This window comes from Mauremys mutica, chromosome 17, assembly GCF_020497125.1.
Source record: "Mauremys mutica isolate MM-2020 ecotype Southern chromosome 17, ASM2049712v1, whole genome shotgun sequence".
Classification (NCBI taxonomy): domain Eukaryota; kingdom Metazoa; phylum Chordata; order Testudines; family Geoemydidae; genus Mauremys; species Mauremys mutica.
Genome location: NC_059088.1, coordinates 15184766 through 15254607, shown reverse-complemented (window position 1 = coordinate 15254607; position 69842 = coordinate 15184766). Strand labels below are relative to the sequence as shown.

At 56.2% G+C, this 69842-nt stretch overlaps 2 protein-coding genes across 2 annotated transcripts; both read left to right on the top strand.

Moving 5' to 3' along the window:
• The first annotated feature begins 26111 nt into the window (after positions 1-26111).
• FBL (fibrillarin) lies at positions 26112-30140 on the top strand. Its single transcript, XM_044991341.1, has 9 exons — positions 26112-26187; positions 26663-26737; positions 27230-27406; positions 27768-27862; positions 28107-28277; positions 28483-28615; positions 28960-29072; positions 29577-29722; positions 29918-30140. The coding sequence occupies exons 1-9, from the start codon at positions 26178-26180 to the stop codon at positions 29940-29942; spliced, it is 945 nt and encodes a 314-aa protein (XP_044847276.1). The 5' UTR covers positions 26112-26177; the 3' UTR covers positions 29943-30140.
• Positions 30141-32802: 2662 nt separating this feature from the next.
• Positions 32803-66463, top strand: LOC123352106 (dual specificity tyrosine-phosphorylation-regulated kinase 1B-like). The gene is given in 12 exon segments (XM_044991850.1): positions 32803-32935; positions 32938-33027; positions 53803-53951; positions 54311-54430; positions 54696-54884; positions 57720-57867; positions 58499-58785; positions 59484-59630; positions 60472-60612; positions 61364-61667; positions 63808-63914; positions 64973-66463. Coding segments are annotated over 12 exon segments (2220 nt in total). The 5' UTR covers positions 32803-32817; the 3' UTR covers positions 65393-66463.
• The last annotated feature ends 3379 nt before the right edge of the window (positions 66464-69842 follow it).

Sequence of the window (69842 nt, the reverse complement as noted above, 5' to 3'; positions counted from 1 at the left end):
ATTAAAATGACTGGGAATTTTCAGCTTAGAAAAGAGACGACTAAGGGGGGATATGCTAAAAGGTCTATAAAATCTTGACTGATGTGAAGAAAGTGAATAAAGTAAATGTTTTGTTAGGATAATCCAAATTTAACATAAGGAAAATGCAAGTTACACCAAAACACATAACAGATCTAGATTTCTAAAAAAAAAAAAAATTTAAAAAAAATGTATTTAATTTAAATTGACTTTTGAAAAGTTAGCCATCATGGGGTAAGAGGGAAGATCCTCTCATGGATCAGTAACTGGTTAAAAGATGGGAAACAAAGGGTAGGAATAAATTATCAGTTTTCAGAATGGAGAGAGATAAATAGTGGTATCCTTGAGGGGTCAGTACTGGGACCAGTCCTATTCAACATATTCATCTGGAAAAATGGGTAAACAGTGAGGTGGCAAAATTTGCAGATGATACAAAACTATTCAAGATAGTTAAGTCCCAGGCAGACTGCGAAGATCTACAAAGGGATCTCACAAAACTGGGTGACTGGGCAACAAAATGGCAAATTAAATTCAATGCTGATAAATGCAAAGTAATGTAAATTGGAAAGCAATCTCAACTATACATACAAAATGATGGCATCTGAATTAGCTGTTAACACTCAAGGAAGAGATCTTGGAGTCATTGTGGATAGATCTCTGAAAACATCCACTCCATGTGCAGCAACAGTCACAAAAGCAAACAATGTTGGGAATCATTAAGAAAGGGATAGATAATAAGACTGAAAATATCATATTGCCTCTATATAAATCCATGGTACGTGCACACCTTGAATAGTGTGTGTAGATCTGGTCACCCATCCTAAAAATATATATATTGGAATTGGAAAAGGTACAGAGATGGGCAACTAAAATGATGAGGGGTATGAAACAGGAGGAGAGATTAAAGTGACTGGGAATTGTCAGCTTAGAAAAGAGATGACTAATGGGGATACGATAGAGGTCTACAAAATCTTGACTGGTGCGAAGAAAGTGAATAAGGAAATTTTATTTAATCCTTCACATAACACAAGAACTAGCAGTCACCCAATGACAAACAAAAGGAAGTATTTCTTCACACAATATAAAGTCAACTCAGGGAACTCTGTGCCAGGGGATGCTGTGAAGACCAAAACTATAACAGGATTTTAAAAAGAACTAGATAAATTCCTGGAGAACAGGTCCATCTGTGGCTATTAGCCAGGATGAGAGGGATGCAACGCCATGCTCTGAGTGTCCCTAGCCTGTTTGCCAGAAGCTGGGAATGGGCAACAGGGGATGGATCACTTGATGATCCCCTGTTCTATTCATTCCCTCTGAAGCACCTGGCCTTGACCACTGTTGTAAGACAGGGTACTGGGCTATATGGACCATGGGTCTGACCCAGTATGACCATTCTTATGTAAAAATTAATTATAATAAAAATGTTTAGTACAGAAACTCCCCAACATAATGACCTCTCAAGATAGCAACAATGTGAGATACCAACCTTGGCAAATACTGCATTTTAAAAATCTTGGCCTACTGGGAAACATATTTATATAAGTTTCCATTCCCAGTCACAAATCTAGCATTCTGGAGCAAAGCGACTAAAATATAGTCCAACAAACAAATGTTTATTTAACATGCCCCTCGCTTTTCCCTCCACCACACTCCACTCACTGGTGTTGCCCTTGGTCAATGGAGACTCAGAGTTCAGAGGTGCTTTCACGTGAGTACACCTTCCAGGTGGGGGACAAAAAGGCACAGTTTGCTCTGGCCACGGCTGTTCGTTGTCCCATGGTTCACTCCACCACTCTGTTGCCAATGGCTCTGCACAGTCACCTTCTGCTGTCACCTACCACTGTGACCTCTGCGAGTTGGTCTCTTGAGGTTCCACCAGCTCTCAGTGATTTCAGCTGAGCTCTCAGTGCAGGAACCTTGCTGCTAGTGCAGTCTGGGCTGTGTCTTACACAAAAACACTGTACCCAGGGGCGGCTCTAGAAATTACGCCGCCCTTCCCCGGTCCCATGGCTGGGGCAGAAGTGTCTGCGGCAGGTGCGCTGGTCCCACGGCTCCGGTGGAGCATCCACAGGCATGCCTGCGGGAGCTCCCTCCGAGCCGCGGGACCAGCGCACCCGCCGCAGTCATGCCTGCGGGAGCTCAAGCGGAGCCGCGGGAAGAGGGGACCCTCCGCAGTCATGCCTGCGGCAGGTCCACTCGTCCCGGGGCTCCGGTGGACCTCCCGCAGGCATGACTGCGGAAGGTCCGCCGGAGCCAAATGCCGCCCTGCCGGGAAAATGCCGCCCCACGCGCCTGCTTGGCGCGCTGGGGTCTGGAGCCGGCCCTGACTGTACCCACAGGAACACTGTCCCCACAACAGGACTAAGCACTTAGACCTGATTGTCAGTGATTTCAGCTGCAGTGGTCACTTAACAGAACAAAAGACTATCTATGGAGCCTAATCAGCTCTGTCTTTAAACAGTGGAGAGGGACAGGTCCCCACCCTCTCTCTTGATGCCTTCAAATCATCACAGACTAAGTACAGTTCTACTGCCCTTTACTCATACAATAAGAACAACATTTCATCCCCTCTTCCCCCACATTCAAGTGGTTTGTAACCCAACCCCAGCCAAAATCTATCACTTGGACAACACAGCTCTGTGTGCTGGATACCTAGGTAGATTAGGTGTGAATGTAAATATACGGTAATCTGGCCCTGAAGCCTTAGCCCCCAGCTCATCACTAGCTGTCAGGGAGAACTCATTTAGACTTTGCTTACAAATCATCATTTGAAATTATTAGGTTGGCCAACATCAACTAAATGAATGCACTGACATCATAAAAAACAGCTGTATAAGGAAGCAAGGAAGCTAGTCTATGTTCATACTTTTCAAATATATTATACTTTTTCAGATACACATATTTTATCAGCAAAGAATCCTGTGGCACCTTATAGACTAACAGACGTTTTGCAGCATGAGCTTTCGTGAGTGAATACCCACTTCTTCGGATGCAAGTAGTGGAAATTTCCAGGGGCAGGTATATATATGCAAGCAAGAAGCAAGCTAGAGATAACGAGGTTAGTTCAATCAGGGAGGATGAGGCCCTGTTCTAGCAGTAGAGGTGTGAAAACCAAGGGAGGAGAAACTGGTTCTGTAGTTGGCAAGCCATTCACAGCCTCATCCTCCCTGATTGGAACTCTCACTGAAGGACTGTCTGGATATGTAGACTCTCTACTCAGACCCTATGCTACCAGCACTCCCAGCTATCTCCGTGACACCACTGATTTCCTGAGGAAACTACAATGCATTGGTGACCTTCCAGAAAACACCATCCTAGCCACCATGGATGTAGAGGCTCTCTACACAAACATCCCACACACAGATGGAATACAAGCTGTCAGGAACAGTATCCCTGATGATGCCACAGCACAACTGGTTGCTGAGCTCTGTGCCTTTATCCTCACACACAACTATTTCAAATTTGATGACAATATATATCTCCAGATCAGTGGCACCACTATGGGCACCTGCATGGCCCCACAATATGCCAATATTTTTATGGCCGACCTGGGACAACGCTTCCTCAGCTCCCGTCCACTCACACCCCTTCTCTACCTACGCTACATTGATGACATCTTCATCATCTGGACCCATGGGAAGGAGACTCTGGAAAAATTCCACCAAGATTTCAACAGCTTCCACCCCACCATCAACCTCAGCCTGGACCAATCTACACGGGAGGTCCACTTTCTAGACACCACAGTGCAAATAAGTGACGGTCACATTAACACCACCCTATACCGAAAACCTACCGACCGCTATGCCTACCTTTATGCCTCCAGCTTCCATCCTGGGCACACCACAAGATCCATTGTCTACAGCCAAGCACTGAGGTACAACCACATCTGCTCTAACCCCTCAGACAGAGACCAACACCTACAAAATCTCCACCAAGCATTCTCAGAACTACAGTACCCGCACGAGGAAATAAGGAAACAGATCAACAGAGCCTGACGTGTACCCAGAAGCCTCCTACTGCACGACAAACCCAAGAAAGAAACCAACAGGACTCCACTGGCCATCACATATAGTCCCCAGCTAAAACCCCTCCAACACATCATCAGGGATCTACAACCCATCCTGGACAATGATCCCACACTTTCACGGGCCTTGGGTGGCAGGCCAGTCCTCGCCCACAGACAACCTGCCAACCTGAAACATATTCTCACCAGTAACTGCACACCGCACCATAGTAACTCTAGCTCAGGAACCAATCCATGCAACAAACCTCGATGCCAACTCTGCCCACATATCTACACCAGCGACACCATCACAGGACCTAAGCAGATCAGCCACACCATCACCGGTTCATTCACCTGCACATCCACCAATGTAATATACGCCATCATATGCCAGCAATGCCCCTCTGCTATGTACATCGGCCAAACTGGACAGTCTCTAAGGAAAAGGATAAATGGACACAAATCAGATATTAGGAATGGCAATATACAAAAACCTGTAGGAGAACACTTCAACCTCCCTGGCCACACAATAGCAGATCTTAAGGTGGCCATCCTACAGCAAAAAACTTCAGGACCAGACTTCAAAGAGAAACTGCTGAGTTTCAGTTCATCTGCAAATTTGACACCATCAGCTCAGGATTAAACAAAGACTGTGAATGGCTTGCCAACTACAGAACCAGTTTCTCCCAGGGCCGCCCAGAGGATTCCGGGGGCCCGGGGTCTTCGGCGGTGGGGGGGCCCTTCCGTTCCGGGACCCGCCGCCGAAGTGCACCGAAGACCCACGGCGGGAGCCCCCCTCCGCTGAATTACCGCCGAAGCGGGACCCGCCGCTGAAGTGCAGCCCGGTCTTCGGCAGTAATTCGGCGGGGGGGGGGGGGTCCCCACCGCGGGTCTTCGGGGCACTTCGGCGGCGGGTCCCGGAACGGAAGGGGCCCCCCGCCGCCGAAGACCAGGCTGCGCTTCGGCGGCGGGTCCCGCTTCCCCCGCCCTGGCCCCAGCCTCTTACCCCCGGCTCCCTCCTCACCCGGAGTCTCAGCACCTCGCCCAACAGCCGCAGCGTGCGGCCGGCGGGGCTGAGCTCCGTCCCGCTCAGAGCCGCGTGGTGAGGGGGCGGGGCTGGGAGCTCCACGCCGAGCGGAGGCAGCCGAGCTCAGCCCAGAGCTCCCAGCCCCGCCCCCTGACCACGCGGCTCTGAGCGGGGCGGGGCTCAGGGGCCCCGCCGGAGACTCGGCGCTTGATGCGCTGAGGCTCCAGGAGAGGGGCGGAGGCGGGAGCCTCCACTGTTCTCTTGGGGGCCCCTGCGGAGCCCGGGGCCCGGGGCAAATTGCCCCCTTTGCCCCCCCCTCTGGGCGGCCCTGGTTTCTCCTCCCTTGGTTTTCACACCTCTACTGCTAGAACAGGGCCTCCTCCTCCCTGATTGAACTAACCTCGTTATCTCTAGCTTGCTTCTTGCTTGCATATATATACCTGCCCCTGGAAATTTCCACTACTTGCATCCGAAGAAGTGGGTATTCACCCACGAAAGCTCATACTGCAAAACGTCTGTTAGTCTATAAGGTGCCACAGGATTCTTTGCTGCTTTTACAGATCCAGATTAACACGGCTACCCCTCTGATACTTGACATATTTGATCATACACTGTATAAGCTTTTAAAGTGTGTATTAATGTTTCAGTTTAAATTCAGATTTCCAAACAGTCACTAAATTGGTATGTAATTAGCTCACAAAACTTGGGGGGGTGTTGGGAAAATTCAGGGGGGGTGTAGGGAAATCACTGCCCGACACCCCGAGCCAGTGCACAGCAAAGAAAAACTTTTAACAGAAAGGGGAACTAAACCTGACACTGATTTGGGGAAAACACCACACTCATGACTGAAACACATCTGACCATGAGAAATCCCCCGCCCCGAGTTGTCTGGGCCTCCCACCTCCCCCACACCACACCACACTCAGCGCTGCTGCCCTGGGTCAGTGAAGACCCAGAGGTCAGAGGTGCGTTCACTGGACTTCAACTCCCACCGGAGGGGAACGTGGAGCAGCTCCTCCTTTGCTGTCACCACCGCACCGCCGTGTGCCCGCCGCCGATGGCCCTGTGCCGTCAGGTTCCGCTGCCACCTGCCTCTCTGCTGCAACTCTGCTGCTTGGTCTCTTGAGGCTCCCCCCGGCTCTCCGGGATTTCAGCAGATAGTGGGGGAACCTCACAGCTAGGGCAGCTGGGCAGATTCTTCCACAGGAATATTGTGCCACGGCAGGGCTAAGCAGGGTCGGCCTTAGGGAAAATGGTGCCCGGGGTGAACTTGTATTTTGGTGCCCCCATCACCCTTTTGTGGCCTTCACAGGCTCCCTCTACTCCCCACTCCCCCATCACCTCTGGGCCCCGCTGCCTACCCCCAGTGCTTAATTTGTATTGAAAGAGATGCCAGAGCTCAGCCCTGGCACAAATTAAGCCCTGGCAGGGCAGCCTAATACTGGTGGGTGCTGGCCAGGCGCCCAGCTCTGAAGGCAACACCACCGGCAACACCATTGCCACCCTTACGTCTGCGCTGCTGCTGTGGCTTGTGGTGCCTGGTGCTCGGCATGTGGCTCAAGGCTTCACCCTATCCCGTGGGGGCTGCATTTTGCCAGAGCCCACGGCCCTCCTGCAGCCCTCTGGTCTGGCTCACCCAGGCCCCATTTCAGATTTTCGGGGGTGGGAGGAAATTTAAACCGTGATTTTAACCTGATTTAAACTGTACTTAAACCTGAAACCTCTAGGGGCTTTTGCAGATAATAACTTAGGAATTAGGAGCTCTGTATCTAATTGTTATACAGAGAAAGAAAATATATATACAAACGCCAATTAAAGCCTTGTTTAAAGTTTCTATGTAAATTTAGAATAATCAGGAGATAATACAGCAAAAATTTTCCCAATCCCAAGCCTTGAGGTACCAGTTCTGGTGCTTTAACACTGATCTCAGAAACACGTTTGATACTTTGTACCAGGAGTACAAATCATGACAAATTTTTGGATGGCCTCAGAGTGCGGCCACCAAGTCTTGCTAGCGGCTGCTTTGACAGTTTTTCCTAAAATAATTAACTTTGGGTAAAACAAATAAATATGCCCATCAAAATCATTTTAATTTAATTATTCCTAGCTAATAAGTCTGCTGCTGTGAAAAGTGATATTAACAAACATACAGGTGTCACTTTTCATTTACTCAGCCTCGGCAAGCCCGGGGACAAATTAAGCCCTGGATGGGGAGGTGAATGTTTCCCCCCCCCCACTTTTATTAAAAACGGGGATTTCTTTTTCTAATTATTTTGACATTTATGTTTACCGATCACAATCATGTACATGACTCACTGACATTTGACTCCATCATTGCTATAAGTATCAGACCTGGAACTGCATTTATTTTCATACACATTTTAAGTTCTTTTACAGATAGAACTAAAAATACAATTTGAAAATAAGTCACCTTCATCTGCCCAGTATCTAAAGTTATGTTTTTAGCTAATGTTTTTTAAACTGGCACTGCTAAGGTGAGTACAAGCTAAAGTTACATTCTAGAAGGATACGATTATTTGATTGTACCATTTTAAATAAGGAACGACAAAGTACAATATGGTAATAAAAGTAATAATGATTATTGAGGGATAGCTCAGTGGTTTGAGCATTGGCCTGCTAAACCCAGGATTGTGAGTTCAATCCTTGAGGGGGCCACTTAGGGATCTGGGGCAAAAATTGGTCCTGCTAGTGAAGGCAGGGGGTTGGACTTGATGACCTTTCAAGGTCCCTTCCAGTTTTAGGAGATTGGTATATCTCCAATTATTATTTATTTACTCCAGCCAGGACAGATTAGGCATTTTAGAACTCACTACTCAAAGAATTACATTTCAGCATTAGAGGGAAATAAAATTATGAAATGTACAGACCAGTCCAAACACTAAAATAACAGCACTGCAATCCTTAAGGAAGTTTGAAAGAATAAAATTCCAGAGAATACATGTGTGTAAGCAGAGTCAGGATGAGCTCTACCCTGACATCTGGCGTTGAATTATGGGGAGTGTGGAAAGGAATTTCAGGTATTTGCATTTGCATACCCACTCTGCCTAGCATAGCCCATGACAGCCTGGGATGGTCACTTTGACAGCTGTGGGATCCCCAATTTCTCTGTTATTGGGGCAGGAGGAATAAAGTGTTGTCACCCTGATTATGTGAATGAGGAACTATGAAACTGCTTTATGACAGAGAGTTTCACCATCAATTAAGTAGCACTCGCTAGACAAGGGACATGGGTGCCAAAACCTAGTGAATTGAGAGAGAGGTTGGGGGCAGGTATGTGTACTTGATGGAATAGGCCTGACATACCAATTGCATTGCTGCTGTCTTTTTCTCCTTGCTCTTGCTCTCCACTGTTGAATAGAAGAGCTAATTTTGATTCTATTAGGAATCTAGCTAGAGGCTGCTGAGCTGAATTCATTTTGGACCAATAGTGCACCAGCACTGGGGCTCTTCTACTACAAGCTGAGATCACTGAGTGCTGTGTTAATTAGTGGGGGAGCTTGAAGATATATTGCTAAGTGGCTGGCAGAGCAGTTTGCAGGACAGTTGGAGCAGCCTAGTGCAGCAGAGTGGAGCTGAGCCGTGACTGGTGGAGTGGAGCAGTGTGTGGGACGGTTGGAATGGCCCATGGAACATTGAGTGGAGCGGAGCAGTTTGTGGGGACGGCTGGAGGAGCGGAGCAGAGCTGTTCGTGGTGAAGGCTGCAGCAGATCTCCTCGGAGAGGCGGGGCAGTCGGCCTCAGCCCACGTAAGGTGCCCCTTTACACGCTGTGTGCGCCCCCCCATTTCTACCCAGGCTGGGGGGGTGTAAAACTCTGCAGATGAACTTTTGACCTCTGGGGTGATTGGACTTAAGACCCTGAGGGGAAAAGGACATTGCCAAATGTACTTGGAGGTGGGGTGTTTTGCTCATGGTTTGTGTTATAATCCTGTCTGTGGTGTGTCCCCAATATGATGCTGCATTGTTTCCCTCCTTTATTACAAGGATTTTGCTACACATTGGACTCCGTGCTTGCTAGTGGGGAAGTATTGCCTCCTAGAGGCGCCCAGGGGTGGTGGTGTGTAATTGTCCCAGGTCACTGGGTGGGGGCTTGAGCCGGTTTTGCATTGTGTTATTGAAACGGAACCCCTGGATACTGAACCCAGCCCTTGTTGCTGCCAACTCAGAGGGGCAGAAGGGCTACATGTGCATCGTGCATTTTGACAGATGTACCAAGTAATAACAACAACAATAATATAAGTGTGTGTTGGGGGGAATGTGTGTGTGAGAAAGTGAGTGTGTGTGTGTGTGCTGGGGGAGTGTGAGAGGCAGTGCACTGTCACTTTTCAGAACAGCACTTACTACTCTGAAGAAGGCTTGCTCCGTCCAGCAGCAGCAGCAGCAGCCTGCAGCTTCCAGCTCCCACTCCTGACCAGAAGCTCCTGGGAGCAGCTTTGGCCAGAGGTGCTGCAGAGTGAGGAGGGGCACTCACCCAACCTACCCACCCCTGAGGCCAGCCCTGGCTGTAAGGCTTAACGCTGCTTAGCCCTGGTGATCTGTGATTTCAGCTCTAGCGATCACTCCCCACAAACCCCAAGGCTCTCAGCTGAGTCTAATCAGCTCTGTCTTTAAACAGTGCAGAAAGGGAGGATCAAACAGTGCTTCTGCCACTTAGGCAGAGCCCACAGCCTTAGGCAGTGCACTGTCACCGAGGGTGAAAACCCTCGATCAGGGCGTGTGGAGCACAGTCCTGCCGCCTCTTTGGTCACAGAATCGGGATAACAACACTTCATTACCGCGTCCCTCAGTACTAGTGTGATTTGGGCAAAGCAGCGCCCGCATGCTGCGCATCGAGGCAGAGTGGGCGTGTTCTGTGCAAACGAGGTCTGGTCCTCAAGGCTTTGGCCCCAGCTCATGGCTAGATGTCAGGGAGCTCATTCAGACCCTGCTTCGACACCTAAAAATCATTTGACAAGCAGGGAGTAAATCCAGGACAGCAGAGTCCTGAGCCCCGCAGGGTCCACCCGCCTTCCCCGGTCAGCACTGGGTTGGGGCCCCGGCTGGTTGGTGGCTCCAGTCCCCATTTGGACCAGCCTGGTAGGTGCCATCGCAGGAGCCGTTGTTGCTGCCAGTGGTGTTCGTTTTCTGGGGGAAAGGAGAATGGGAGGGAGCCCAGAATGAGATGGGGGAGTCAGCGGTGGAGGAGGGGGCTGGGTGACACCCCTCTCCCCATCGGGGCCAGGCACCCCTCTGTCCCTCCCACCCGTCCCCGGCCAGGTGTGCTGGTACAGGCTAGACTGGAACAATGGGAAACCACCTTCACGGTTGCCCGGGCACGGAGGGCAAAGTAAGGCGTGGGGCTGAGGGGAAGGGAGGTCAGCCCACTTGTGGGTGGGGGTGGCTCTGATCTATGTTAGGCTCGATGGGAGAGGGGATCTGTGGCTCATAGGCAAAGGACCTGGGGATGGACAGGAGAAGGGCCCATCCGGGGCAGGGAGCCGCGAGCTGAAGGGCAAATGTCCTTGCCGAAATGTGGGAGAATGACCTGGAGCGCTGGGGTTTTGGCGGGAGGGAGGAGGCATTTTTAAGTGAGGAAACACTGGACGTTGCCAGCTCTGAGAGCGTGATGCTGGAGAGAGGCGTCGCAACCGCCCTGGGTTGAACAACCCTCCCCCGCCCCCGTCTCTGGTAGGTTTCAGGTTCCTTTTCAAGCTCTGGTGAAACTGAAATGCACCAAAATGCCCCAGGTTTTTGCCCAGACCTGGCCCAATCCCCCTGCTGTGACACGCAGAGGCCGGCAGCGAGGGCTTTGTCCCCCGGAGGTGGGGGCGGGAGGCGTTTGGTGTGGCCCAGTGAACTCAGGGGAACTTTGTTGGCCTGCTCGTTTCTGAGCCTTTGTGGGCCTTGTCTTCCAGCTTTCCCGGGCAGCCGGGCGGGTGCCGAGCCGCTCCCCTGACTCCAGGAGCTCAGCAAATATCACGAGGCTTCAGCGTCACTTAAACTGTCCTGCGAGTGAGACGCCCCCGCGGAAATAGTTCGTCCCCTCCCTGCTCCGTGACTCACTGTGCCCCCCTTCCTGCCCATTATCCTCCCTCCCAACCCCCTTCTCCCCCTCCAGCCCCCTCCTCAGCTCCTGTCCCCATCTCCCTCCCCAGATCTCTCCTCCCAGAGGAATTCGGCACTCACACCCTGCCCCTCCTGGGGCTGCCAGGAGCCATGCGGCTGGGCCTGGGAGGGCCAGACATGGCAAAAGGGACTCCTAGGGGATGGCAGAGGGGGCGCAGGTGAGGCAGGTGGCAGGATGAGGGTGTCGCTGCTGCCCACCTCAGGGCAGGCCACAGACCGTCATTCAGAATTTTTTTAGGGATCAACAAATGTAAAAAGGTTTTAAACCCCTGGCCTAGATCTTCCCCCAAAGACAACGCCTGCAGCCAATTCTAGTGTAAACTAGCGAAAGGCTTATTAGCTACGAAAAAGAAAGGGGAGTTGCTGAGAGGTTAAAGCAGGTTCAATATAGGCAGAAGTGAGACAGTCTGCAATTCCCAATGGTAGCAAAGAGGTAGTTGCACAGAAGTCTCTCAGGACTGCCCAGAATAACCCTGGGGATTTCCATCTTCTCATTTGGTCATATCCCTGTTAGAACCCAAACAGTCCAGAGACGCAGGATCTTTCCCTGAATCCATACAAGGAAAACAAGCTGACAGGGTCACCACCCACGTGGGCTCTTCCTTTGAGGACAGGCCGGAACGAAGCTAGAGGCTTTGACCTCTGACCATCACACACAGCCCCCACTTGCTTTGAAATTAGCCCTTCTCCGTTAAAGTGCTTCATTGGCAGAAGGTGGCCAGGGGTCCGGTTTTATTACTGGGAAGTCCAGTCGAAAAGGGAACCTGGCAGTGGCCGCTCAGATGTACGGCCCCAACACTGAGCATCCGGCGACCGCAGGGCAGGGGGAGGTGCCAGGTCATTCGCCTGCGCCAGCCCCTGCTCAACCCAGGCTGCCTCCTACCTGCAGGCAGGTTCCTTTTCGGGCGGCAGCAGCGCCCAGCCCAGGAGCAGAGGGAGCCCAGCTGGTGGGGAGGGAGGTGGAGACAATCCAGAGATGAGGAAAGGGGTGGGGAGAGCAGCAAGCGATGGGGGAGGAGGGGAGCGAGTGGGGGCAGGGTCTTGGGGGAAGAGGTGGAGTGGAGGCAGGGCCCAGGGAGTGGAGGGGTGGGGCCTCGTGTCAGCAATTAGAAAGTTGGCAACCCACTCCACAGAGCACCTTTCTCCTTGGATGGGTTATTTAGTTCCAGGGATGTACGCCATGTAAACATTTGCTGTTACCTTATAACGGGGTACAGATAAGCAAAACCACTGCATGTAACACCCCATTAGTTTTCATGATGTTTAAACCCCCACTACTCTTATACATCTCACAATCACTTAGATCCACACTAATACCCAAGGGAATCGGCCTAGCTTCCAGCCACGCATAAGCATTCAGTGAGGCCAGGGGCTCACCTCATCTGCCAGTGTCACAGAGGGTGAGATGGGGGAGGGGGGGGCTGGAGCATGGGGAATCCCCTGCCCCGGCCACACAGGCTCAGACCAAAAGGTCCCTCTAGCCTGGTATCCTGTCTCCGGCACGGAGGACGGTACAAGGCACCTGCCACTGCTGGGGGAATTTTGCATCACTGCGCATGCAGCATTTGTGCAGAAATTAATGGTTTTTGCACAGAATTTCCTTTTCCTCCACAGAAATGGGCTGCAGAGCTGCTGGCTGCCACTAGGGGCTGCTGGAGCCGGCCGGGGGGGGGGGGAAGAGAGAGAGGGAAGGGGAGGGAGCAGCTGCAGCTCTCAGCACCCCCTGAAGGAAGGAGGCAGCATGCAGGAAACTCCAGACAAGCCCAGGACCCAGCATCAGGCTGCTTCTCTCTCTGGATCTAGGGTTGCCAACTTTCTAATGCCAGAAAATGGAACACCCTTGCCCCACCCCTTCCCTGAGGCCCCGCCCCTGCCTGAGCCCCCCCCCACTCCCTCCCTCTCTTTCTCTCCCCCACCCTCTCTCACGTGCTCATATTCACTGCAAGACTCAAATGTGAAAGTAGAATGAATTATATTGTAAAAACAAGACTGGATTAAAGAAATGCTGGATGGACCTTTACGCAGAAATAAGAAATGTTGAACTACAGGTGTCAGGAAAAGAAACATTAAGGCACAAACAATGAGTCCACTTAAGCTAATGGTGAAACATTAACAGAAGATGGGTGATAGTTAGCAAGGAAATAAGATATGCATGTCTGGCCCAGGTAAACGTATCAGATTCTGCTTCCTTTGTTATCTTGTTAAGTTCGGGCCCTTTTATCTGTATAAATAAGATCATCTAGGTCTTGCAGGGTGCTCACATTATCTGGGTGTCATTAGCAGAGCGCTGTGCTAATAAAACAGAGTGGTCTGACAAACTGTGAGTCCGGAGTCTGACTTTGACACAAACAGGCATATTTATTGTTTTGACAGAGATTAGGCGAAGTTCAGCGTTTATTTGTTACAGGACGCTCGACCTGGCAGCAAAATAGTCAAAAAGGACAATTTAAAAAAAAAAAGAAATTTCACAAAGTTTTTCAGGATTCTTTCCCTCCCCTCTTCCCAGTTTTCGTAACCAGCTCCATGTTTTGTTCACGTGAGTTATTGTAATTTTATGTGTGGAATTAGGACCACACATTATCACAGCTGCAATGGGTCCATCAAAGGCCACTCCTGAAGCCCAAATACAAATCCACAGAGCACAGCCACAAAAATGCACCTGTCCAGACACCTATAGAAATAAATCTGTAGAAACTGACTCCCACCCCTACATGCAGATACACACGTGTATTCATGGGTACACATCTCGCATATACTTCCACATTACAGTATTTAATATTGCAAGTGTTGTTTAGTGCCTAGAGACCCCAACTAAGATCAGGGCTCCAGGGTGGTAGGTGCTGGACACACACATAAAAAGAGAGTGTCTGCAACAAAGAGTTTATAATGTAGGTGGGTTTTGTACACTGTACATTGGCCCTTCTCCAGTTACTAGTCAACAACATTCACTTTTAAAGAAATAATATGTTGCTTTTAGAGTAACCTCTTTTAAAAACTTGTTATGAAATGAATACACATATTTTATGTCATCAATTTTTTGTGCGCAAGCCAGCAAAAGGAATAAAAGTCAAAGAGGCTGCAAATTGTATTCACACAGGCATATACACATGCAGCAATACACACACGTCCCTACACAAAGACACACAGTCTCTTACACACATACAATGGCTGCATGCACACACTTGCCTGCACAGAGACACTTTTTCATACACTTTTCCGTGGGCTGCCTAAATCACCCAGCCGGAAAGGGAGGAGGGCGGGTTGAAGGGGGGAAAAAGTGTGTGTGTGGGGGTGGACAGGGAGGGATGCAGTGAGGGAGATGGAGGTGCAGGGGGATGGAGTTGCAGGATGGGAGGGATGCAGTGATGGGGTGCAGGGGGGTGGGGGCACGTGGGGTTGGAGCGAGGAGGGATGCAGTGAGGGGGATGGGGTGTGGGCGGATGGGGGTGCAGGATGGGAGGGATGCAGTGATGGGGTGCAGGGGGGTGGGGGCACGTGGGGTTGGAGCGAGGAGGGATGCAGTGAGGGGGATGGGGTGTGGGCGGATGGGGGTGCAGGATGGGAGGGATGCAGTGATGGGGTGCGGGGGGGTAGGGGCACGTGGGGTTGGAGCGAGGAGGGATGCAGTGAGGGGATGGGGGTGTAGGATGGGAGGGATGCAGTGATGGGGGTGAGGGGGTGGGGGCATGTGGGGTTGGAGCGAGGAGGGATAGGGAGGTGCAGGGGGATGGGGGTGCAGGATGGGAGGGATGCAGTGATGAGGTGCGGGGAGGTGGGGGCACGTGGGGTTGGAGCGAGGAGGGATGCAGTGAGGGGGATGGATGGGAGGGATGCAGTGATGGCAGGGGGGTGGGGGCACGTGGGGTTGGAGCGAGGAGGGATGCAGTGAGGATGGGAGGGATGCAGTGATGGGGTGCGGGGGGGTAGGGGCATGTGGGGTTGGAGCGAGGAGGGATATGGAGGTGCAGGGGGATGGGGGTGCAGGATGGGAGGGATGCAGTGATGGGGGTGGGGGGGTGGAGGCACGTGGGGTTGGAGCGAGGAGGGATGCAGTGAGGGGGATGGGGGTGCAGCCCCACTCCCAGCACTCAGAGACGGGGATACACATACCTCGAACTCCTGGGTGCCGGCGATGGGGTGACAGGTTGCGCGTGGTTCGCCGCAGGAGCAGGGGCTGGAACTCAAGCCCAGCCACAGGAGCAGCACGAGGAGAGAGGGGCGCGCCGACTCCTCAACAGCCGTCTGCTGAGCGCTCAGGAGTTGCGCGAGATCTGCCCCTGCCCTGACCCAGCCAATGGGAGCTGCCCCTGCGGGCAGGGGACGGGGCAGCATGCAGTCACCCCTGGCCACCCCTAAGGCTAGGAGCCAGACATGCCGGCTGCTTCCTGACGCAGGAGCCACGCGGCTGCTAGCAGGGAGCCTGCCAGCTCTACTGCAGGGCAGCGCCACCAACCGGACAGTCAATGGCCCGGTCAGCAGTGAGCTTCCCTTGTGGGTTCTGGAGCCGGGGCTGCAGCCAGGATCTCTGGGGTCGCTGGGCAGCGGGATCTCTGTTCTGAGCTTCCCCTGGGGTTCTGGAGCCAGGGCTGCAGCCAGGATCTCTGGGGTCGCTGGGCAGCGGGATCTCTGTTCTGAGCTTCCCCGGGGGTTCTGGAGCCGGGGCTGCAGCCAGGATCTCTGGGGTCGCTGGGCAGCAGGATCTCTATTCTGAGCGGCTCACACCTAGGCTAACCAGACAGCAAGTGTGAAAAATCGGGACAGGGGGTGGGGGGTAATAGGAGCCTAAGAAAAAGCCCCAAATATCCAGACTGTCTCTATAAAGTCGGGACATCTGGTCACCCTACTCACACCTCTAAGCAGTGGGAGATCTTTCCCCCAGCCATGGGGAGGGGGCAAAGGGGGTGGGTCAGGACGCTTTCCTGGGCTGCTCCCAATGCAAGTCCTTAAGTTTGGGGCATGGCCCCAGTAGTCCGGTTTCCCGGCAGCCAGGGCTTAGCTGTAGGTTGCCCTTAGCGGGGGAAAACTTACTCATTTCCCACGACTGGCAAGGTGCCAGGCTGTGCCCTGCGGCAGACAAATGGAGAGTTCCTGCCTCTTTGCCAGTCAGCCCCTGACTCAGCCAGGCTCCCTTCTTTTCTCCCTCCTCCACGCCTGGCATTGGCTGCAGGTATAACGGGGCGGGGCTAGCTGAACCCACAGGTTCTCTTTAACCGCTGACGTGCCAGGCTCCTTCAACACCTCACACATTAATACAAAAGTGCCTGAAACAATATCAAACTCAGAAGACGAAAAGCCTTATCACAACTGCTGCAGGAATTGAGTCCAGTCACTTTAGCTGTCCGCCTGTTCCAGGCGTTGAATGTTCGGACAGGGCTAATTGCATACTCAAAACGTCTGCAAAACCAATGGCTATTCAGGTGAGGTCATGCCAGTGGCGGGTGGGGTCATGTTGGCATGTGGGAGTCATGCCAATAGGAGCAGGGGAGGGGTCATACTGGCAGGTTTGGGGTCATTCAGGTGCGGGCAGGGGTCATGCTGTTGTGGGCAGGGTCATTCAGGTGAGGGGGCAGGGTCACCCCAGCAGCAGGCGGGGTCATTCAGGTGAGGGTTGGGGTCATGCCGGGGGGGGGGGAGGGGGGCAGGTGGCCACACCGGCAGTGGCCAAGTTCACGCTGTTCCTGGAAGTACCAGAATAGCCCTTATTCCGGGAGTGGGTCAGTGGCCCCCTTCCTGGGGGGCTGTAAATTCAAGCACCCACTGCTACAGGTGGTAGCCCAGCTGGAAGAAGGCACTAAAAGCTCGGTGGTGGGGAAGGCGCCTGAATGGCCTGGCCCGTATTTAAGGCCCCAAAAGATTCACGGGCGGCTGTTGCTGTGCAAAGGCTGGGCAGGGATGCCTGGTGCTGGAGCTGCTGGAGAAGGGGTGACCACGGGCACAGCAGGTGGGCTGGGGAACGGGGAAGACACCCTGGGGTGCAGCGGGATGGGAGGGAGACACCGGTCTCCACCCAAGCAAGGTGGCGGCTGGGAGCTGGAAATCTTTAAGCAGGTGCCTTTGGGCAAGATCAGGGGCATGGCGACAACCTCATGGTGGGCCTGGTGATGGGGCCTGGGCGGGAGACCCTTGGACAACGGGCTAGAATGGTTCCAGAACCAGGCAAACGAGGGGCAAGGGGCAGTGGGGAATAGCCCTCAGCTGGTGGGGAGTCACGGGGCGATGGAGTTAAGCCATCCCAGTCTCTCTCTGTACTGGGACGGTGTCAAGGCTGATTCCTCACTCTGGCACTTTGAGTGCAGAAGGTGGGGCCCGCAAGGATTCTAAAAATTAATACTGCCCACTCCAGGCTGGTATTAAACTCCCAAGGTTACAGCTTCTCTCTGACCTTGGATGGGTAGATGCTGCCACCACCCAAGTGCAAAAAAACCCTTTGAGAACCCAGGAAGGCGCCCGTGGGAATTCCTCCCTGTGGGGTGCCCTCAAGCCCTTTCACCTCCCCTCCGGGGAAGAGCTAAGAAAGAAAACAAAGGAAAGCAGCTGTTGCCACCAGCTAATTAAACAACATGTGCACAAACCTCATGAGCTCGTCTAGAGGTTCTACCAGGGGGCCGCAGCTACCGTAAACCCTTGACCGAAGAATGGTAACCCCTCTATCTGGGAGGTCGTCCTCTTCGACTGAGCGTGCAGCTTTGGGAGGGATGCACATGGAGCGGTGAGGGAGGAAGCCAGATCAGCTGAATCAACCCTGGCGATCAATGGGGTGACAGATGTCACAGCCAGACACAAAAACCCCAATCCTGTTCTTAAAAAAGGTAAATTTTATTAAGAAAAGAAAAGAAAATACATCTGGAACTTAGGCTATTGCTCGATTTAAAAAGCGCAAATATAATAATTAAGCATCAAGAATGATTTTCTTGCGGTCCAGCTTAATGGTTACAAGCAAAACAAAAGCCTTTGGGGTTAGCCCAGAGGAATCCACAAGCCATAAAGAAATCAAAAGAGAGAAACCTAATTGTGTCTTCCTAGACATTTCCTGATCTACTTACATATCTGGGGTTTCAACGAGTAGTTTCTAGGTACGATCTGATGATTTTCATACCTGGCTCAAAGCTTTTTACAGCATCACTGCTCTGTCCCTCCTTTCCGGGAGAGCCAACACAGACAGCCCAAGGGAAACCTTTTCCCCAATTTTAAACAATTCTAGCCTTCCCATTGGCTCGTTTGGTCAGGTGCTCGCTCCCTTCCTTTTACCTGGACTTTTTAACCCTTTACAGCTAAAGCAAGTAGAGAACAGCTACTAACAGGGATCTTATAGCTAACTGGCTGGGTGGGTGGCCGTAAAAGGGAGCTACCGCCAGGAGCGCCGGCAGCCTTTTTGGTGCCCTAGGCGGCAGAAGGTCCTGCCCCCAAAATGGCGCTCCCAACAGAGGCGGCGGAAGGTCCTGCCCCCGAAATACTGCCGACGACCACGGCGGCCGGATGTTCGGCTGCCGCGGTCGCTGCCCCCCAAATGTCAGCGCCCTAGGTGACTGCCTAGGTCGCCTAATGGGTTGTGCCGGCCCTGGCTACTCCCCCCTCCCGCCCTGCCTTCATTGATCACAGTTCTTGAGTGGCAGCGGGAGGACGGACTACAATGGGTGGGGGGGCTGGTTACTGGTAACAGTGTCTGGAGCCTCTTCCCTAGACACCGGACCAGGGCAGCGCCGACCAAAGCCGTCCTCTCTTCCGCGGGATGAGCGTGCTCATTCTCAGCCCAGTTCCGAGCAGAACAGACACCTGGGCATGGCGATGCACATTGGCAGGGGGCTGCCTCCTGGGCCGGGGTACTTGTCTCACCATTGCTTCCTAGCTGAATTCTGCTGTAGTGCAGCCGATCGCTCACATGGCGCCTCGCCGCTCATTAGGCAGGTGCTTTTCGCCACAGCATGAAATCCGACGTCTGTTCCTCCTGGGCAGAGATGGGAGCGACGCCCTGGCCCCGGGATCGCAGAGGGCACGTCTGCACGGCACCATAAGCTGGGGCTCGTAGAACTCGAGTGAGCAGACCCTGGGTTTGTTAACCTGCAGCTTGAGCGTCTGCACTCGTTTGCAAACCCATGTTAGGAACTGTTGGCACCTGGGTCCCAACCTGGGGTGCCAGCATTACGCAGCCCGGAGTCCAACCTCCCCTATTCCAGGCCTCCTACCCCACCTCCAAAACATGGCTGCTCTAGCCATACACACCAACATTCCTCTTTCCCGGGGGGGCTTGACCCCCACTCCGCCCCAAGTCCCGCCCCCACTCCACCCTTTCCCCCAAGGTCCTGGTTAGCCCGTGGGTGGGCATGCAGAGGGGCTGGGGGAGGGGATGAAGAGGTCCGTGCATGCGAGCGGTGAGCTGGTTGGCCAGTGGGGGGCTGGGAGGTGTGTGTCTGGGTGAGGGGGCGAAGAGGCACGAGCAGTGGTGGGGGAGCGGGGCAGGGGGCGGAGCATTGGCAGGCCTTTCAGAGAAGGAGACTGAGCAGGGATGGGCCTTGCGGTGAGGCCATGGCCTGGGAGCACCCAGCCTCCCCAAATGGAGGAATCACATGCTGCCCATGCTCATAACACAAGAACAAGGGGTCACCAAATGAAATTAATAGGGAGCAGGTTTAAAACAAAGAAAAGGAAATATTTCCTCACACAACACACAGTCAACCTGTGGAACTCCTTGCCAGAGGATGTTGTGGAGGCCAAGACTATAACAGGGTTCAGAAAAGAACTAGATAAGTTCCTGGAGGACCATCAATGGCTATTAGCCAGGACGGGCAGGGATGGTGTCTCTAGCCTCTGTTTGTCAGAAGCTGGGAATGGGCGACCGGGGATGGATCACTTGATGATTCCCTGTTCTGTTCATTCCCTTTGGGGCACCTGGTCTTGGCCACAGTTGGAAGACAGGGTACTGGGCTGGATGGACCTTTGGTCTGGCCCAGTCTGGCTGTTCTGAGTTAAAGCCCCGGGCTCACATTGCAGTGTGGACATATCCTCTAGCTCCTTTTCTTCTTTGGGGCTCAGTCGGAGCCAGATCCCTTTCCTGTGTGTCTGGATCAGCCCCATTCCCCTGATGATGTTGTACAGCAGGTGGGTCCATCATTCTCTCCTGCCCCGATGACCATCAAAGTCCCTGGGATATGAGCCCCACCGGACAGACTGATGAGCATGCAAAGCTGGACTGTGCGGGACTAGAAACTACCCAGGAGGGCGGCAAACCCATCGTAGACCCACTGATCTCTGGGGCTCTGGGTTAGAGACCTCCTGCCTTCAGCTGGGAGCCTCTGTGGGCTCCTGGTTCTGACTCTTGTTATTTATTCTTTGCTTGCCTTAGGAATGGTGCTGAATAGATAAAGCACAGCTTCCCCATTGAAGGGACAAAGAGTCCTGTGGCACCTTATAGACTAACAGACGGATTGGAGCATACATTCACCCGCATGTCCACCAATGTAATATACGCCATCATGTGCCAGCAATGCCCCTCTGCTATGTACATCGGCCAAACTGGACAGTCCCTACGTAAAAGGATAAATGGACACAAATCAGATCTTCGGAATGGCAATATACAAAAACCTGTAGGAGAACACTTCAACCTCCCTGGACACACAATAGCAGATTTTAAGGTGGCCATCCTGCAGCAAAAAAACTTCAGGACCAGACTTCAAAGACAAACTGCTGAGCTTCAGTTCATCTGCAAATTTGACACCATCAGCTCAGGATTAAACAAAGCCTGTGACTGGCTTGCCAACTACAGAACCAGTTTCTCCTCCCTTGGTGTTCACACCTCAACTGCTAGAAGAGGGCCTCACCCTCCCTGATTGAACTAACCTCGTTATCTCTAGACTGATTCTTGTCTGCATATTTATACCTGCCTCTGGAAATTTCCATTACATGCGTCCTGATGAAGTGGGTATTCACCCACGAAAGCTCATGCTGCAAAACGTCTGTTAGTCTATAAGGTGCCACAGGACTCTGCTACTTTTACAGATCCAGACTAACACGGCTACCCCTCTGATACTTTCCCATTGAAAAGATTCTGTGCAGAAATATAGCTTTGCCACAAGGGGGCGATATCCCTAAGCATCTTTCCAGTTACTGCAGATTTTCTCTTTAGAGGTTGTTTTTTTTTCAAAATCCCCATGTGGAGACAGATGTACCTGAAATTGTGCTTGTTAGGGGGCTTATTCCTTCACCCTCTCACTTCCCTGGTCCTTCTCGCATGAACAGAGAGCGACAATACCCGAAGTCCAAAGGCGCAAACAATTCGATGTTTATTGGGATGAACTTCCAGCAAGCACGATTCCAGTTTCCTTCCTCAGTGTCCCCCTTCCCAGCTCTGACACCACAGAGCCTTGCCTGTGTCCCTGTTTCTGTTCCCATCCCCTGTTCCCATTTCCCCCTTTAGCAAAACATGATCCCAATTCCCCCAGTCCCTGTTCCCATTCCTCCCCCCCCCCTTTACTTCCTGATGGACTGCAGACTATATAGTAAAACTTGAGTTCTGTTTAGCTATTCCTTAACCAATCATTTTACTGAAATTTAACTAGCCAATCCTAACATACTATAACATGGTTATTTAACCAATTATATCCCACCACCTTAATTGGTTTACACCCAACAAAATTAATTATACAGCAGACAGAAACAATCACAGAACCAGACAGAGACAAATAAACATACAAAACAATACCGAAGTGAGGATTTCACAACTGCATCTATACAGACATAAGGGTTTTCCAGCTGTGTCTATTGATAAGTGAGTTATTGCCAGACAGGATGCGATCAAACTAAGTTTCCTTTTACATCTTCTAGGCTCTTCCCTTTTGTTGGAGGTGATAGGAATATCAGGACAGGATTGTATTCCTAACAGCCCAGTAGCACCTTATTTCAATGTGACTAGTTTGGAATGTGAGGATGTGACCATACACTTCCCAGCTTATGGCTGCCTCTGCTGCTTAGCCGAAGAACCAGGCCTCAGACTGTCACAGTAAGAGACGGCCATTACACAGACAGACCGTGATTTTTTATTCTTTCTTTTATACCTCTATAACTAGCTAAGTGATAAGAATCCTCCTAAATTCTTAAAGTATAGGCCTTTGCAGACAGGCCTGAATATCTATATCCTAACAGTGCTACTTAGCTCAAGGGCAGGGATGGAGCACGGGGTCTGAATCTGGGGCCATTTTGCCAGGGCATGCTGGAGAGGTTGGCTAGCTGGGTACAGGGAAGGTGCTGAAGATGCAATTTCACAAAGCCCAGTTCACACAACAGTCTGCAAAGAAGCCACATGGTGCATACATCTAGTCACATCAGCCATGCTCATGTTTCCCTCTGAACACAGAGCCCTTCAACACAAGAGCTACCACTAACCCTGTGTGACAGGATGCCCGGGGTGCAACATGGAAATAGGGTACTGCTCTGCCCCCTTAACTCTCCAGCCTGGGCTGTCTCTCACAATGCTTTGCTAGTGACAAGCAGCAAATCCCTCCAGGTTCTGTTATCACTCAGCACTACAGCATATGGAGCCCTACACATAGCTAGATTGCATGAATGCTCCCAGAGCTGCTCATGAATCACACAGAGAAAGGCACCAGCCAAATCCCCCAGCTCCCAGCCTTGCACCCCAGAGCTGTGCCGTTCTGCCCTGGTCAGAACCGTGTGCAGTTTACATTTATTACCCAGTCCATCTTCCCTCAATGTGGAGAGGACAATGCACCAGCCTTTGTAACCTGAGCCGAGCTTTCCCAAGCACGTCAAGCCAAATACACTGTTTTACGTCAAATATAAAACAGGGTTATCAAGTACAGAAAAATAGATTTCAAGTGATTCTAAGTGGTAGACATAAAAGGACAGAGACGGTTACTAAAGAAAATAAAAGGTAAGTGCATGATCTAAATCTTAAACCTTACTACAGTAGGCAGTACTTAGCTCAAGCAATTTTCTCACCCTACTACAGTTCTTAATGCACAGGTTTTTTCCCTTAAACCTGGGCCCGTCTCTTCAGTTGAAGTCTTCTGTCTTTCCAGCGTTCTTGTTGCTTCCAGCATAGGTGGGGGAGGAGAAAGGCAAAGGCATCCTGCTACTGTTCCCTGTTTTATATCCTTAGTCCATGTGTGTAACCGTGTCTCACAACTGAGAATACCAGAGGCAGGACAAACTGCTGAGAAATGGGGCAGAGACACCCCAGAACTGGAGGTTATTCTCCCATGAGATATACCAAACCAGCAACACTGGCTAACAAGAAGTCAGAAAAGCAGTTTCCTCAGGCATTCCGGTTTTTGTATCACTCCTGGAAACACTGGATTTCAAGATGAGTGGTTTTTTACAACCAGTTCCATCAAACAAAAGGTTCTTCTGATCCCAAAGGGCCAGCCACACACCCAGCTCAACATACAACTCAGATCTTATCCCAAAATCACACTGTTGCCAATCATAGAATCTCAGGGTTGGAAGGGACCTCAGGAGATCATCTAGTCCAAGCCCCTGCTCAAAGCAGGACCAATCCCCAGGCTTTTTTTTTTTTTAAACCCCAGTTCTCTAAGTGGCCCTCTCAAGGGCTGAGCTCACAACCCTGAGTTTAGCAGGCCAATGCTCAAACCACTGAACTATCCCTCCCCCCTTTAGTATCTAAAATCTAAATGTTGAAGGAAAGAAAGAGTGAGTTAAAACTGGTTAAAGGAATCAAATACATCCAAGAGGGCATGCCTGCTGGAGCTCGAAATTTCTGCCCTGCGGCAGGGAGGGGGGTCTCGGGGCACCAGCCCCACGGGAGGTGCCTGCCAGGGTTCAGGGCTTTAGGCCTGCTCCTGCTGAAGCCCCGAGACTCCCCTCCTCACTGGGCAGAAGGCCTGAGCTCACTCCCCAAGTCTGGTAGGAGGAGAATGGGGGGGCATAGGTGACAACTTTTCCCGGCGCTGGTGGGTGTTCCCCTCCCTGCCCCTATTGGACCCCTTCCCCAAATCCTGGCCCCGCCTCTTCCCCCAGCGCGCCGTGTTCCCCCTCCCAGCTGGGAGCTAGGGGGAGAAGCGGAGCCGCGGCACGCTCGGGGGAAGAGGCAGAGGCAGAGGTGAGCTGGGGCAGGGCGCTGCCAGTGGGTACAGCGCACCTTCCCCATGGGTGCTCCAGCCCCGGAACACCCACGGAGTCGGCGCCTATGAATGGGCGGGGGGAGGGGACAGGGGAGCATGTGGGAGCATATTTAAAATGTTTGTTGATTTAAATTTTCACAGTTGTTGGAAATTATGCGGGTGGTGGGAAGATGTCAGACAATAATCATTTAATGACAATAGACATTGAGATTCAAACAGTTAAAGCTTTATAAAAATTGTCAACATCACATACACAAAGTAAACAGCGTTAAATGTAACTCTAATACGGTCTCAAGCAGCTTTTATCTTACTTTGCCTCTCTAGACATTTTCCATTATTATTCATCGAAATATTTTTCTGTTTGTTTCTGAAATTGATGTTTACAGACATTCATTGATAAAAATCTACTTCCAGTCTATATGCAATATTTTAATATAAAAGTTGAAATGAAATGAGTGTAAACATTGTGACACTATTGAAACAATAATGTTTCAAAGGTCTCAAATTGATTTTTTTTTTACAATTTTCCTTTCACGGGAAATTTTTGTTTCACTGGAAATTTTGAATTTTAGAGGGAATATTTTTCATGGGAAATTTTGGAATTTTTTGGCAGGAAATTTGGAAAAAAAAATTTCCATTGGAAATTTCAGAGTTTTTTTAGTAGAAAATTGTGATTTAAAAAGATATCATGGGAATTTTTAAAAAAAAAATTTTGTGGGGGAGATTTCAGACTTTTGGTTTTGCTGGAAATTTTGGGGGGATATTTTTCCAGGAAAAATTTCAGAATGTTTGTTTTACAGGAAATTTTTAATTAAAAAAAATTCTGAAAAATTTCAGAATTTTTGTTTGGTGGGTAAATTTGAATTTTGGGGGGCAAATTTTTTTCTTTGGGAAATTTTGGATTTTTTATTTCAGATTTTGATTTTTTTTTAATTTCCATGAGAAAATTTGGAATGTTTCATAGGACATTTTGATTTTCTTTTACTTTTGTGGGAAAATGCATTAAAATGTTTGAAATATTTATTGCATTAAAATGTTTGAAATATTTGTTTTGCATAAATTAAAAAAAATCCATGGGACATGTCAGATTTTTTTCATGGGAAATATTGACTATTTGGAGGCAACTTGGAGGGAGCATGACATTTCAAAATTGTTATTTTTTAGGCAATTTGACTTTCCTGTGGGGCAAAATCCCAGGGTTCATAGATTAATGAGAACATAAGAGCTTCCACACTGGGTTCAACCAAGGGTCCATCTAGCCCGATATCCTGTCTCTGACAGAGGCCCATCCATACTACAGCTTCAGGGGCAGAGCACAGCACAGGGCAATTTTGGAGTGATTTACCCCTCCCTGCCTGTTTCTGGCAGTCAGAGGTTTAAGGTTGCCTGGAACACAGGGTTGCATCCCTGGCCACCTTGGCTAATAGCCAAAGAACTTACCCAGGCTTTTTTTGAGCTCAGCTATACCTGCAATTACAGTGGCAAGGAGTTCCACGGGTTAACAAACTCATTAAGTCCACTATTATGCCCCAGGGTGCCCCAGCTTGCTAGGTGTTTGGTCTCCCCCAACTTCAGCAGCTCAGGAGTTGCACCCCAGTCCTCATTACCCTTGCAGCCACCTGGCCTCATCAGCCCTGAGGGAGGAGGGGCGGCGCCCCACACTGAGCCCCTGCCCTGGGGCAGGACACGGGGATTGCTACAACACACACGTTTGCACACACTCCCTGCGACCGCTCGGGGTGGCTGCGCGCATGCGCCGGCGGCGGAGACTACATTTCCCGTGGTGCCTCCTGCCGCCGGGGTGAGTGGAGCTGTTGTGCGCATGCGCGGCGGTGGCTTTTCCGGAGCGAGGCTGCGCGTGCGCGGGTGGATCATTTGCTGTGTGGCGGCTCGCGGCGCTAGTGGAGCAGCATGAGGCCGGGTGAGCACGGGCGGCCCACGTGGGCCGGGGGGTGTCTCCGTGTCCCCGCAGAGGGGGCCGGTCGGGGGGGGGGCGGTCAGTGGGGGGAGTCACGTGGCGTGGGGGGGGATGCGTGTCCGGGAGGGGGGGGTCACTGTCGCTGGGAGAAGTTTGGGGGGGATCGTGGGGACCGTGTCTCCGGGGAGGGGGGGCGGACGGGGGGTGCTGGAGAGATGCCGGATGTGGACTATCGGGGGGGTGGGATGTTGGGGTGGGAGCCCCGTGTCCCTGGGAGGGGCTGGGGAGCGGGGCCGGGGGGGATACCGCAGGGGGGGGGTATCCCTGGGAAGGGCGGTGATGGTGGGGGGCGGTGTTGGGCTGCAGGCCGGGCTCTGTCTCTCCCCTGGTTTTGGAGGTGTGGGTGTGGGGCGTGCTGGGGTGCTGGCGGGGGTGTGGATGTTGGGGTGCCAGCTCTAACTCTCTGGCCTGGTTGCAGGTTTCAGCCCCCGTGGGGGGCGCGGTGGATTCGGAGACCGTGGAGGAGGCCGAGGGGGCTTCCGGGGAGGCCGGGGTAAGTGCCCCGTGTGCCCTAGTGTCATCACTAAGTCTGGGGGAACTTTGTGGTCAGGGAGGAGTGCCTGACCGGGGAACCAGCCCTGCTCCCTGGCTGTTTCCAGCGCCCTCTCTTTCTCCCCATCTCCCGCTGTCCCCCCCCTCCCCCAGCCAGCCTGGCTGTGCAGCACCCCCTGTTGCAGCCGTATCTGCAGGGTCTCCCCGTCCAGTGAATGCTGGGAGAACTGTGCCATCTTCGCACAGTGGCCATTGTCCATGCAGTCAGTGTCTACCCTGACCCAGAGTGTATCCTGCCCCAGCTCTATCAGGGTGCCCTGGCCAAACCCCTGCCTGAGTCATTTCCCCCCCGTGCCATCTCAGAGGGACATTGGTCCCCTTCACATCCTGTCCCAAAGAGTCCAGCTGCTGTGCCCCTCCCCTTTCCACGCAAGGTGGGGGCGCTGGTACAGGGGGACATGCGTGTTACTCCCATCTCTTCCCTCCCTTGTAGGTGGTGGGTTTAGATCTCCAGGTGGAAGTGATGGAGGCTTCAGAGGAAGAGGAGGTGGCGGTGGTTTCCGAGGAAGAGGCGGGCCAGGCCGGGGCGGCCGTGGAGGCGGAGGTCGGGGTGGCCGAGGAGGATTTAAAGGAGGCAAGAAGGTGACTGTGGAACCCCATAGGCATGAAGGTAACCAGCCGTGCCATGGGTGCTGCAGCGGCATGAGATGCACCAGTTCTTCCTCCCCGGAGCAGTGGGGGCCATGTGGCCAAGGTGGTCTGTCCAAATGGGAGCAGGGTGGCGCTGGGGTTCACGACCAGATGCTGGGTCGTGCTTGATTGGGGTACAGCTGGGGCTGGGCACTGCCCAGTGTTTCCGATACTGCTATTGGGAGGTTGCATGGCTGAGCCATCAGCTGAGATCCCCTCATGATTCTCAGGCATGTTTGACTACTTCCTATAGCTGGGTGTGTTCCCCCTGTGCTCCCCAGCTTAGAGGGGGGGGGCTCCCCCTTCTCTGATGGCTTCCCATCTCTTTTCCCCCACCCCAGGTGTCTTCATCTGCAGGGGTAGGGAGGATGCGCTTGTGACAAAGAATCTGGTGCCTGGCGAGTCTGTGTACGGGGAGAAGAGGATCTCCGTGGAGGTAGGCAGCCTTGCTGGGCCGTGGTTGGGGGGAGGTTCGGGGGAGCGCTGGCTGCGCCAGGATTCGGGGGTGGGTTGGTGCCAGCCTGCCTGGGCAGCTCCTGTGTGACCGGAGCTGGTGCTGTCACAGCAGGGAGGGCGTTGGGGGGTGGGAGAGGATGCCACTATTGAGCATGCTTACAGCCAGCTGGAAGCCCCCCGGGAAGCTGAGCGGCTCAGCTTTAACCCCACTGCTCTCTCCACAGGATGGTGAGCTGAAGGTGGAGTACCGCGCCTGGAACCCCTTCCGCTCCAAGCTGGCGGCAGCCATCCTGGGCGGCATCGATCAAATCCACATCAAGCCGGGAGCCAAGGTCCTGTACCTGGGAGCTGCCTCCGGGACCACAGTCTCGCACGTCTCTGACATTGTGGGGCCGGTAAGGAGCCTTTCCCTCCAAAGCCACTGCTGGGCCTGGGTCTGTAACGAGGTGGGGAGGAGGAGATCTACGGGGTCTGACTCAGCTGTGCTGAAAGAGGACGGTGCCTGGTTGCTTTGCAGTGGCGGGGTGGGGTGGCAGGGAGAAGAGAGGCTGCTCTGCTCTTGGGGGAAGATGGCTGACCTCGGCTCTCTGCCGCACCCAGGACGGTCTGGTCTACGCTGTGGAATTCTCCCATCGCTCGGGCCGTGACCTCATCAACGTGGCGAAGAAACGCACCAACATCATCCCCGTCATTGAGGACGCACGGCACCCGCACAAGTACCGCATGCTGATTGGTGAGTGCTGCGGGGGGACAGGCTACAGAGCGAGGATCCCCGCCATGGCCAGGATCCCCACCCCTGCTGATAGAAATGGCTTTCTCAGCAAGGGGGGGTGGGGCTACAGAGTGAGGTCCCTCCCATCATGCCCAGGGTCCTGTAACCCCCACAGAACGGTTTTCCCCAGCTGTGGGGGAGCTCCGAAGAGAGGTTCTCTGCCATGCACAGAGCCTGGGCTGATGCTCCCCACTTCCACAAGCTTGGGCTGGATTGCGGGGCATTGAGGGGATGGGCCTGGCACCGCCCCCTGGCTGGGAGGGATGGCGGAGGCAGGCATCTCAACCACCCTCTTCTCCCTGCAGGGATGGTGGACGTGATCTTCGCTGACGTGGCCCAGCCTGACCAGTCACGCATTGTGGCCCTAAACGCTCACAACTTCCTGAAGAACGGAGGGCACTTTGTCATCTCCATCAAGGTAACGGCAGAAGAACCCGGCTGCTGCCCCTCCCAGTGCCCCAGGGGTGGGACCCGTGGGCTGTCTAATGTTTGGGCTCAGTGGAGAGCCTCCTTGTCACTTGTTCCTGGTTATTCCAGTAGTCCCCAAGGATCAGGGGGGTTTGCTGCGCAAGGTGCGGCACAAGCACAGGGTAACTCCCCTGCGCTGCAGTCCTGTGCATTGGGATCTATTTTTGGGGTCCTGTGGGCCATCTCCTCTGGCCCAAGCTGGATCCCCTGGGCTTGCAGGAACCATGTGCAGACATTGTCTCTTGTGGAGGTCTGCTGGATCTCCTGGGTCAGAGCTGGTCCCTCCAAGCCCTCAACTGGAGGACCCTCTGTGTCCCTGAAGGAGGGGGCTCAGCTGTGGGGCAGGTTCAGGGCTGGCAGGGAAGCAACTTTCGGCATTGGGAGGGGATACCCAGGGACAGGGTCGCTCGCAGAGGAAGAGAAAGCTGCTTAGCTGCTCACTGCTTCCTTCCAGGCCAACTGCATCGATTCCACAGCGGCGCCTGAGGCTGTCTTCGCCTCTGAGGTGAAGAAGATGCAACAGGAGAACATGAAACCTCAGGAGCAGCTGACGCTGGAGCCCTACGAGCGAGACCATGCTGTAGTGGTGGGGATTTACAGGTACGGCTGCGTCAATGTGAGAGGTGGGGTTGGGGAGGAGAGAATGGCTGGGTTTGTCCAGCAGAGGGATTGGGGGTGTCCATGTACCCCCTAATGGGAATATGCATGCAGGCGTGGTGGGTAAAGGCTTGCCCTGTGGGGCGGGGAGATAGCTCTGCTCGGAGCGTGGATCTAACCCTTGTCTTTCTCTTCCAGACCTGCCCCCAAACAGAAGAAGTAGCATCTCCTTGGAGCTCCTTGTCACTGGGCCACCAGGCCAGATTCTATCGTTTGCTGGGATTGGGCCTGGGAGTGCTCCTTGGGTGAGGGGTTGTCTTGCTGCCCACCCTGCCTCTCCCCCAGGACTCATTTCTGTTCAGCTTTGTGGATTTTTTTTTCTTCTCCAGATGTATTTTTATTAAAATATGGGAAAATGGTAGCAGCAGGTTTGTGTGTGCTGGGCAGGCAGTTCACACGCATGAGTAGTGACCCTATATTCAGTGGCTTCCACCTGGGCCATTTGCCCTGCACCCCTCCAACCCTGAGGGTGACTGTCGGCCTGGGGAAGCTCAGTGCCTGCTGGAGATGGGTGTGGGTTTGGCCTGGTGGGGAGGCGACTGCCCCCAGCCCTGGGGGAAGCCAGGGGGGGCCTGTTCCTTGATCTCTCCAAAGCGGGGGAGGGGGAGTGGCAGTGTACCTGGAGAGGGTAGGGTTGCCAACCATCCTGGTTTCACCGGGAGTCTCCCAGAATCAGGCTTGGTTGCCCGGATGCTACTGAAGCCCATCTGGAAGATTTTAGGCTGCTAAAAATCTGGCTGCCCAGCTGGGGAAAGACAGGCTCCCTGACTCTATCCTGCTCCCGGTGTCCCTGCAGGCTCTAGGCCAGTGGTTTTCAAACTGCGGGTCTGGATCGTGGAATGGAAGGCCCTGGGTTGCGGTGGCTCTGGTCAGTATGGCTGACTGGGCTGTTAAAAGTCCCGTTGGCGGTGCTGCCTGGCTAAGGCAGGCTAGTCCTTACCTGTTCTGACATTGCGCTGTGCTCCGGAAGTGGCCAGCAGCAGGTCTGGCTGCTAGGTAGGGAGGCCACGGGTGGGGGCGGTGCCTGCAAGCGAGAGCCACTGGAACCGCTTGGGCGTCTCTGCCTAGGAGCCAGACCTGCTGCTGACTGCTGGGGCGCAGTGCGATCCCCAGTGCCAGGGCAGGCAGGAATCCTGCCTTAGCACCCTGCTGCACTGCTGACCGGGAGCTGTCTGAGGTAAGCCTGTGCCCCAGTCCTGAACCCCCTCTAATCCCGGAGCCCTTTCCTGCACTCGAAACCCCTCGTCCCAGCCCAGAGCCTTGCGTAGATTCATTCTGGTCAGTCTCATCACGTGGGCTGCTGGCCATGCGCGTGCGCATGCCCCTCTGGTAGACCCGGATCACGTGGGTGGCCGGCGCGGCGCATGCGTGGTGCCCTGGCGGCAGCAGCAGTTTGTTGTGGTCACCATTATTAGTTGCATTACTGGGAAATCCCGAGGCACGTGCAGGAGCTGCACGACTGGATTGGGACCCGCCGCTGTGGGGGCGCCGCCTGCAGCGGGACGGGACTGGGACCCGCCTCCGCCCAGGCCAAGCCCGCCAAAGACCCCCCGCCAGGGCCGCTGCTGCAGGTGAGACCGGCCGCGACCCTCCTGCTCGGGACCGGTCCCAACCCAGTCCTGTATCCTCAGCCCTTCTCCGCCTGGAACCCGACCCATCCCCTCTCCCCGCCCCTGGGATCTGAGCCGGCCCTGGTTTCTGACCCCCACCCCAGAGCCTTGACCCCCCTCCCATTCCCCAACCCTCTGCCCCAGCCCTCAACCCTTCCCATACCCCAAACCCCTCATCCATTGGGTCGCAGGCATTAGCAAATACTTTCAACGGGGTCGCCAGAGAAAAAGTTTGAAAACCGCTGCCCTAGGTGCAGGGGTGGCCTGGGGCTCTCTTCACGCTGCCCCTGCCCCAAGTGCCAACTCAGTAGCTCCCATGGGCCGGGAACGGGGCACCGTGGCCAGTGGGACTGGGGGGAGGGGAGGGTGTCTGCAGGCCCGGGAAGCGCGCAGAGCTGCCTGCTTCCCCCCCCCAGATGCTCATGTTGGACATGTTGCTTGTGGGAGCCACCGGTGGTAAGCACCTCCGGGCTGGAGCCTGCACCCTGAACCCCCTCCCTTGCCCATGTCCGCTCCTGCACCCAACCTTCCTGCAAGAGCCTGCACCCCACCCCTGTCCTAGCCCAGTGAAAGTGAGGGTGGGGGAGAGTGAGTGACTGAGGGAAGGGGGCTGAAGTGAGTGAGTGGGGGGGTGGGGCCTCCGAAGGGGCGGGGCATGGGCGGGGCCCTGGGGGAGAGGCGGGGTGGGGTGGGATGTGGGGGTTTGGCTGTGTGTGACTAGACCCTTGGCACCCCTAAAATGGGTTATGGCTGGGAGTACGGGGAGGGGGAGGGGGTGGATTTGCCGGGGGGGGGAAGGGGGGGTCCTGCCATTAGGGGATCCCCAAGGCTGGGGGGATGGGTAGGGGGCGGGGTTAATGGGAGAATTCTGCGGGGGCCAGGGCCAGCCACGCGCGGGGAGGTTATTAAAGGGCGGGGCCTAGGCGCATGGGGCGTGGTCTGTTCCGGATGGGCGGGGTCACAGGGGAGGAAACGCCCTGGGCCCAGCCCTCTCCGAACGGTGAGGGTACCCTTCAGAGAAGGGGTGGGGCTGCCCGTCGAATCCCCTGATTGGCTGGGGATGCGCATGCGGAGTTCGCGGCTCCCCCACCGGCGCCTGTGGCTTGCGTGCGGGAGAGAAAGGTCACGTGCTGGCGCGTGCCCTGTGCGGGAATGCGCCTGCGCACCGCCAGGAGCGGTCATGTGGTACGTCAACGCCAATGAGGCAATAGCGTCGGCGATAATTTATGACACCATCAAACGGCTCCTCAGTCACTTGCCAGGGCCATTCCGCATGCGCATTTCGCGCCGCTGATTTTGGTCACGCGCTCGTTCCGTAATACGCATGCGTAGATTCATTCTGGTCAGTCTCATCACGTGGGCTGCCGGCCGCGCGCGTGCGCACGCCCCTCTGGTAGGCCCGGATCACGTGGGCGGCCGGCGCGGCGCATGCGCGGTGCCCTGGCGGCGGCGGCGGTTTGTTGTGGTCGCCATTTTTTGTTGCATTACTGGGAAATCCCGGGGCGCGCGCAGGAGCCGCCCGACCGGACCGGGACCCGCCGCCGGGGGCGCCGCCCGCAGCGGGACGGGACCGGGACCCGCCTCCGCCCGCGCCGGGCCGGGCCCGCCAGAGACCCCCCGCCAGGGCCGCTGCCGCAGGTGAGACCGGCCGCGACCCTCCCGCCCGGGACCCGACCCAGTCCCGTCTCCTCGGCCCCTCCCCGCCCGGGACCCGCCCCCGGGACCGGAACCGGCCCCGGGACCCGACCTCGCCCGGGACTGGCCCCTCCCCCTGCCTCCGGGACTCGTCCCGGCTCCTCCCACGTCCTCCTGGGACCTGAACCGGCCCCGGTTCCTTCGCCTTCCCCCGCCAGACCCGCCCCCGAGATCCGACCCGGCCCCAGCTTCCCTCCTTCTTCCCATCCCTATGACCGGCCTGTGCCTGGCATCCCCAACTTCCTTCCTTCCTTCTCAGCCCGGGATCCTCCCCTCCCCTCCATCCCTCTTCTCACGAGGGCAGCTGCCCCCAGGAACCCCAACGAGAAACTGCCCCCCCCCGTATTCAGTTTGACCCCTTATGTCCCCGGGATGAATTTTTCTCTGTATGTCCCCACCCTGAATCCCCCTTTCCTGTCAGGGCTGCTGCCACAAGTGAGACGGGCTGGCACCAGTCCCTGGGCGGAGACCCGCTGTCCAGAATGCCATATCTCTATCCCCTCCCTCTTTTGCCTAGGACCTGACCCTCTGTCCCCCAGTACCCCTGCCTGGCCCAGAATCGATTCCTTCCCTTGGTCCCGCCAGAAACCCAGTCCTGGTCCCCTCCCCTGCCAGGGATGCTCCCACAGGTGAGACCATCCAGGGTCCCTGCCTGGAGCCTCATCTGTCTGGAACCACTCTGTTGTACGTAGCATAGATCTCCCCCCCCCCCCTTCCAATCTCCTGGGAATGGACTCCTTACCCTGGCCCGCTGTACGTACCCTGGATGCTGCACTTGAAAGCCTGCCTGCCCTGAAACTATCCTGCTGTACTGGATCTTGCTCTTCCTACCTGGGAGCTGATCCTCCAGGATCTAACCTGCCTCAGAAATCAATCTACCCCTGCTCTGCTCTTCTCTATTCTACCTGTCTTGGAACCCACCATAAAGAAAGTGAGCCCTTGCATCTTGCCCCAGAGCCCTTGGCCCACTGTATTTGTACCTGGCCCTGGATCCCATCACCTGGATAGTGACCATTGCACCTGCCCTGGAACTCACTGCCCAGGAAGTAACTTCCCCCTTCTCTATAGCCCTCTGCCTGCTGTAGCTGCTCTTGAATCGGCCACTTGGCAACCCCCCACGACCTCTGGGAACACCTTGTACTTCACCCAGAAACTCCAGCCCCACCTCCTCTCACAAAGCATTGTTTTCACTGAATGTCACTTGAAAAATCCCCCACGGGAACCCCACCCCCGGACACCTGCATGTAATTGTCTTGCCCACACCCGGGACCCGCCTGGAATCTCTACCCATTGCATTTTCTTCTCCCCGCCCCTCAATATCACCCTGAACATGCCCCATGAGAACCCTGGTCCCACATGGGTATCCCTGATGGCTGGACCCTGGGAACCCTGTTACATTTGTCACCCCGCAAAAGCACATGGAAACTCCTTTCTCTTCTGGTACTGTCTGGAAACTGTCCCCTCCTTCCTCCCACTCATATCTGTTACCACTTGAAAACTCTCTCCTGATGCTGTCTGCGGATCCTCAATTTTTTCCCCCTTAGATACCATCACTATGTTTCCCTCCCCTACTGCTTGGGTAGCACTCTTGATCTTCCGTGGTACCTCCTAGAAAACTGCTCCTATATGCTGCTTGGGGCAATCCGTGCCCACCCCCCCGAACTATGCAGCCCATTCCAAGGAACCTGGCCCCCTTCCCACTTCTGGGAACCTGGAATCCCTCTCACCTCACTTCCTTATCTAATCCTGACAGCCCTTTCCTGCCCTGGCCCTACATCATCCCAGGTATCGCCCCCTAGCCCATCCTGCCCCACTTTCACTCTCTCCCCAAGCTTTGAGAGGTAATGGGGTGATCTTGGTCTGGGTGGAATTTTTGCTATTGGGCTTGTGTGTGTCTGGGGTGAGGCCTGCATTCTACAGGGGCATCTCCATCGGGGGAGGAGGAGTTGTTTTCGCCTGGTGCTTTGTGGGAATATCTGCATTGGAGTGATGCAGATCTGAGTTGGGGTGAATCCGAGTTTGAACAGAGACTGTGTGGTATGGATCTAGGATGAGGGAGTCTGGGCAGGGCTGGAGGAGGTCTGGGATGGAGGGGATCTGGTGTGGACAGGGCCGGTGTGGTGGGGAGATCTGTACGGAGGGGCGTAGCTGCAGCATTTTAAGTGTAGGCCTGCCCTCAGTTTCCCTTACTGAGGGCAAGTCTATGCTACAAAATTAAGTCAACCTAAGTTACATCTGCGTACAGCCCGTGCAGTAATTGAATCGGTTTTACATGTCCACACTACGCGTCTTGGGTTGGCGGTGTGTTCCCTCACCAGGAGCACTTGCATCGATTTAACTGCCAGTGTGGGGCATTGCAGGACGGTTTCTGAAAGGCAGCAACAGTCGATGTAAGCAATGCCACATCTACCTAACTACATCAACCTAAGTGCTACTCCTCTTGCGGAGGTGGAGTTAAGTCGGTGTAGTGGGCTAGTGATGTTGGTGGGAGCTACATTTTACAGAGTTAGTTCGACGTAAGCTGCCTTCTGTCAACCTAACTCTAGTGTAGACCAGGCTTGAGTGTCTGTGCAGTCACCCACTAGCCAGTTCTCCAGTTGTCCATAGAGTCACTCATTTCTATTGGGAAATGAAGACCCATTTCCCAGAGTCAAACAGAAATATGGTTCTGGGGGTGGTGGGCACCATTCTGGCTGCACAGATACTGGAAGAGGCCATGGCCATTGGTGCTTTTTGCAGGGCACCTTTACATGCACATATGAGTGCAGTCATTCCAGTTTGTTTCCTAGCAGAGTTTGGAGAGTGTTGCTCCCAGGGGAGTGGAGAGAGCAAAAGACTGTGTTTGGTTCAGTTCTGATCATGCTGGGCTCCTTGACTCTGGGGTGCTGCCTGTGGGAGGGCAGGCATGTGGGTTTGGAGTTCTGGCACCGCTGGAGAGCCTATGTCTTGCGGCTGGTCTCTGGTCTCGGGGCATCTCCCTTCCTCAGGGTCTGCTGGGTTTGCCATTGCTCTGGTGGACTGATCAGGTTGTAGCTACTCCAGAACTTATGGCCTTGATGTAAGCTTGAGTGTTAATTTCCTCTCCTCCCTATGGGCCAGCCCAGTGTGAGTTTCTCTCTCCCGCCTGCCCCACTCTGTGAGCCTGCCCCCTGCCATTTCCTCTCCTGCCCCTCCTACCCAGTGGGTCTGTCCATCTCTCCTGCCGGTTCCCCCGATGGGCCCGCCTCTATTTCCTGGCCATTTCCCTTTCCCTGTTTCCCCGGTAGAAGAAGGAAGGGACTCCTGGAACAACAATAGCTATCTGTTTGTTCGTGTTAAGGCTTAGTTGGAAGGGGATCTTTCTGTCTCAGTGTGGGAAGTGGCAGTCAGGGGCTTTCCTAGTTTAATGACTCTGGAGTTCCTAGAGTCTCCTGCTCTCAGAGGGCAGCCATCCCAGTCCTTAGAGCACTAGCCAAGGACTTGGGAGACCCAGGTTCAGTTCCCTGCTCCACCACAGTCTCCCTGCGTGGCCTTGGGCAAGTCATTTAGCTGCTTTGTGCCTCAGTTTCCCCACCTGTATCAGGTGGATAATGGCACTCAGATCCTGTTGTGGTGCGAGCCATGTAAGTACATAAGATAGACAGAGACCCCTTCAAAGTGCTGTAGGGCAGCCCCATGGACGGCCCATACTGCGGTGTTTGGTAGTGCCCTGAGCCATGGTCCCATCCTACTCTGGCTGGAGTGGAGCCTGTCCCTGAGTGTGTCAGTGCCGTTAGCTGGGCCAGGAGGAGGTGATGGTGGGTGTCTGAACCCATCCCAGGTGGCAGATGCATGCTGGGGCCACCTAAAGCATTTTAACTCTGCCCACATGGGCTGCCTGGGAGAACCATGTCTGTCCGTCATGGAGGGGGTAATACTTCCTAATGAAACAAGCCTGTGTGATGGGCGGGTACCCAGGAACTGATTGAAAGCTGTTTGGGGCAGAGACTGTCCATTGAATCTGTGTCTGTACAGCACCTAGCACAAGGAAGATCTGGTTCATGACTGGGGCACTTTGGCCCTACCATAATACACTTAGACCCTACCGTAATACACCTAACAAAACAATAACGTACAGTTCCTGGCCCAGTGATGTCCTGGTCTATTAGTAGGGCTCTTAGGTGTATTACAGTACCATCTAATGAATAATGTGCTGCACCCAGCACAGAGAGGTCCATGACTGGGGGCTCCCAAGCACTGCCATAATACACCTAATAAATACTAATGTACAGCGTCTAGCACAGGGGGAGCCTTGTCTATGCTGGGGGTTCCTAGGCACTACCCTAATACAGCTAATAATAATGGACAGCACCTAGCACAGTGGGAGCCTTGTCCATGCTGGGGGTTCGTAGGCATAGGCACTACCATAATACACCTAATAAATAATAATATACCGCACCTAGCACAATGGGGCCTGGACTGTGACTTGGCCTTCTAGGGCTACCACAGTAATAAGTGCAGTGCTGAACCATGACAGGATCCTGCCTCCTCACCCCCAGGAAGGATGGTTTATGTCCCAAAGCAGCAGCTTTTATATCCCTTATTTTTAAAAAATCCCATGTAATATAATTCTGATGTTTTCATTATTCAGCCCCATTCCTAATCCCTTTCTCAGTCCTGGCCCCTCTCCTGCGGCTGTGAGTTCCGCAGGTGAACAGGGTTGTGTATACAAAAAACAACTTTTCCTTTAATCAGGTTGCTCTATCTTTTGCCTCCCCAGCAATAATATGAAGAATCCACACAAGCCTGGCTGGGTCCTAAATAACCCTGCTCATTAAATACACACACACACACACACACGCTTGCAAAGCCTACCTAACATAAGTACTGCTGCTCTGGCTGGCTTCTGGCATGCAACATGGTGAGCACTGCTAGAGGGCTCACAAACTACTTAAAGGGTCACTGCATTTGCCTTTTAGCCAGATTGGCTGGCTGTGTTGTGAGAAAGGTGAAGGGGGGCGCACCCACACTTTATACCGCTCTGGTGCGTGTCTCTAATCTTCTCTCATAAATCTTTGCTCCTGGACACACCTGTCTTTCTAGTTTTATACTGCAGCCCATCATCATGGTATGCACCTTCCGCAAAATTAATAGCAATAGCATGTTCTCTTCCGATGGCCTCCGAGCAGATGCTTTGGAGGAGTCAGCCACGCTGAGCCCTGGAGCTGTTCCCTCAACAGTTACTTTCTTGTAGGAAGGGGAAAAGTTTCTGGTGGTGCTCAGTTTCAGATGGGGGCAGAGTTAAGGTGCCCTGCCTGCCCTGTCACTGTGTGTGTGGGCCGCCATCCTGGAGTTTGAACTGGGGACCTCCAGAACTAGACGCGTGAGCAGCTACAGCAGAGCTAGAACCAGGGCTCCTCAGGCTGTCACAGACTTGGAGCCTCTGTGGATTGAGTGCACAGAGGGAGCTGTAACACCCACTCACCAGTGGGCATTTCTGAATCTTCTGGCAGCTTGGGGCTTTCTCTAAAGGGCAGCCTTGACTGGGAACTTGCAGGCTTCCTGCTGTGTGAGTTAGCTATGCCCTGGCACTGAGACTTTGCAGCCATGGTGGCGGGAGAGGGGGCTGACAGTGCCAGAGGCTCTTGCTTCATGATGCTTTTGCCTGGGAAGAGACCAGGGCCTAGAAGTGCCCAAGGAGCTGGGACAGCACAATGACCATATCCTATTAAGTGAGCGTGTGGCTGAGTTCTGCACTCCTGAGTGCCCTGCAGCTCCAGGCGCTCAGACCTGGGGGTGGCAGGTGCCTGGGATGCCACAGCAAGACACTGCCCTGGTTGTGAACATCGGGGAATGGCTGGGGATCCCCGGAATGGATCATGTGGTGGGGGGAGCTGGATTGCACCCCCCCCATGCCCCGGTGTGCCATGTGAGTGATGGGGGCACTTGAGGGAAGTTGAGCAGTGCCAACCCCGGCCTGTGTGAACTGCTTCATGGTGGCATGTGGGAGGGAGAGGCGGTGCTGTCATCCTGTGCCTCGCCCCCACTGCTCTTCCCTGCTTGTGCCTGGGTGGCGCTGCGCTCCCGGAGGAGCGGGCACTGCCTTGATCCCTCTGTGGCGCAGTGCCAACGGCCTGGGCCCCGCTGTCTCCGGGGCAGCCGGCTGAGCGGGGAGCGGATTATTTATAGCCCTGTGTTCCTGGAAGGAGATCTGGCTCTTCCCAGGCGGGTATTTTTGGAGCCTCTCTGTCCTGCTCCTGTTTCACGCTTTGTTTGGGCATAATCGTCCCCGCTGCATCCCAGAGAGCCTAGCAACACGAGCTGCTTCCCCATTGGCTCCCGGGGATTCCGAGTGGCCAATGGGGAGCCTGTTGCCATGGCAGAGGACTGTTGCACGGAGGCGACTCAGAGGCAGGCGTTCCCTAGATCTGCTGTCAGGGCATCCGGGTTGCAGCCGCCCGGTCCCAGCGAGTGGCAGGTGTCCCTCAAGCTGGGGCTGCAGGGGCCCAGAGTGGGGATCTGCTTTTTGGGTCGTGGGGCTTGATCGCACTCCCAGGTGCCCATCCTGCCCTGGCAATGGCCAGGTTTTACTTTGCAGCCCCTGACCTAGAAGCAAAGTGCAGACATGGCCCTTTGCCAGGAGATCCAGGCGCTGTGCTTTGCCAGGGTGGGTTGAAGCACTTTGCAAGAGACAGACACAGTAAAACCGTCCATTTCCCTTCCTGTCCTGGGTCACAGCTCATCAGGGGATTGCAAATGGTGACAATTACATTTCCACCTTTCCAGTGAACCCCTGACCTTGCGTCATTTCCCCCTCGTTGCTGCACAGGGGGCTTTTTATATCCTGTGGGGATGGGATTTGTCTTATTATAGTTATCCCCCAGTTTTCAGGTACTTCCTAATCCAGGAAAATGTCACTGATTCCTGCAGATTCTAAGCTTTCAGGAAAATAGTTTCTAGCCCCTGTGGTTGGGAAGTTAAACCTTCCAGTGGTGAAGCTGACAATGCAGTGCTGTCTTCCTGCATCTGCAGGCAGGCAGCCATGCTTGGGTGCCTCTGCTGCTGCTTATAGCTCTGCCAGGCTGCCACAGAACCAAAGGAGCCAGACTCTGGTCAGAATCACCCAGATGGTTGAGCAGCTGTGAATCTGACAAGATTTGGGTCAGTTTCATTCCGCTTCTATTGGCAAAGGTCTGAGCAGCAGCAGAGGCAGGCTGTGCCCATCCTGCACCCAGAGACTGTGGTTTTGGTGGTGGTGATGGGAGCTAATGTATTGGATATCTACTTTCTAGAGGCTGGCATGAATACTCAGACTGTAACCCTGTTTGGTGTATGCAGCACCTAGCGTGGTGGAGGCCTGGTCTGTGACTAAGGCAGTACAGAAAATTGAGTCTTTAAATCATGATTTGAGGACTTCAGTAACTCATCCAGAGGTTCTGAGTCTATTACAGGAGTGGATGGGTGAGGTCCTGCAACCTGCAATGTGCAGGAGGTCAGATTAGATGATCGTGTTAGTCCCTTAAAGTCTATAGGTATGTCTATGATCGATCTATCAGGGATCGATATATCGTGTCTCATCTAGACGCGATACATCGATCCCCGAATACACTCCCTATTGACTCCGGAACTCCACCAGGGTGAGAGGTGGAAGCGGAGTTGATGGGAGAGCGGCAGCCGTCAATCCCGCGCCGTGAGGACGTGAAGTAAATCAGTGTAAATCGATCTAAGATACGTCGGCTTCAGCTACGCTATTCTCATAGCTGAAGTTGCGTATCTTAGATCGCCCCCCCCCCCCCCCGGTGTAGACCAGGCCTATGAGTTGCTTGTAACAGAGTATCTCAGAATCAGCAGCCTGGGAGTGTTGTTTGGCCTCCTGTCTTCTCCCTGTGTATCATTTTTCTCCATGGCTCTGGGACCCTCCTGCTCCAGCCCGAGCCCAGAAATTTACAAAGCAGTAAAACAGCCCAAGCCCCGCGAGCCTGAGTCTCTCTGCCCTTCAATTTCCCCCAGTGTACAAAGGGGGTGATAGTGCTGTCCTACCACATGTATGTTGTGAGATAAATACATTAAAGATTGTGAGATGCACAGATACAGCAGTGATGTGAGGGGGATATAAGCATCTAAGATATTTCCCTCCTTGTGCCTCAGTTTCCATCTCTGTGAAAAGGGGATAATGATACTGGTTTGTGAAGTGCTTTGAGGTCTGTGGATGGAAAGAGCTAGCTATGAGACCTATGTGTTCTATCTAGACAGAAAGGGATTAGTCATTGTTGTGACTAACAAGACTAGCTAGGGCAGTTATAATCAATACTGTGACTCCCTAAAACAATCCAAGAGTTCTGGAAGAGGGATATAATCCTCCAATTCAGACCTCTAGCTGAGGAGGAAGCCTCTGGAGTCAGTTTATCCCATTCCTGACAGCAGTGGGGTGTTTCATGCCATTTCCTCCTGGTGCGGATCACTTTCTGGAGACAGGATACCAGATTAGATAGGCCCCCTAGGGTCTCACAAGATACCGAACTTGACAGGTCCCCTGGGTCTGATCCAGGCTGGCGGCTCCTGTGGTTTGATCTTTAATCAAACTCCCTTGCAGAGTTATGATGTTGTTTGTATAACACCCTCTTTGCATTCAGATAAATAAGCATTGAAAAATGACTCCATTAGAGGTGCAAACCTTGGCCTGTGACTGCTGCCTTATGAGCAGCACATGCTTTTCCACCCATCAGAGAATAGTTTTGTCTTATAACCCCAGTACAGAAGAGTCACTACTGTGGATGGGTAGTAGTGCTGACTTTAAACGTTAAAGCTGTTGGATCCACAAATCAAGCCAGGTTTGGGTGGGTCTGTCTCCAGTTTCCCTGAGTGCTCAGTATGATGCAGCCATGGTTGTACTGGCTGAACTGCATGTAACTCCCCCACACTGAGCTTGTAATTTTCACCCATGGCTTGATGTTTAGATCTTGCTGAGGTCCACAAAGCAAGCCAAGTTTGACAGGACTCTTGGAGCACACGGTGTTACTTGTGGCTGCACGTATCTCCCTCAAGCCTTGGATTTTCAAAGGAGCGGTGTGCCTGGTCTAGGCACAGTTTTTGTACCGATTGAACTATTTTGTGTGTGTGGGGAGGGAGAGTTATTTGCTACCGGTATCATTAGATGAGAACAGCCCCTAGCATGGATGCGGATATGTTGGTATAAATATGCCTTATAGTGGTGTAAGTAGTTCCCCTTTCCCTGCATGAATGACCTGGACAAATTGGAGAATTGGTCTGAAATCAACAAGATGATATTCAATAAAGACAAGTGCAACATATGCCACTTAGGAATTAAAAATCAAATACACAACTATGAAATGGGGAATAATTTGGGAGGCGGTAATACTGCAGAAAAGGATCTGAGGGTAATAGTGGATCACAGATTGAATATAAGTCAACAATTTGATACGATGCAGGTGTGAAAAAAGGCTACTATCGTTCTGGGGTATATTGACAAGTGTCATATGTGAGACGTGGAAGGTAATTGTCCTACTCTACTTGGCACTGAGGAGGCCTCAGCTGGAGTACGGTGCCAGTTCTGGGTGCCGTGCTGTAAGACAGATGTGGACAAATTGGAAAGAGTCCACAGGAGAGCAACAAAAACGATCAGTTTAGAAAGCCTGACCTCTGAGGAAAGGTTGAAATAACTGGGCATGTTTAGTCTTGAGAAGAGAAGACTGAGTGGGGACCTGATAACAGTCTTCAAACATGTGAAGGGCTGTTATACAGAGGATAGGGGTCAATTGGTCTCAGTGTTCACTGAAGGCAGGGCAAGCAGTAATGGGCTTAATCTGCAGCAAGGGAGATTTAGGTTAGGTATTAGGAAAAACTTTCTAACTCTCAGGGGAGTTAAGCTCTGGAATCGGCTTCCAAGGGAGCTTGTGGAAGTCCCGTCATTGGAGGTTTTTAAGAACAGGTTGGACTAACACCTGTCAGGGATGGTCTAGATTTATTTGGTTCCACCACAATGCAGGGGGTTGGACTTTATGACCTCTCCAGGTCCCTTCCAGCCCCACATTTCTGTGATTCCATGAATAGTTGTAGTGATACAAGGCACCTTTGTACACCAGTAAAATTGCATCCACACTACTGTTATTATTTATTACTTATATTGCCGGAGTGCCTAGGAGCCAGGACCCCATTGCGCTAGGCGCTGGACAAACACCGGACAAAAAGCTAGTCCTTGCACCAGGGAGCTCACAGTCTAAATACAGGGAGATCGTACTGCATTAGCTAGATCAGGGTAGTTAAAAGGGTGCACCTTTTTGTGTGTAGACAAGGTGTGAGGGTGTTGGAGGCGCTAGTCACATCGCCATTCAAAAACTTCACCTAAATACAGCCGGCTGCTAGGAAGCTATTTCGTGCTTGCCACAGACAGCAAAGCGCGCCAACCTGTGAGGAAGGATGGGCCAGTGGTTAGGGCTCTCACCTAGAACTTGGGGGAGAGGGGCTACATTCCCTGCCTCTGCCACTGACTTCTGGGGGGCAAGTCATGTAGCCTGTCTGTAAAATGGGGAAACACTGCCCTTCTTCCCGGGCTGTGAGGATGAATCCAGGGGAAATGGTGAGGTGCTCGGGTATTGTGGTAGCAGGGCCGGATAGCACGATAGAGAGAGTCGTCTGGTCCTACTTGCCTTCTGCATTGCATTGATTGGGTGTTCAGTTTTATAAAACCTGGGAACTTCCCCCGCCCCCCGGGAGAGCTGGGTGAAGCGAATCTTACGCTTGTACAATAAAGTTATCGAGTCAGGCAGATTAAAGTTTGTTCCTTTTGCTTTTAACTCAGTTCTGCTACCTTCCTGTCAGTTTGAATTACCCAATCCCTGTGTTCTAGCATTCCTTTTATGCCACAAGTTTAGATACACGTAGGGTTGTATATGTCTGTATCTGACAAAGTACCAATCTCATTTTCCTTAAGCAAGGTCCTGCAGGTGTGCTTTAATAACAAGGTCAGCATGGATTTTTCCAGTATACTTACAGACTGCAGCTCTCAACTATGCTGTCTTAGCTCGCCTTGGTGTTGCACATAGTGATGCTGTGAATTATTTAGCAGACTAGAAGTTCTTCTGCCTTGCTTTGCTGGGTTGGGAAAGAGGCACTTTTCACTTTGGTTAACTTGCGAAGTCGGACTTGGAGATCGGTTAAAGCCAGGGCTGTCTGAATTGGGTGGAGGCCGTTTGAGAAGAGGTTTCAGAAGACAAATCAGATTCACGCGTCACTAAATCAGCACAGCTCACGTGAGCTCTTAGAACAGCTGCATGCTCTACGTACGCTCCTGGGAAGCTCTGGCTGAGTTAAGATGCTATTTCATCTTCCCCTCATCCCAAACCTGACTCTCAAGGTTGTAACGCCATCCCCCCGGGTCTGCATCTAGGACCTTTGGATCTCAAAGCACTCTCTATTGGCTGAGCTAACAGACCTAACTCTGTTAGCTCATGGCCGCTAGCAAGCTCATCCACCTCTAGATGTGGCCCAGTCACCACTAGAGCAGGACAGTGCTACAGGGAGTGGGGGAGGCTGTACGCCTTGGTGAATAGTGTCCTGGACTGGGAGACTTGGGTGCTATTCCCCACTCTGCTGCTGGGTGGCCATGGGCAAGTTGTGTCTCTGCCTCAGTTTCCCCATCCGTGGGGATAGTTTATAGACCCCAGAGTCTGTCGTGAAGCCGCTACCGAGCACATGTACAAGGGTGACCAGCTTTAGTGTAGGGTGCTCCACTGGCAAAGAAGAAGGCTGATGGTGTGTCTAGCCTGTGTTCACTGGCCGAGAGACCTCTGTGGACTAGAGTCAGTCCCTGGTCTCATGAACCTTTTCCCTTTTGGGCTGATGCTTCCAAGTCGTAGTCTCTCTGGAGAATAAAATTCTACAGCAGATGATAATCCCTAGTTTTTACAGAGCAGTTACCTTACCTCACTTGACTGATTCTCTGCCATAGAATCATAGAAATGTGGGGCTGGAAGGGACCTTGAGAGGTCATCAAATCCAGTCCCCTGTGCTGTGTCAGGTCCAAGTAAACTCATTCCTGATGGGGTTTGTCCAACCTGTCCTTTAAAACCTCCAGGGATGGGGATCCTGCAGCCTCCCTTGGAAGCCTGTTCCAGAGCTGAACTCCCCTGAGAGTTAGAAAGTTTTTCCTAATATCTAACTTCAATCTCCCTTGCTGCAGATTAAGCCCATTCCTGCTTGTCCTACCTTCAATGGACATGGAGAACAATCCAGCTCTGTCCTCTTTATAACAGTCCTTACCCGGTTTGAAGACTGTTCCCAGGACCCCGCTCAGTTGTCGTTTCTCAAGGCTAAACGTGCCCAGTTTTTTAACCTTTCCCCACAGGTCAGGTTTTCTAAACCTTTGATCATTTTTGTTGCTCTCCTCTGGATTCTCTCCAGTTGGTCTCATCTTTCCTAAAGCCTGGTGCCCAGAACTGGACCCAGTACTCCAGGTGAGGCCTCACCAGTCTGAGCAGAATGGGACAGTTACCTCTGGTGTCTTACATACAACAGTCCACAGCAGGGGCCTCAGACATTAGTGTAGCTCGGTCTCTCCTGTTTTCTGCCAATGTGGCGCACGGAAGTTGAGTCTCTTGAGGGCTGTAATACTTCGGTCTAATTCTGGCTGTTGTCTTAGTGCAGGGGTGGCTGGGGGCTGGGTGGAGGCCAGTGGTCTGTGCTACGTCTGAGATCTGATCGTCCCTTCTGGCCTTGTAAAGCACTTTACAAAGGCGGGTCAGCGTCATTCGTAGAACGGGTCAGGAATTTTTTGAACAAACGTTTTGCTGCTCAAAAATGCTGATCCGTGGAAACCGAAATTTTTCACCTGCAGTTTGGATGAATTTCCCATTCCGAAACCTCTCAAAATTTTCCTGGGATGGGAAAACAGTTTCCCACCCAGCTCTAATCATCATTTCCCACTTTACGATGGGGAAACTGAGACACACGTAGCGGGGGAAGTGACTTACCCAAGGTCTCCCGGCTGCCGAGTGGGGAATAAGAATCCAGGTCTCCCATTCCAGTACTCTTCACTAGGTGTCACTGCCTCCCCACTCACTGGGGAACTGTCGCCCTCTAGAGGAGACTGGGACACACGCGGTGGTGCTATTGTCTGTGAGCTAACAGCAGGCCCATGCGTTAAGATGAAGAGGTCCCAGGTTCGATCCCTGTTGCTGATGCCCCACTAGGGGCTGGACCTTACAAGCTGGAGAGTCTAAACCGGGTTTGGAATGAGGATCAAATTGCTTCCCAGTTACTGCAAACCCATTTTCATCACCCGTTGTTGGGTCAGCCCCAGGCACCTGAAGCGGATGGGGGTAGGGAGTGTCGGCTTGTGCTGAGCAGAGAGTCCTGTGTGAAGTTGTGCAGGATGCTGGGTCCCACCCTTCAGCTCCACATGGTTTATTCTTTATTACAGATATTACCGTAATGCTGTGGATCCTCAGTCACGGCCCAGGGCCCCGCTGTGTGAAGCACTGTATGTTATTATTTATTAGGTGTATTACGGTAGTGGCTGGAAGCCCCTTTCATAGATCAGGACACCATTGCGAAGGGTGCGGCACGTTATTATTTATTGTGTATATTACAGTAGCACCTAGGAGCCACAGTCACATACCAGGGCCTATTGCTCTAGATGCTGTACGTTGTTGTTGTCTGCGTTACCCTGGCTCCTAGGACCCCATTGCGCTAGGTGCTGTATGTTATTTACTGTCTGTGTTACCCTGGCGCCTAGGACCCCTTTGCGCTAGGTGCTGTATGTTATTTACTATCTGTGTTATCATGGCGCCCAGGGCCCCTTTGCGCTAGGTGCTGTACAGAACAAGATGCTCCCCATCCGGGTTGCAGGCAGCCATCACTGTGTTTGCTTCCCCGTGCTCTGAGTTCCACTCCTAAGCTACTTTGCGCCAGCCAAGGGGACGCTCCCCCTTCTTTTAGAGACCTGGGGCTGGCCCTCCCCAGCAATGCATCCTGGAGTTTTCAGGTCGCACCCGAAGCAGCCCTGCCAGTGGGGCCCACGCGTGGAGGAGGCCAGGACTCAGGGCTGGCCTGGTGTCCGTGCATCGAGTGGCTGTGCCCCAGAGTGAGGCGCCTTGTGTGCTCATTATGGATGTGTCCCTGCTGCAGACTCCAGTTCCTTGCGTTGCTGTGGCTTATTCAAATCAGGTCCCTCCAGCGGGAGTGGTTGGGCGTCATTCCCTGGGGCAAATGGGGCTGTGGCTGGGTCCTTAGGATGTTCCCAGGAAGTTGATCTAGTCCAACGGCACCAGCCATAAACTCAGCGAGAGCCGAGCTCGGATGACTTAGTGCGAGGTGGCCACTGCTGGGGCCCAGACAAAAGGGTTTGATGTGGCTGTCGCCCCCTTCAGGCGAGGCATTGTCTGCAGCAGCCTCACCCAACCGTCCCCAGCCCCAGCTAAGCCTCCCCCCGTGAGCTGTTCTCCTTTCCCAGCCAGCTCCCACCTGAGCTGGGCTCTCTCCTTTCACCCAGGCCTGACACCTGCTGCCAGGAGAGCAGTACAGCCGCTTGCTAGCCCTTCCCTGGCCAGCGGGAGGGTTGTACCCTCCGGGCTGCCGAGGGAAGGATGGCGGCGATTCCATCCCAAGCAAGCAGGGCCCTGGGACTAGAGCTTCGGTTGGGAGGCCTGTAGAGAAGCCCTGTCAACGGGGATGCTGTGGCCGCCGCATGGGGGATGCCTCGGTTTCCCATGCTCCTTGCGCCATTGCAGTGTGCCCATGTACCGTTCCTCCCCCAGGTCCAGTCGAAGGTGGCCTGGGGCCCGCCTCCCGCCTGGTGGCATTGTGGTGTGAGGAGACCAGTCTTGGCTGGTAGCAGGTACAGATGGGGCTGGCTGCTCAGCCAGTGAATTCTGGTGGAGCTAGAACCAAGCCTGGTTAGGACCTGCTGGTTAGGCAAAGTCTCCTACACTTGATTCCTTTATTGGGTCTTTCAGGACTCTTCCCCACCCCTGTTTTATTCCTGCGGCATGTCTTTGCTCCATAGGCAGCCTCTCTGCAACCCAGAGAATGCTTGTTAAGTGGCTGCTTCCACTGAATCTCTCAGAGATAGTTAGCAGTGTTGCCGGAGTCTCTGTCATTGTTAGGGTCCAGAGTGAACAACCCAAGAAACAGGCTTTTCCACTCTAGCTTGGCCAGAAGCCATAGGCCGAATGCAGGGGTCCCTGCAGAAGGTTCCTTGGCCCGTGTTATAGAGAAGACTGAGCAGGATGGATCATCAGGGTCCCTTTTACCCGCAACTCCTCTAAAGGGACCTGATGGGGTCTCAGTTGGCGCGAGCAGACTCTGCTTGGGGTCTAGGTGTCTTTGCAAGGGGGCTCATGTTTGGTGGGAAGCAGAATGCCCCGTACAGCTGGATTTCCTTCAGAGAGGTAGCTGGTCTGGAGGCAGCGCGTGGGCGGTGGGGGACTGCCAGGAGCCTGGCCGTGGCCCGGCCTAGCAGGCGGGCTCCCGTTGAGTGGCAGCACAGCCCTGCCTGTGCAGGGCAGGCCGGGTTGCTCAATTGGTCACACTCCTGTCCAGCTTGCTTTGGGGCTGTCGCTCAGCTGTTCATCTCGTCAGTTTCCTCTTTGCCATTTTGTTCAAACAGCTGCCTTGATCCCAGCCCCCCTTCCCTGCCGTCCTTCCCCGACCTCCGGTCTCGCCTGCGCACTGCAAGGACAGCTTCCCCGGGAGGGACAGGGAGCCGGGGCTAGCGCCCTCCATTCGCTCCCCCACCTTCGCAGGCTCCGTGCCGGGAGCAGCTGCCCACGCCAGGGGCAACTGGACACTTTCCCCCATGGTGATACCCTCCAGCATTGAGGTGCCGCCGCCTCCCGCCATGCTGCTGGCACTGCAGACGGACTGGGGCAGGAGGGAGCCCGCGTGTTACCTGCCATCTTCCCGCTGCCACAGGCAGCCATCCACAGGTGGGCGCCGACACTGGGCGGTGGGGGATCGCTGGTGCCTGCCTCATCCCTGCGTGGTGGACACGGGGGCCAGGGGTTGTGTGGAAGGGATGGGAGAGCGAGGGCTGAGGTGGCTGGGAGAGCAGGGCTCTGTGAAAAGGTGGCCAGCGGGTGCCTCGAGGTTGCACACCAGTCCCGTGTCGTGAACTTCTCTCTGAAGGATCTGGATGTGGGGGTGAGCGGCCAAGTGACGAAATGTCCGGATGACTCAGTTATGGGGCTGACACGGGGCCAGGGAGGGGTGCGAGGAGCTCCAGAGGGAGCTGACTGAGCTGGGTGAAAGAGTACCTTGGTGGCAGACAGAAGTCAAGTTTGCTAAATGCAAAGTGATGTGTCCAAGAGGGAAAACCTGAAACCGCTTGGGCAGCGGACAGGCGTGGAAACGTCCCACGAGCACTCATCGTGAGCAGCTCGGTGGAGAGTTCTGCCCAGTGCACGGCCGCAGCTGGAAAAGTCCCTGTCACGTCTGGGCACATAAGGGCTGAGCTGGGGAATGTTTAATGAGGGAGACTTGCGTCTCTGCTCCCTCTTCATAGGGCCGTGGTGCGGCCCCACCTGGAATAGTGTGTGCGTTACTAGGCACCCCAGCTCTGAAAGGATACTGCAGAACTGGGGAGGGGAGGTGTCAGAGGAAGGGGATGAGGGAAAAACTGGAGAGAGACGGGGATTGTTACTGTAGCGATCCGGAAAGTGATTGGTGGAATCGAGGTGGGGTATCGGGAGTGTCTGTTCTCCCAGCCTCACAGCTCAAGGACTAGGAGGCATGTGATGAAATTGAAAGATGGGGAAACTGCAAACCCATGTGAAGAAAGGCTTTGTCATCAACTGTGTGATGGGCCTGTGGAACTACCTGCCACTGGATGGTGGTAAAGGGACAACTAAGGTGGGATAGGATAGAGGTCTATAAAATCATGACTGGTGTGGAGAAAGTAAATCAGGAAGTGTTATTTACTCCTCATAACACAAGAACTAGGTGGGTCACCATATGAAATTAATAGGCAGCAGGTTTAAAACAAACAAAAGGAAGTATTTCCTCACACAACGCACAGTCAACCTGTGGAACTCTTTGCCAGAGGATGTTGTGAAGGCCAAGACTATAACAGGGCTCAAAAAAGAACTAGATAAGTTCCTGGAGGACAGGTCCATCATTGGCTGTTAGCCAGGATGGGCAGGTTTGGTGTCTCTAGCCTCTGTTTGCCAGAAGCTGGGAATGGGTGACAGGGGATGGATCACTTGATAATTACCTGTTCTGTTCATTCCCTCTGGGGCACCTGGTGTTGGCCACTGTTGGAAGACAGGGTACTGGGCTAGATGGACCTTTGGTCTGACTCAGTCTGGCCGTTCGTATGATAAGTCCAAGAGCTCAGCAAGATACAAAGAGGAGATTGGCATTTCTGTGGCTAATGGGAATGGCCAGAGAGAACATAATGGTACCAAAGTGGGGCAGTGATCTGAAATCAGCTGCCTTGCAGCTTCAGCTGAGCTCCCTGAGACCAGGGTGAGAGCTGTTGTGGGCACAGGTTATCCCCATCTGCTGCTGCAGGGGGGTTGCACCTTCCTCTGAACAATCTGGTGCTATCAAAGGGGGGATACCTGGATAGATGACTCCGAAGGGCATTCTGTGCCCAAAAAAACAACAGTTCTGCGCACAATATTTTAAAATTTTGCAAAATTCTGCAAATTTTATTTGTCAAGTAATGTGGATGCTCCAGCATGGCATTGGGGAGTACAGACCACTGGCTGCACAGGGGTAGGTGATCACTCTGCAGGCCCCCCCACCCCCACTCCGCCCCCCGGACGTGGCTCAGCAGTGAGGCTGCACCCAACCCTGACACAGCACAAGGACCGAGCCTGCCCCAGAAACACCCCAAGGCCAGGTCCCTCGGTGTCAGGTGCACCCGGCGGGATCCTAGTGTGGGTTGAGAGGGTTCTGTGTGGGGCAGTCTGGGTGCAAGAGGCACTCTGGATGCACAGGGGCTTGTTGGGGGGTTCTGAGTGCAATGGTAATAGAACTCTGGGGGGTGTGTGTGTCCAGGTGGAGGTGGTTGGGGCTGAGAGGGGCAGGGTCTGGGTGTGATAGAGCTCGGCGGGGGGGTTGGGTGTGGGGGATTCAGTGGGTGGGGGGTCCAGATGCTGGGGGAGTGGGGCTCAGTGAGGTGAGGATCCAGGTACAGCCCGCTGGGGCTCGGTAGAGTGGGGATCCAGGTGTGGGTGGCTCTTCGGGGTGGTCCAGGTGAAGGGGGAGTGGGGCTCGGCAGCAGGATTGTGGGTGTGTGGGGGGGGTGAGGCTTGGTGGGAGGGTCTGCGTATGAGGGGATCTGGATACATGGGGGGTTGGGCAGATGGGGGAGCAGCTCCCCGTACAGTGATCCCTCCCCCTGCAGCTGAGGAGCGATTGTGGGGAGGGGGGGAGTTTGCAGAGCTTCCTGCAGCCTGGAGAGAAATCGGGGGGTGAGTCTGACCTGGTCCCGGATGCTGTTCAGGGAAAGAGGAAGTCTCATCCTCCCAAGCCCAGCCGGAACTAGGAGCTGAGCCTGGCACAGGGTAGGAGCCAGCAGCCAGGTCTTCCCCAGTTCCGCCCCCTGCCCCACAGTGATTTACCTCTCTTCCGGCTGCCTTGGGCACCCAAAACATACTGCTGGGGAGGGTTGCATGCCGCTCTTGGGGCTTCTCTGTCAGAAAGTCATTTTTCTGCAGGAAAGCAAAGAAATCTGCGGGGGACATGAATTCTGCACATGCGCAGTGGCGCAGAATTTCCCCAGGACTAGTAGATGGGCCTAGGAGCTGATCCACTCTGGCTGCTTCTGTGTTCCTGTGGCTTTTTTGGGCTGCTGGTCAGATGGGGAGAGGAGCTGCGGTGGCTGGGCCATGGAGCTGGGGGTGGGTCCCAGGTCTCTGTTGACCCACAGGGTGGCCTCAAGGCATATGTTGGGGTGTACAGGCTGGCAGGGAGGAAGGGACTTGAAGCGGATGTTGTAGGAGTGTCATAGGTAGCCCATCACCCCCCTAGGGGAGCAGGGTTGGGCTGGGACTGGCCTTGTCTGTCCTGTGTGTGGGAGGGATCCCAGAGCCGGTGGCTCAGATACGTTCTGGCACCCTGCCCCTGTGCTGTGTATGGGAGGATCCCGGAGCCGCGGGCTCCATCTTTCCATGGCAATTGGCTCTACTTCCTCCCCACCGCCCCAATCAGCTGCCAGGATTGCCTGGCTCCCTGGGGGTTAAAAATAACCCCAGCAGCTGTGCTGCTTGGGACCCCACCCAGCCTCCCAGCTGGCTCTCCCATGGCGCTCAGCCAAGTGCTGGAACGGGTCGCAGGGCCCCTCCCTAGTCCTGGCGCACGAGCTCCTCAGCTGGCGCCGGGGCAGCGCAGGACGCAGGGCCCCAATCCCAGCCTGCATGAGCTCCTCGCCTGGTACCCGGGTGGTTCACAAGGCCCTGATCCCCGCATGTGAGCTCCTCGCCTGGTGCCCGGAAGGGTCACAGGGACATGATCCTCGGGTGTGAGCTCCTCGGTTGGCACCCGGGTGAATTGCAGGGCCTCGATCCCCGGGAGTGAGCCCCTCAGCTGGTGCCCGGGTGGATCGTAGGGCCCTGATCCCTGCATGTGAGCCCCTTGGCTGGTGAGCGGGTGGGTCAAACGGCACTGATCCCAGCGCGTGAGCTCCTCAGTTGATGCCCGGGCAGGTCACGAGGCCCTGATCCTTGCACGTAAGGTCCTCGGTTGGTGCTCGGGCAGGTCACAAGGCCTGATCCCTGCACGTGAGCCCCTCGGCTGCTGAGTGGGTGGGTCAAACGGCCCTGATCTCAGTGCATGAGCTCCTCAGCCAGTGCACAGGCAGGTCGCAGTGCGTGAGCTCCTCAGTTGGCACCCAGGCGGGTCACAGGGCCCCAATCCTGGTGCACCACTTCCTCGGGTAGCGCTCAGCGGGTCGTGGGGCCCCAATCCAGGCGTGCAGGATCCTGGCCCACCGGTGCCTCAGCTGGCATGAGGATAGTGTGCAGGCTGCATGCCCCAGCCCTGCTCTCTGCCTAGGGGTCTTGATCTGGTGGGTGGGAGAGCGCTGGGACCCCGCTGGCTCTCAGCGTTTTGACTCTGGTTCCATTGAGCGATTTAGCTCATTTCTAAAAAACAAAACCAAGATGGGAAAACGCCCCGAAATGAACCAAAGTCCAGGTGAGCTTCGTTTGGGGTTGACCAAAACGTTTCCTTCCAAGCAAATTTGTTTCGTTTGGCAAGAAAACCCGACAAAGCTTCAGTTTGGCTTGGAACGGAACCAGATTCATTTTATTGTTTTCAGTTTTTGCAGCCCCTGAACCCCTCCCGTCAGTTGTTCACTTGGCTCTGGTTGACACCTGGGCCCAGGCCGTGAGCACCAGCCCGGCTGGGCCTAGGTCTCCGCAACGCCCAGTCCCTGCACCCGCAAGCGAGGGTGCGCTGTTACTTAAGGCCAAGTGGATCCTGGCGGGGCACAGCTCTGCGGTGGCCATTTGCACCACATGTGAGCGAGCTGGTTTGCAGCTGATGTGCGTGTGGCCGTCAGTTGAGCGGGTGGGGGGCGTGGAGCGGCATCCTAGTTGGCAGCTGGGGATGGAGGAGGAATACTGCTGGGTTATGTGTTGGGGGGTGGGCACCGAGTTGGGGGCTGCACCATGCAGCGGGAGGGGCAGAGGCGTGGGGATCCAGTGGGGAGGGCAGGTGGGCACTTGGGGATCGAGGAGGTGGCCGCCGGGCCAAGGACTCGCACTGATCCAGTCTCCATCTCTCTCTGCCCCGCAGGTGGCAGCAGCAGCAGTGCAGGATGCCAGCTGCCGCCCGCCAGCCAGCCTGCCTCTCTGGGCGTCTCCCTTCCCACTGAGCCAAACATGTCGAGCCAGCACGGTCATGCCCCCTTCTCCAGCATCCAGTCCATGGCTGATCACCCGCAGGTACCGGCTCTCCCCGCCTCCTCTGGCCTGGGTGCCTAGGGGGAGGAGCCTGCTCCGCAGCAGGGATTCTAGACGCACAGGGCCCGGGTTGACCCTTGCCACGGGACAGACAAACAGCCAAGGAGCCCTGGAAGGGGCTGGAGATCCTCCCTCCTCCCAGGGAGCCCGGCCTCAGTGGGGATACGTCCGGCAGACGGGCTTAGGGGCCGGACGCAGGATCCCTGCTGCCCTGGCACAGCCTGGCCGGCGTCATGGGAGGGCACCGTGCCAGGAGGGAATAGCCGCAGTCGAGGGAGGGCGGGGGTGTGCCCGGCGGGCACCCGTCCCTTGCTGTGACTGCCTGTCCGTAATCTCCGCAGATCCTGCCAGACCTGAGCGTCCTGCAGAGGCGAATCCCCCTGACCTTCCGCGACTCGGCCACGGCGCCGCTGCGCAAGCTCTCCGTCGACCTCATCAAAACATACAAGCACATCAATGAGGTGAGCTCACGGGGCGGGAGGGGGGATGCGTTGGCACCAGTGGGTGGTCTCGCTTTGGGGCAGCACCGTGGCACCGTGCAGATTATGGCTGGCCTGGAGCGCTGGCAATGGGCAATGCACGGGAGGTCAGGTCCCTGGGCGGGGGCCCTGGCCTGAGACGCTGGCTCCCTGGGGGTTGGCGTAGGCAGGCTCCCAGGCCTGGGGCGCCGGCTCCCCCTGTGCCAGAAGGCCAATGCTGACTCTGCCTCCCCCCCCCCCCCCCCAGGTGTACTATGCCAAGAAGAAGCGGCGGGCGCAGCAGGTGCCCCCCGAGGACTCGAGCACCAAGAAGGAGCGCAAGGTGTACAACGAGGGGTACGACGACGACAACTACGACTACATCGTCAAGAGCGGGGAGCGCTGGCTGGAGCGTTACGAGATCGACTCGCTCATCGGCAAGGGCTCCTTCGGCCAGGTCAGCCCCCAGACCCCGCCGTACCCCCAAACCCCGCCGTACCCCCCACAGTGCCCCCACGTCCTTAACCCCCCGCTCCGAGATCGACTCGCTCATCGGCAAGGGCTCCTTCGGCCAGGTCAGCCCCCAGACCCCGCCGTACCCCCAGACCCCGCCGTACCCCCAGACCCCGCCGTACCCCCAAACCCCGCCGTACCCCCACAGTGCCCCCACGTCCTTAACCCCCCGCTCCGAGATCGACTCGCTCATCGGCAAGGGCTCCTTCGGCCAGGTCAGCCCCCCAAACCCTGCCGTACCCCCACAGTGCCCCCACGTCCTTAACCCCCTGCTCCGAGATCGACTCGCTCATCGGCAAGGGCTCCTTCGGCCAGGTCAGCCCCCAAACCCCGCCGTACCCCCAGACCCCGCCGTACCCCCAGACCCCGCCGTACCCCCACAGTGCCCCCACGTCCTTAACCCCCCGCTCCGAGATCGACTCGCTCATCGGCAAGGGCTCCTTCGGCCAGGTCAGCCCCCAAACCCCGCCGTACCCCCAAACCCCGCCGTACCCCCAGACCCCGCCGTACCCCCAAACCCCGCCGTACTCCCACAGTGCCCCCACGTCCTTAACACCCCGCTCCGAGATCGACTCGCTCATCGGCAAGGGCTCCTTCGGCCAGGTCAGCCCCCAGACCCCGCCGTACCCCCAAACCCTACCGTACCCCCACAGTGCCCCCACGTCCTTAACCCCCCGCTCCGAGATCGACTCGCTCATCGGCAAGGGCTCCTTCGGCCAGGTCAGCCCCCAAACCCCGCCGTACCCCCCACAGTGCCCCCATGTCCTTAACCCCCCGCTCCGAGATCGACTCGCTCATCGGCAAGGGCTCCTTCGGCCAGGTCAGCCCCCAAACCCCGCCGTTCCCCCCACCCCAGCCGTACCCCCCACAGTGCCCCCATGTCCTTAACCCCCCGCTCCGAGATCGACTCGCTCATCGGCAAGGGCTCCTTCGGCCAGGTCAGCCCCCAAACCCCACCGTACCCCCCACAGTGCCCCCACGTCCTTAACCCCCCGCTCCGAGATCGACTCGCTCATCGGCAAGGGCTCCTTCGGCCAGGTCAGCCCCCAGACCCCGCCGTACCCCCAATACCCGCCGTACCCCCAAACCCTGCCGTACTCCCACAGTGCCCCCACGTCCTTAACCCCCCGCTCCGAGATCGACTCGCTCATCGGCAAGGGCTCCTTCGGCCAGGTCAGCCCCCAGACCCCGCCGTACCCCCACTACCCGCCGTACCGCCAAACCCCGCCGTACTCCCACAGTGCCCCCACGTCCTTAACCCCCCGCTCCGAGATCAACTCGCTCATTGGCAAGGGCTCCTTCGGCCAGGTCAGCCCCCAAACCCCGCCGTACCCCCAAACCCCGCCGTACTCCCACAGTGCCCCCACGTCCTTAACCCCCCGCTCCGAGATCGACTCGCTCATCGGCAAGGGCTCCTTCGGCCAGGTCAGCCCCCAAACCCCGCCGTACCCCCCACAGTGCCCCCACGTCCTTAACCCCCCGCTCCGAGATCGACTCGCTCATCGGCAAGGGCTCCTTCGGCCAGGTCAGCCCCCAAACCCCGCCGTACCCCCCACAGTGCCCCCATGTCCTTAACCCCCCGCTCCGAGATCGACTCGCTCATCGGCAAGGGCTCCTTCGGCCAGGTCAGCCCTCAAACCCCACCGTAACCCCCACAGTGCCCCCATGTCCTTAACCCCCCGCTCCGAGATCGACTCGCTCATCGGCAAGGGCTCCTTCGGCCAGGTCAGCCCTCAAACCCCACCGTACCCCCAAACCCCACCGTAACCCCCACAGTGCCCCCATGTCCTTAACCCCCCGCTCCGAGATCGACTCGCTCATCGGCAAGGGCTCCTTCGGCCAGGTCAGCCCCCAAACCCTGCCGTACCCCCAAACCCCGCCGTACCCCCAAACCCTACCGTACCTCCCACAGTGCCCCCACGTCCTTAACCCCCCGCTCCGAGATCGACTCGCTCATCGGCAAGGGCTCCTTCGGCCAGGTCAGCCCCCCAAAACCCTGCCGTACCCCCAAGCCCCGCCGTACCCCCCACAGTGCCCCCATGTCCTTAACCCCCCTGCTCCGAGATCGACTCGCTCATCGGCAAGGGCTCCTTCAGCCAGGTCAGCCCCCAAACCCCGCCATACCCCCACAGTGCCCCCATGTCCTTAACCCCCCGCTCCGAGATCGACTCGCTCATCGGCAAGGGCTCCTTCTATCAGGTCAGCCTCTCAAAACCCCCCATGCTCCCAAACCCTGCCATACCCCCACACTGCCCCCATGTCCCTAACCCCCTGCTACGAGATCGTCTTGCTCATTGGCAAGGGCTCCTTCGACCAGGTCAGCTCCCCAAACCCTGCCGTACCCCCAAACCTGCAGTACCCCCAACCCCGCCATACCCGCACACTGCCCCCATGTCCCTAACCCCCTGCTCCAAGATCGACTCGCTCATTGGCAAGAGCTCCTTTGACCAGGTCAGCCTCCAAAACCTGCCAAACCCCCAAAACGCCGCCGGGCCCCCGCTATGAGATCAACTCACTCATTGGCAAGGGCTCTTTTGGCCAGCTCAGCCCCTGCCCCCCCTGAATCTCCACTGTACCCCTAACCCCCCCAGCCCCTGCTGTACCCTCTTCCCCCCTTCCTAATTCCCTGCTATGAAATCAACTCATTGGTCATCAAGGCCTCCTTCACGCAGCTGAGAGCCACCTGCATCTGTCACATCCACCCCCAGCACTGGTCTGGCCCCTCCCCCTCCCCACCCCGAGTCCGGCCATCCCCCCGACAGCGCTCTGTCCCCCCCAGGTGGTGAAGGCGTACGACCACCACGACCAGGAGTGGGTGGCCATTAAGATCATCAAGAACAAGAAGGCATTTCTGAACCAGGCCCAGATCGAGCTGCGGCTGCTGGAGCTCATGAACCAGCATGACACCGAGATGAAATACTACATCGGTGAGTTCGGGAGGAAGTTGGGGACTGGGGGAACAACGGTGAGGGCTGGGACGTTGGGGGCCGGGTCATATGTTGGGGAGTGGGGGCGTATCTGGGGGCCGGCATGTTGTATGTTGGAGGGCTGGGGCATATGTCAGGGAGTGGGGGGTATGTCAGGGGGCTGGGGTGTACATTGGGGAGTGGGGGCGTATATCAGAGTGGGGAGAATGTCCGGGGGTCAGGTGTATGTGGGGAGACTTGGGGCATATGTTACAGAGTGGGGGGGTTGTCAGGGAGTGGGGGGCATACATGGGGGAGCTGGAGTTTGTTGGGGAGTGGGAGGTTGTTGGGGAGCAGGGACATATGTCCGGGAGTGGGGGGGGGGGCATCGGGGGCTATCATGTACCAGAAGGCTGGGGCATCTGTTGGGGAGTGGGGGGGATGTCGGGGAGCAGGGGGACCTATATCGGGGGGCTGTTGGAGTGGGGGGATGTCGGAGGGCCGGGGCAGGTGTCAGGGGGCCGGGGAGGTTATACTGAGGATTTCTCGTTGTGCCGTGTGGGGGGAGCTCAGCACGTCTGTAAGGTCGGGGGTCGCGGTGGAGGGGAAGTGCCCCCCTGGCTGTCCCTCACACTCCCTCCTCCTCCCCCAGTGCACCTGAAGCGCCACTTCATGTTCCGGAGCCACCTGTGCCTGGTGTTCGAGCTGCTCTCCTACAACCTGTACGACCTGCTGCGCAACACCAACTTCCGCGGCGTCTCGCTCAACCTCACCCGCAAGTTCGCCCAGCAGCTGTGCACGGCGCTGCTCTTCCTGGCCACCCCTGAGCTCAGCATCATCCACTGCGACCTCAAGCCCGAGAACATCCTGCTCTGCAACCCCAAGCGCAGTGCCATCAAGATCGTCGACTTCGGCAGCTCCTGCCAGCTGGGCCAGCGGGTAAGTGCACCGGCCCTGCCCCCCGAGCTGAGCCCCCGCCCCCGTGCAATGCCCCAGCCCCGCCCTCTGAGCCATAGGCCCCTCCCTCCGGTGTCATGGCCCCGTCCCCTCTCAGCAACCCCAAGCCCGGTGCCATCAAGATCGTCGACTTCGGCAGCTCCTGCCAGGTGGGCCAGCGGGTGAGAGCACCGGCCCTGCCCCCAAACCGCAGCCCCGCCCCCAAGCTGCGGCCCCTGTGCCATAGCCCCACCCTCTATGCCATGGCCCCACCTCTACCCGTGCCCCCTGCCCTGCAACCTCAAGTGCAGGACCCTCAAGATCGTTGACTTGGGAAGCTTCTGCCAGCAGGGAGTGTGCTTAGCCCTGCCTCACCCGTCCCCTAGCCCCACTCAGGGGGGACAGACTGAGAGACAGACTGTCCCACCCCTACCTCATCCCCACTGCCAGATCCGCACTGCCCTGCTTTAGTGGTTACAGCAGGGGAGGCTGGGAGCCAGGTCATGGGTTCTCCATCAGCTCTGAGAGGGGAGTGGGGTCTAGTTAGAGCAGAGAGGGGCTGGGAACCAGGACTGGGCTCTATCCCTGCTCTGGGACGTGTTTCCCAGCAAAGCCTGTGGGCCTGGCCAGGCTGTGCCCCGGTGCAGGCTTCCTCCCTGCTCCCGTCAGGGACTCATCATGCTGCCCCTCAATCTCCACAGATCTACCAGTACATCCAGAGCCGCTTCTACCGCTCGCCGGAGGTGCTGCTGGGCATGCCGTACGACTTGGCCATCGACATGTGGTCTCTGGGCTGCATCCTGGTGGAGATGCACACGGGGGAGCCTCTCTTCAGCGGCTCCAACGAGGTGAGGGATGGGAGGGGGAATTGCCGCTGGGGCTGTGCCCATGGGCAGAGTCTGAGGGTCACAACCCTTCTCTAGGTGGGAGTGGGAAACAGGCCCTGTCAGCGGTGAGGGGAGGACCATGGTGCGTCATGGCAGCTTTTGTTTCAGTGCCTTGGGCCAAGCGCCCTGACTGGACTACATTTCCCAAGATGCACCACAGTATTGTGACTCCAATGATGCACCCCATCACTTCATCAGAGGGGAGCATCATGGAACATGTAGTCCAGCCAGCTCAAAGAGGGGGGAATGGGAGCACAAGCCATATAAACTATATCTCCCATGAAACACCTTGTTGCTTGTTTGGAGGGGAGCATGCCATGGTGCATCATGGGAGATGTAGTCCATCCAAGGAGCTCCTCTCAAGAGGGGAGGATGGGAGTCCAAGAACATGAACTACATCTCCCATGAGGCACCTGTGGAGGGGCAGTTTAATGATGAACACTCAAAATGAAGCGTGTTTGGGTCATTTCAGCAAACTGAACTATTCCGAGCGGGGTGGAACCGGCCCCTGTGCGTCCTACTTGGCTCCCCCGCCCCCTTCCCCCCACACCCCCCCCGGAAAAGGGAAACATTTTGGCAAAATGCAAACTTTTGCCCCCAGGGAAATTTTCAGGTTTTGAAGGAACCACGTGTCCACCGAGAAATCCTCTGGGTGGGAAATTCCCGACTGGTGGCCCTCAGGATGTCACCCCTTCCTGGGGTGAGAGGCTGGGCGCAGCTGCCCCCGTAACGGGAGGGAGCGGGGCTGGGTGGGGGCAAGGCTGGCATGGGCGCCCCATGACGCGTCCCTCCCTCCCTGCAGGCGGACCAGATGAACAGGATTGTGGAGGTGCTGGGGCTGCCGCCCCCACACATGCTGGAGCAGGCGCCGAAGGCCCGGAAATACTTCGACAAGCTGCCCGAGGGGGGCTGGGCCCTCAAGAAGAACAAGGAGGTCAAAAAGGTAATGGGGGGCCCTGGGGTCCTCACCCCATGCTCCTGAACTCCCCTCCCCCCCTTGCAGGATCTCTTCTCCCCATGCACCTCCTCCCGCCATGCTGGCCCCGATGCCAAGCCCTCCCCGATGCTGCTGGGATCCCTGTGCCTCCATGCTGCCCCCGCCCCTGTGAGCCACCCTATATCCTGCACTGCTCCCTAGCACCCGCTGCCAGGAACCCCGCTCCCCTGTGGCACCAGCTACCTGTGCATTGCTCTCCATCTGCATTTCCCCCACTCTCCCCACATTGCCCCCCGGCTGCTGAGATTCCCATGTCCCCACTGCTGCCGCTCACTGCCTCTCCCACTCCCCACTCCATCCCCACCCTGCTGGGGTCCCCCTGCCAGGATCCCTGCGTCTCACCCCACATCCCCAACCTGCCAGGATCCCTGCGTATCCTGCATGCTACGCCACCCACCCCGTCCCTGCTCTGCTGGGATCCCCACAACCCCTCTCTGCCCTGCCGGGGATCCCTGTGCCATTCCTCCCCTCCACTCATGTCTTCTGTGCCCACCGCCCCGCGTCTCCTGCATGCCCCTCCCATCCCTGCCCTGGTGTCTGTCCCCACGCCTGCCCTACCCCGTATTTCCTGTACTCCCCACGCTGCCGGGATCCCCATGCCCCCCGCCACCTGCCGAGATACCTACATTTCTACCTGCCTCTCTTCCCCCACCAGGATCCCAGCCGGGACCCCTTGCTAAACGTGTTTTCCTTGCAGGAATACAAGGTGCCGGGCACACGGCGGCTGCACGAGGTGCTGGGGGTGGAGAGCGGGGGACCCGGGGGGCGCCGGGCGGGTGAGCAGGGCCACTCGCCCTCGGACTACCTGAAGTTCAAGGACCTGGTGCTGCGCATGCTGGACTACGAGCCGCGCAGCCGCATCACGCCCTTCTACGCCCTGCAGCACAACTTCTTCAAGAAGACCAGCGACGAGGGCACCAACACCAGCAACAGCAACTCCACCAGCCCGGCCATGGAGCACAGCCACAGCACCAGTACCACCAGCTCCGTCTCCAGCTCGGGTACGGCCCCGATCCCCTGTCCCAGCCCCCAATTCCCCAGCACCAGTGCCACCAGCTCCATCTCCAGCTCGGGTGCGGCCCCGATCCCCTGTCCCAGCCCCCGATTCCCCAGCACCAGTGCCACCAGCTCCATCTCCAGCTCGGGTACGGCCCTGATCCCCTGTCCTGGCCCCCGATTCCCCAGCACCAGCTCCGTCTCCAGCTCGGATACGGCCCCGATCCCCTGTCCCGGCCCCCAATTCCCCAGCACCAGTGCCACCAGCTCCGTCTCCAGCTCGGGTACGGCCCCGATCCCCTGTCCCAGCCCCCAATTCCCCAGCACCAGTGCCACCAGCTCCATCTCCAGCTCGGGTACGGCCCCGATTCCCGGTCCCGGCCCGATTCCCCAGCACCAGCTCCGTCTCCAGCTCCGGTACGGCCCCGATCCCCTGTCCCGGCCCCCGATTCCCCAGCACCAACTCCGTCTCCAGCTCGGGTACGGCCCTGATTCCCGGTCCCAGCCCCCGATTCCCCAGCTCCGTCTCCAGCTCCGGTACGGCCCCGATCCCCTGTCCCGGCACCCGATTCCCCAGCACCAGTGCCACCAGCTCCGTCTCCAGCTCGGGTATGGCCCCAATCCCCTGTCCCGGCCCCCGATTCCCCAGCACCAGCTCCGTCTCCAGCTCGGGTATGGCCCCGATCCCCTGTCCCGGCCCCCGATAACCCAGCACCAGTACCACCAGCTCCATCTCCAGCTCGGGTACGGCCCCGATCCCCTGTCTTGGCCCCCAGTCCACCAGTACCACCAGCTCTGTCTCCAGCTCAGGTAGGCCCCCAGTGCCCAGCCCCCAATCCTCTACCTCCAGCCCCGTGTGTTGGGCCTCCAATCCTGTGGCACCAGTACCACTAGCTCCATCTCCAGCCTGGGCTGTCTCTCACAATGCTTTGCTAGTGACAAGCAGCAAACCCCTCCAGGCGCTGTCATAACTCAGCACAACAGCATGTGGAGCCCTCACCCAGCTAGATTGCGTGAACGTCCCAGAGCCACTCACGAATCACACAGAGAGAGGCACCAGCCAGATCCCCCCAGCTCCCAGCCTTGTACTCAGGAATATACTGCACGAACGGTGCAAATTTATTCATTGGTTCACCACTTCATCAGCGGAAAGTGGATACACACCAGCCTTTGTACACCTGAGCAGATTCACCCCACACTTCATACAAACTCACTGGTAAAGATAAACAGTAAAACAAGTTTATTGACTACAAAAGCTGGATTTTAAGTGATTATAAGTGATAAGCAAAAAGTCAGTTAGTTACGAAAGAGAACAAAATTAGCACAGTCTAATCTTAAACCTGTAAGACGCTAGGCAGCATTTAGATCAAGCAGTGTTCTCACCCCACTGGGTGTTACAGTTCATAATACACAAGTTTACCCTTGAAACCTGGGCCAGTCTCCTCTGTTGGAGTCTTTAGTCTTCTGCGCATCCTTGTTGCTTGCAGTGTAGGTGGGGGCAGGAGAAGGGCCCCTGTGTTCCGTTTTATACCCTCAGTCCGTGGGCTTGGAGAATACAAGTCCAGGCGTGTCTGGGGGCATTGATGAGTCACCAGGCAAGGTTGAGCAATTCCCCGGTGTGGCCTCGTGTAGCTGAGTCATTGCATTGTAGCTGCCTTGCTGGACAACAGCTGTTCATGGTTGTGCGACACCCGCCCGGCCTTGGTGATCCCCCTGGTTATTGTCTCGGGGGCGCTAGTATCTGGGCGCTTCCCAAACCCACAGCAGATTTTAGTGACAATCATACAACACAGTTCTCAGAACTTCATGTGCATTAATGATAGAACAGTGGGTTCCAGCAAATCAGAACCTTTCCCATGATGCCTTTCAAGACATGCTTTATATGCGATACCACAATTATATACAAATGTTGAATATGGGGGTCACAGAGCGCACCTCTGGGGTGTACAGTGTGACAGCCAGAACCACCATCTCCATCTCCAGCTTGGGTATGGCCCCGACTCCCTGCCCCAGGCCTGGTACAGCTCCTGACCCACCAGCACTACCAGCTTCATCTCATGCTCTGGTACGGCCTCCAGATCCTCCAGCCCCACCCTGGGGCTCAGCCCTGGCACCAGCACTGACGGCCTCTTTCTCCCCCCACAGGCGGCTCCAGTGGCTCTTCCAATGACAACCGCAACTACCGCTACAGCAACCGCTACTACGCCAGCACGGTCGCCGCCCACACCGACTGCGAGATGCAGAGCCCCCAGGTACGGCCCCCTAGCCCCCCCCCCCCGCTGCCCACACCGACTGCGAGATGCAGAGCCCCCAGGTACGGCCCCGTAGCTCCCCCTGCCGCCCACACCGACTGCGAGATGCAGAGCCCCCAGGTACGGCCCCCTAGCCCCCCCTGCCGCCCACACCGACTGCGAGATGCAGAGCCCCCAGGTACGGCCCCCTCGCCCCCCCTGCCGCCCACACTGACTGCGAGATGCAGAGCCCCCAGGTACGGCCCCCCAGCCCCCCCTGCCGCCCGCACCGACTGCGAGATGCAGAGCCCCCAGGTATGGCCCCCTAGCCCCCCCTGCCGCCCGCACCGACTGCGAGATGCAGAGCCCCCAGGTATGGCCCCCTAGCCCCCCCTGCCGCCCGCACCGACTGCGAGATGCAGAGCCCCCAGGTATGGCCCCCCAGCCCCCCCTGCCGCCCGCACCGACTGCGAGATGCAGAGCCCCCAGGTATGGCCCCCCTGCCGCCCGCACCGACTGCGAGATGCAGAGCCCCCAGGTATGGCCCCCCAGCCCCCCCTGCCGCCCACACCGACTGCGAGATGCAGAGCCCCCAGGTATGGCCCCCTAGCCCCCCCTGCCGCCCGCACCGACTGCGAGATGCAGAGCCCCCAGGTATGGCCCCCTAGCCCCCCCTGCCGCCCACACCGACTGCGAGATGCAGAGCCCCCAGGTATGGCCCCCTAGCCCCCCCTTCCGCCCGCACCGACTGCGAGATGCAGAGCCCCCAGGTACGGCCCCGTAGCCCCCCCTGCCGCCCACACCGACTGCGAGATGCAGAGCCCCCAGGTACGGCCCCCTAGCCCCCCCGCCACCCACACTGACTGCGAGATGCAGAGCCCCAGGCATGATCCCGCTGCCCCCTACCATCTCCATCCCCAGCACCCCAGGTACGGCCCCCTTGCTCTCCACAGCCCACACTGACTGTGAGTCGCAGAGCCCCCAACGTTGCTGACACTCCAGCTTATCCCCTCCTCATCCCTTTAGCCCGTCCCCAGCCCTGCTCCCCTCACCGCTGGCATGTCTCTCTCTTTCCGCAGGCTCCTCCCCAGCAGCAGCAGCCACGCCTCTGGGCCGGGGGGGATGTCCCGGCGCCATCCAGCGACGGCTACCCGCCGATCTTACCTCACAAGCCCACGCCCAGCCAGCCGGCGGCACCGCACTTCCACGGGGCGGGCCCGCACCCGCTCTTCCAGCCGGCCGGGCGCGCCCACTACCACCGCCCGCCCGTCTCACCCCACGGCCCCGAGTGCATGGAGCTGGGCCCGGGCCCCCGGCACCTGGACTGCGCCCCTTTCGGCTCGTCAGCCTTCCGGACTAGAGCGGCGGTGGGGGGGCGGGCGGGCGAGGGGGGGCTGCCGCTGGCCTACCCCCCCCACCTGCGCAGCCGGGCGGAGCCCGAGGACTCGGCGCCCATGCTGGGCGTGTGCGTCCCGCAGAGCACGGCAGCCAGCTCTTGATGACTCCTCAAGCCATAATGCTCTTAGGATGCGCTGCCCGGCGGGGGGCGGGCACGGTGCCCACGGATCTTCACAGCCCCGAAAGCTGGCGCCGCCCTCCACCCCCACCTCCATCCCGGGAGCTGGCGCCGCCCGCGGCCCCCTTGCCTCTGGGAGCTGGCCCTGCCCACCACAACCCCCAGGGGGTGGCAACACTCATGGCACCCTGCCCTGCCCCGGAGCCAGCACCGCCCACGGTCCCTGACCCGCCCACCTCCAAGCCACCGCGGCCCTTTCTCTCCCATAGAGCCAGCCCCATGCCCACAGCCCTCTGCCCTCCCAAGCCAGTGCCACCCCTGCTGTCCCACTGCTTAGCCAGCAGAGCCAGTGCCCCCTGTGGTTGCCTGGAGCTGGCACTGCCCTTCCCCCCCAGACTCCCCACGGTCCGGAGCTGGCACTGCCCCTCCCTTGTGTCCGTGTGGTTCCTACTGTAAATGGTTCCTCGTTAACACTGGCTCCCTGGGCCGGGTGGGCGCTGCGGGGCTGCCGGCCGGACAGAGGGTCCCTCTGCACTTCACGGACTGACGGCCGGGCTGCCCGCCCCATGTCCAACTGGAATTGCTGCTAAAACCGCCCCCTGCCCCGGGCAGCAGGGCCCTAGCCAATATTTATAGACCCTGGCCCCTCCCACCGTGGGGAAGGAGCGCCCTGATCTCCCCCCCCATGTCCTGCTGGGAGAGCCCCATGCCCCTCTTGCCCTGCCCCACCCTCCTCCCCTCTTGCCCTGCCCCTCCCCCCCAGCGTGTGTGGGAGCCCCCTGGGGATGAGCCCTGTGGTCTGACACCCCGGCACTGGCGTGGCAGCGAGCCGGGCCGGTCGGGTGGCCCCAGCGTGGCCGTGGCTCGTGCTGTACTGTTTGTCTTTAATTTATTGTACCAAAGACGGTGCGCGGCTTCCCCTGGAGAGGCCGGAGGGGCTGCCCCGTCGGGCCCTCCCGGCACGGCCCCTGCGCTCGCCGCTGGACCCGGGGCCTCTGCTTTGGAGGGGGTGGTGAATAAAATAGTGACAGCAGCTCCGCCGGCTCCCGGTCCCTCTGCTGGCGTCCGCCGCCCGCAGGCAGCCTGGAGACCTGCCTGCTGCTGCCGGCTCTGGGGGGAACCTCTGGGGCGGGGTGGGGAGACAGTGGAAAGGGGAGGGGGTGAGCCTCCATATATCTGCCTTGGCTGGTTAGACTGTGAGCTCCTTAGAGCGGGGTCTGGCCCAAGGGGGCCCTGATCTCAGCTGGGGCAGGGCCTGTCTCTCACTGTGTATGGGCAGCACCTGGCACAATGGGGGCCCCAAAGTTGGTGTCTTGTTTCCCCCGTAACAGTCCCTAATGCTAACGAGTCTGGCAGGGGAATGGGCAAGACCGTGGGGTAGTTTGGAGACAGCGCTGTGGGACAGTAGAAGCCAAATGTAAAACTGCCTCACCGTGCCAGGGGTGCCCTTGGCAGCTCCCTCACACCCCCCATTGGCTTGGAGACCCTGATGCCAGGACTGGGCACCATCAGTCTGGACCTGCCAACAAGCTAGGGAAGCCCTAGTGCTTGGAGCCCGCTCTCAGGGAGGATCAATTCCCCCCCCCCACCCGGGGAGTCTTGTCCCTTGGGGGGGCACAGTGTCCTGCCGGGGTCTGTTGTCACCCATGGAGAGGCCTCCCTGCTGGGGTCCACACTGTGGGGCAGGGGACGCTGGCCTGCACTGGAGACTGGAGGAGATTCATGGCAACGGGTGGATCCAAAGGTGCCCCTTTCGTGTGCACATTGCCAGGGGCCTGCTCTGTGTGTCTCCTGCAATGCTCGTGGAGAGCAGCTGCCAAGCCCCAGAGCAGGTAGGTCCTTCTGGCTCGACCGTCCCAGAGCTGGGTGAATTCAGGTTCCCGCTCCAGCCGGCCCAGGGTGCTGGATGAGCTGTCTGACTTCTGGAGCCATGGGTCCCATGTTGCTAGAAGAGCCGGGGGCCAGCCCTTGAGGCTGCTCTGAAATTGGCCAGCCAGGCTGTGTCTGGGAGGAGGACTGGGCTTGCGTCACCCGTGGAGATCTGGGCTGGTTTGGTGAAGTGCTGCTACTGTGCTGTGTCATGGGAGCTGTAGTTCAAGTCTGTTGTTTGTGGCCTGGGCCATATTTTACATGATGCACTGCAGCCTCGCCTCTTGGGGAGGGATAGCTCAGTGGTTTGAGCATTGGCCTGCTAAACCCAGGATTGTGAGTTCAATCCTTGAGGGGGCCACTTAGGGATCTGGGGCAAAAATTGGTCCTGCTAGTGAAGGCAGGGGGCTGGTCTCGATGACCTTTCAAGGTTCCTTCTAGTTCTAGGAGATTGGTATATCTCCAATTATTATTACCTCTTGGTGAGTGCATTGTGGGAGATGTAGTTTGGCTGGCTCATACCCCCTTTCTCCTAAGGAATATACTCCACATTGATAGTATATCAGACTACAACTCCCAAGATACACTGTGGTGGCTGAGTAAGCGGGGTGCATCATGGGAAATGTAGTCCAGATCATGGAGAATAGGGAGTGGGGTCAGAATAAGAGAGGCACTTGAACTACAATTCCTGTGATGCACTCTGGGCCTGAGCCATAGGGGAGAGTGGTGCATCCTGGGGGATATAAGTTGGATGGCTCATGTCCCCATTCTTGTGTGGAATGCACTCTTGGTATTTTGCCAGTGATACACTCTGCTCTTTTGAGAGAGGAGACTACAACCCCCAAGATGCACTGTGGTGGCTGAGCAAGAGGGGTGCATCATGGGCAATATGTTGCTGTAACAAAGCCCAGCTCATGGGGTATGTGAGGCAGCTGAACTACAATTCCCATGAGGCACTGGGGCTGAGCCAGAGAGGAGAGTGGTGCATCATGGGAGTTGTAGTTTGAATGGCTTGTGCTCCTATTTTTCTCCTAGGGGAAGTATTTCCTGTAAACAGTTTATTGCCATGATGCACTCCATCCTTTCCACAAGAGGGGAGTTAACTCCAGGGGCAGAGCGAGAGGGGAGACTGGTGCATCACGGGAGATGTAGTCCAGCTAAAGTGCCCAGCCCAGAGAGGAGAATGGGAGTGTGATGCACCTGAACTAGACGTCTTATGGGGCACCAGGATGTGCCATTTCTGTTTTTTTAATGGCCAAAAAGAAATTCTGTAGGGAAAGTCCCCCACCGTCCTGCTGTTGGGCAGCTCTAGTGCCAGCTGCAGGTGCCACTGTGCCCCAGTGGAGATGCTGCTGTTTGTTCTTTGGAGAAATGGCAGGGATGGTGTTTCCAGACCCCGCTTGGGGGGGGGGGGCAGTCTTGGGGGACTGATGGTGCCGGCGCCTGGCAGCGCTGAGCTGCAGCCATAAGAACGGCCATGCTGGGTCAGACCAAAGGTCCATCGAACCCAGTATCCTGTCTTCTGACAGTGGCCAGTGCCAGGTGCCCCAGAGGGAATGAACAGAACAGGGAATCATCGAGTGGTCCATCCCCTGTCATCCATTCCCAGCTTCTAGCAAACAGGCTAGGGACACCATCCCTACCTATCCTGGCTAATAGCCACCGATGGACCTATCCTCCAGGAACTTATCTAGTTCTTTTTTGAACTCTGTTAATGTCTTGGCCTTCACAACATCCTCTGGCAAGGAGTTCCACAGGTTGACAGCCAGCCGAGAGGATTGAGAGCAGGTGCTGGCAGCAGCTGGTTGGCGTTCGTCAGCAGCTATCGAGTCAGTGGCTTCAACTTGCCTGGGGCCTTCCCCCCCCGGGGGGGGGAGCAGGTTTCTCTGGGGGCTAGGGGCTGCCCACCAGCTTGGACTGAAGAGGCCTGGACTCTGGCAGGCTGCAACACCCCTGTTCCTAACACCCATGGGGGGGCTCCAGCCCAGCTAGCATGGGGCAGCACCTGCTCTTGTATCCTGGCGCTGGCTCAGACAGCCGGAGCTTTGAGCTGGGGTGAGTGCAGGCCGCGTCTCTGAGGTTGGCAGCATTTGGTTCCCAGGCAGGGATCAGGGCCCCTTTGGGCCAGGCGCTGCCCAGCTCCTGCCTGTTGCCTGTGCTCATGGGATCCTTAGCTGGAGGCAGCAGGCAGGGGTTCAGATCTGTGGCTGATGGGCATCTGCCCCTTGACCACCCCAGTGCTGGAGCCCAACCAGGCCAGAGACATCATCTGCCCCCTGGGACATACCAATGCTCCTTATAACCCCCCACCCCCCATGTGTGTTCCTGGATAACCCCTGCAGAGGTATATCAGGGCCCTGTATATAGGTCGAGGGAACCGGGGGACGGAGCTGAGCGTCGGCCGGGGTCGAGGGAACCGGGGATGGAGCTGAGCGTCGGCCGGGGTCGAGGGAACTGGGGGTGGAGCTGAGCTTTGGCTAAGATCTATCAGCTCAACATCCCCATCCCGGCCATGTCTTGGCTCTAAACCGCCCTGGGAAGGAACCTGCCAGATGGGATGTGTG

Bases quoted from the DNA above. Each gene is read 5' to 3' on its own strand.
- FBL (XM_044991341.1), top strand. The intron at 28,278-28,482 runs GTAAGGAGCCTT...TGCCGCACCCAG, and splicing joins TCTCTGACATTGTGGGGCCG to GACGGTCTGGTCTACGCTGT. The intron at 29,723-29,917 runs GTACGGCTGCGT...TTTCTCTTCCAG, and splicing joins GTAGTGGTGGGGATTTACAG to ACCTGCCCCCAAACAGAAGA.